Raw genomic sequence first — 72,089 nt, forward strand, 5'->3', positions numbered from 1 at the left:
ATGGAAATCTCCACTCAAGAATACTGGAGTGGGTTGCCATCCCCTCGTCTAGGGGATCTTCTCAACCCAGGAATCAAATCCAGGTCTCCCACATTGCAGGCAGACTCTTTACTGTCTGAACCACCAGGAAAGCCCACATCAAAGAAGTTGGCCATGGCATAATGGCTTCACTTTGCATCTTCTGGTGGTTTAGTCCAACTAAACCAGTCATGTCCAACTCTTGTGACCTCATGGACTGTAGCCTGCCAGGTTCCTCTGTCCATGGATTTTCCAGGCAAGAATACTGGAGTGGGTTGTCATTTCCTTCTCCAGAGGATCTTCCTGACCCAGGGATCGAACCCGGATCTCCTGCATTGCAAACAGTATCTTCACCTACTGAGCTACCAGGGAAGCCTTGCATCTTATAGAATAAGTCTAACAACCACCCCCTGTAGGATCACAGATGTGAAAATTGGGAGCAACAGAGTTCCAGTAACTCACCGTTCAGAGGCAAGTTCCCTGCCTCATGAAAATCACAGGGGCCCAGACTCAAGCAGGACTGGTGTGCTCACCTGGAAGTCAGCAAAGAGCTTAACGATACACATGAGGCTCCCACAGCAGAGAATGGTGCTGGCTCAGAGTATTCTGTTGTTTATAGTACAAAACAATCCTCTCAGAACACTGCCCTTCACAGCACAAGAATATATACCTTTTAGACCTTCTGGTCTCAATTCCTGTGTTCCAGACCAATTTTTTTTTTTTTTTTTAATCAGGAACTTGAACTGAGGCCATCTTTACTCAACCTTGCTCTCTGGGGAGTGATCAAATTTAATTATCTCATATGTCAGTAACTTTTGCTGCCTAGAAACAAATAATTCTGGGCAGAGGGTTCTCTCTCTTAAAAATTGACTGGGCTAAAATAAGTGAGAGTTAGTGATAACTAAAGTATTTGGCAAATGAAAATGATATAACATGGGTCACTAAATTATGCCTGACACAAAGTTTATTTCACATTTAGCATTCAGATTTTTCTAATACTTCCATTTGTACAGGCATAACTGGATATGAAACTGAAAAAAAAATATGTGAAAATAAATTGGAATCTCCCTACAGCTTGATAGTTCCAAATAAAAAATAAGCTGTTTAGAAAGTCAAAATAATCTTTTAGCATGCTTCTCTCTCCTGACCTGAGAGCTATCTAAGGTCAAGGACTCTGTCTTATTATCATTATTTTCTCAGTGACCAATGATATGATAGGAGATATCATATCAGGTTCTCATGAAATAGTTGTCATTTTGGAATGTGCCCATCATCCACTTTGGGCCATTTTATGATGGAAATTATTAGATAAATGTTGTATGTCTGTAGTGTTCTCATATATGTGGGATTCTCCAGGCAAGAATACTGGAGTGGGTAGCCATTTCCTTCTCCAGGGGATCTTCTCCACCCAAGGATTGTGTCTGGGTCTCCTGCATTGCAGGCAAATTTTTTACCATCTTAACTACCAGATTAGTCCTACGTTCCCTTCACTGCAATTTTTCAAAGAGAAGAAAGAGGAAAGCCCTATATATGAGCATACACACACACACACACACACACACACACACACAAACACACACACACATACATATATATATATTCTGTAGCTCACATGTATATTTAATTATGAGTGTGATGTATATAAATGTTGAGTTTTGACTCCTTCAACAATCTTTTAAATGTACAGTACAATGTTATTAACTATTGGTCAATGTTGTACAGTCTAGAATTTACTCATCTTGCTGAACTGAAATTACAGGATTGCTTATGTTATAGCTCCTTATTTTCCCCTCTCCCCAGCCCCTTGGCAACCATTCTATTCTTTGCCTTTATGAAGGTGACCCACTCTATCCAAGGGGAAACTTAGAATAGGGAGGTCAGTGGGGTGAATCACAGAACTATTTTTTAAGTTGAATATAATTGGCCATTTGATGCAAAGAGCTGACTCATTAGAAAAGACCCTGATGCTGGGAAAGATTTAAGGTAGGAGGAGAAGGGGACGGCATCGGATGAGATGGTTGGATGGCATCACCGACTCCATGGACATGAGTTTGAGCAAGCTCTGGGAGATGCTGAAGGACAGGAAAGCCTGGCATGCTGCAGTCCGTAGGGTCCCAGAGAGTAGGACACGACTGAGAGACTGAAGGAGTAGTATAATTGCTTTACAAGGTTGTGTTCATTTCTTTTGTACAACAAGGTGAATCAGCTATATGTATACACATATCCCCTGGCTTTTGAGCCTCCCTGCCATCCCCCACCTGCATCCCACCCCCTAGGGCACTACAGAGCACTGAGCTGAGCTCCCAGTGCTCAGCTATTTGTTTTGCACAACAGGTTCCCCCTAGCTATTTGCTTTACACACGATAGTGCCTGTATGTCAAACTCTGACCTCCTGGTTCGTCCTGTTGCCCTTCCCCGCTGTGTCCGTATGTCCATTCTCTACATCTGCCTCTCTATTCCTACCCAGGACATAGGTTCACCCATACCATTTTTCTAGACTCCACATGTATGCATTAGTATACAATATTTGTTTTCCTCTTTCTGACTTACTGAAATAAGTATTAAAGATCCAAATCCATCCATGTCTCCACAAATGACCACTGATGTAGTTGGTTGTGGGACCAGAGCTGGTGTTCCTTCCACTAACCATTCTAAATCTCTCAACCTCATTAATCACTCTACCGGTCTTAGTGGGTTATCTGTGTACAACCCCAAACTTAATTCTTCATGGGTCTCAGATCCTGATCACCATTCTCTTCTTGTGCCAAGGTTGCTCCACTCGCCCAATCACAGTCACCCTTTGGCAAGTGAATACCCAGAGGTGCCCACCTGGATTACTCAAGATTGACACACATTCTTCTCTTCTTCTGCCCTGTAATAGGAGTCCTGCTGATCGGGGTCAGTTACCCGTGACAAGATAATGACCTATTTTTGCCTGATGAGCCCTGGATGCAAGAAACTCCAAGTGCACAAGAGCCAGTGGTAGTTTGCAGCTCACTGTGGTCCTAGCACTCCTTTGGAGGGGAGGATTTCTAATGCTGCAGATCCCAGAGCTGGGGGCCAAGGAAATACCCACCATGGGTCACTGGGGGTGATGATAAAAGGACCACTCCTGCTTCCACCGCCTGTTGTCTGGATTCATGTATTCTTCTGTTGGGGACACAAGGACATATTAAAAGTCTCTGATTTAATGAGTGTACTGAAAGCAGAGGTGTGGCATCCTATCCTTGTAGGTTTTGTTTCCAAGTTAGTGCATCAATTGTGCATTTAACACACTATTTCAACACTCTACCAGGCCATCAATAACCAGGTGATTTAACCAGTAGATCCCATGATCCTGGACCCACTCTTATGTTTCTTTCATCGTAAAGAGATACAATATCCCAGTTAGATGCTATGTTACAAGGGGTTACATGTCTATGACTCAGGCATTCCATGTTTTAATTAGAGCTGAAAAAGAAAATCAATTCAATATAATGATATTACTTTGTCATTTTTATAATTTTAATATTAGATAAAATTTATTGAATGTATGTCATGCTAAAAGCCGTGTCCTGGAAACAGAACATAATTTCTCATCCTTACAATAGAGGTATTATATAAGGAAGACATTAAAAACAAGAATATTTGGATTAGAAAAACAAATTTCAACCAAGAATCTATAACAGTTTGATGACTGGGGCAAGATACTTAACAGTTCTGAGCCTCAGTTTCCTTATTATTTTTTATCGTAGCCTGGGCTAGGAAGATAGAGACTAGCGGTCCACTCACAGCTTTGACCCTTATGAGCTTTGTCTGAATTAGATCTTTGGTCTTGGGAAAAACCACCATAATCTTACTGCACCAATATTGAGCTCATTAATTTCTAAGATCCCTTTCAGCTTCAAGACTTTATGACTTTCTTTGATAGACAATTTTAAAAATCTTTCCCTTAGGATGAAAGATTTCACTGTAAAAATTGTGTGTTTGGTTTGTCAGAATCACCTTCCTGATTTTCAACTTGGATCTCAAATGTGTCAGAAACTCGTTTCTGGTCAGGATGCCTACTGAAATGCCTGTTCCTGGCAGATAACCAAGAAGCTTACTTCTTTGTACTAGTCTTAAATTTCTCTTTCATTCCAAGAAGCAGACTGTTTAAGACTCGATTTCAGTAGGACAAGGTCGAATTATATAGTAACACCTGAGGTTGCAGTCGTCAGCCAGGAGATGGACTTTCCCCTAAAATCACTGAGACTCTAATTCAGACTAATGGTGTGCCCAAATTACCCATCTCAGTAGGTTTGCTTGATTCCCTGCAGATGTTTCTCGTTTCAGTTTCCAGAAACATCGCTGCTGGGTGATTTATTTGCTGAAATGCATGATCACTCTCTTGCTTTTCTGCTGATGAATGATTTATTATCATCCATTATGCACAGGAAGACAGAGTTGCTTTACTCATATTATTTTTTGTTTTTATTTGCTGTTATCAGGTACACAGTAGACTACTGAGGAAACAATCTCAGTGGTGATAGATGTGCGGTTGTATGTCTGGGTTGGTGCAAAGTCAAAAGACTCATTTTTTCCCACCGATAACACTGTAGCTTGTTGGGCCTCTCCTGGGTCTTTTTGAAGGCACTGGACGTGGAGGTTGAACACAGAGATCACAGGTCCTAATTCTTGGGATCATAACTGATAATCTTTGCTTTTCAGTTATGGATTCACAATAGCAAATATTTGTGCCAATCCTGATTCTAAGCACTTAACCTATATTAGCTCATTTAATGTACTTGTAAACCCAGTGGGGTAGGTACTAACTACTATCATTCTCATTTTATGGGGGAGAAAACTGAGCCATAGAGTTTATGTAATTGTCCTCGAGTCACATAGTGGGAAAAAAAAATCTGAAACCTGGTCTTTTGACACCAAATCCAGATTCTTAATCATTGCTCACGATGTGGGAAGGGAAGGGTGGGATGAATTGAGAAGGTAATATATATATATATATATTACCTTGTGTAAAAATAATACACAGCTCCTGTACAGCACAAGGAGCTCAGCTCAATGATCTGTGATGACCTAGAGGGGTGGGATGGGAGGGTGGAAGGGAGGCTCAAGAAGGAAGGGATATATGTGTACTTATAGCTGATCCATGTTTTTGTACAGCAGAAACTAACACAACATTCTAAAGCAATAATACTCCATTTCTTTTTTTAAAGGAATTCATTTCCTTCAGGCTAACTGACTGAAAGTCTCACTTCTTACTGGCTAGAGACTGGAGCCCACTCTCAGCTTCTAAAAGCTGCCCAATTCTCTGCCATGTGCCCTTCTCAGGGCTAGTTGACAACATGACTGTGTGCTAATCCAAGGCCAGCAGGGGAATCTATCTATGTGCAGTCTGCTAGGGTAGAATCTTAGATAATGAAACCAAATCACAAGAGTGGCATCCATCATCTTTTCCATAGTTGACTGTAATAAGCCAGCTACAGGTATTGGTTATAAGCCTAACTCAAGGGCAGGCAACAGACAAGAGCATGACTCATTGGTGCTGCCTTCGGGCGTCTGCTAAGCAGACAGACATTTCCCTACTGGATAGTATACATGGGAATCCAAATGATACTCAACTTGTTACTTGGTTAGTAATCATGGACTCCTAGAAATGGAAGAGAGATGATGATGATGGCCAGTGTCTTCAAGCTATGAAGTTTCAAGCATTCTTCTCCATATTCATGTCACAGATACCTTATTTCCAAAGGACCTCATTCAGAGGTCCTTTCCTCCAAACGACCCAGGATAGGTGGTTTACCAGTGTCAAGTCTTCTCATCTCTCCATTTCTCATCTTTGTACTGAACATCTCTTCTCTGTTGGTTCATTTTTTAATTCAAAACCAGAATTTTCACCTGGTGAAGTTTCAAGTTTTCTCAGGGACAATCATGTTGCCATCATGCTTCAAGTCTCCATCTGAGATTCTCTAAGCCTCTGGTCCCATCACTTCATGGGAAATAGATGGGGAAACAGTGGAAACAGTGTCAGACAGTGGTCATGTATGGATGTGAAAGTTGGACTGTGAAGAAGGCTGAGTGCCGAAGAATTGATGCTTTTGAATTGTGGTGTTGGAGAAGACTCTTGAGAGTCCCTTGGACTGAAAGGAGATCCGACCAGTCCATTCTGAAGGAGATCAGCCCTGGGTGTTCTTTGGAAGGAATGATGCTGAAGCTGAAACTCCAGTACTTTGGCCACCTCATGTGAGGAGTTGACTGATTGGAAAAGACTCTGATGCTAGGAGGAATTGGGGGCAGGAGGAGAAGGGGACAACAGGATGAGATGGCTGGATGGTGTCACTGACTCAATGGACGTGAGTCTGAGTGAACTCCAGGAGTTGGTGAAGGACAGGGAGGCCTGGCGTGCTGCGATTCATAGGGTTGCAAAGAGTCGGACATGGCTGAGCGACTGAACGGAACTGAAGCCTCTTGGCAAACCTATCAATAACCTGGCCTCAATGGCCTCATCCATTTCAGTTTCCTGAATTTAATCCTCAAAGAGTGACCTACACAATTAGAAGGTGTTGTAACTGTCCCCCCTTGTGCAGGGTAAGCTAGTTCTGATTGTCCCCATGTTTGTGCATCTAATATACTTTGCAAATAGTTGCTACTGAACTCATCACACATTCATGAAAAGGCAGACCTAAACAGAAGTACTTGTTCTATGCTTCTCTTGCCTGGAGAGATTTAATTATTTTTTGCATTGATTCTTTCACACTAAGCAACTTCCCTTACGTGCTACTTGGGAGAGTAACACTTACTGAACTATTCTGGAACCAGTCCATGTTTGAAGTATACAGAGATCAGGGAAATTTCCTGTTTTCTTCCTTTTAGTCCATGACTTCTGTCAGAATAGATGATGCAATTCCAGAGGATCTGTGGTTAAAACATTATTGTGTGTGAAGCTTTTTTCGTTCATTCCTGGGTAATTTTTATCAGGACAGACCTAAGCAAAAAGGACTGTGCAGGCTCTGGAAACAAGTTTGGGACCCTTTAGGGATGGAATTTTGGGTTCTCAGAACCTAGAATGTGGTCCAGAAGGGAACATGCTGGCAGGAAACCTACTCGCCTGGGATAGGAACACTGATTTCCTTAAGATCATTTATTTGCAATGTTCAGTTTCTTGATATTTTCTTCTCCTGAGAAGTTTATAGTTGGATCAAAGCAGGGACCCAGGCAACTTGCAAGCATTGCTTTGCTGAATAATATACTAATAGTCTGACCCAAGTCTCTCAAGTAAAGGTAGGTTTCCCCTGAGCCATACTTCTCTCGGGTTGAAGACTGTGCTTCCCTGGAATTTAGTCTTCCACCATTTGAATGAAACATTCATCTCCTCTCCTCGATTTGTACATTGTAATTCTTGGCTTGAAATGTCTTATTGTAGCCTACTGACCTCTGATTCAATTATTGTTTACCCTTCTGTTCTCTGTCCCTGTACTAAATGGGTATCATCCAGAATAATAATTTTTCCAGAGCTTGAAATAGCATCAAATAATGTTTATTCTCCACTGGTAATTGTTTCAAGGAGCTACACTTTCCAACTCAAGTGGAATCCTTTCTTTTGAGCTCTATTTGAGTTGGATTTTTTTTCTATTTAAAACAAAACAAAATTTGTGCTTCCTAATTGCTTTGTATATTCTCCACTGCTTCCCTAAACATGTCTGAATTATAAAGCCATCTTCTCTTCTAGCAATAGGTCTTTTTTTTTTTTTCTCCCAGGAATGCTTAAAAGAACCCTTTTCATGGCACATTCACCAAGTTGTGTCCTCCCTAAAGGGTACCATTGACTGCATAATTCATTTCTGAGAATATCATTTCAGGTTCTCTAGATTGGTCAGCTCTATGATAATGGTGATATAAACACCACACGCTCTCACACCTACTCCCAATCCAGGTTATTTCTTCCCTGAGGCCCTGAACTCCGTCTTAGCTCTGAACTCTAAATACATGCTGTGCCCTTGTCTTAAACATCTTTGTTCTGATCCATCCTCCCTCCATCACTTGGTTCACTCCCTGCATTGCTGGTCCAGTTTACACTCTGATTCATCCATCACCTCCCCTGCTGAGTCTGGGAGGGAATCCAATACTCCTCCCACCCAGTACGTGGGTCCCAGGAGTCGTACTTAGTGAAATAGAACTGACGGCTCTGCCTTGTGCTTTCTGGCCTCTTGCCTTGTTTTCTTAAACAAACTGTGAATACTTTGAGGCAGAGCTTGTTCATCAAGTTACCTCCACATTCTCGATAGAATTTTATTAGATGAGTGAATGAATCCCTATCATATAGATAAGGAGACTGAGAATCATAAAATATAAGTAATATCCTCATCTTCAAATGGTTGTAAAAGTAAAAATAGGGTACAGATCCACATTAAAGTTTCTAGAGTTAGATTTTCAACTGCAGCTTGCTATACCTGCTTTGCTTATTTATTTGCTATAGACCGTAACATTGTGCAGGAGACAGGGATCAAGACCATTCCCATAGAAAAGAAATGCAAAAAAGCAAAATGGCTGTCTGGGGAGGCCTTACAAATAGCTGTGAAAGGAAGAGAAGCGAAAAGCAAAGGAGAAAAGGAAAGATATAAACATCTGAATGCAGAGTTCCAAAGAATAGCAAGAAGAGAAAAGAAAGCCTTCTTCAGTGATCAATGCAAAGAAATAGAGGAAAACAACAGAATGGGAAAGACTAGGGATCTCTTCAAGAAAATCAGAGATACCAAGGGAACATTTCATGCAAAGATGAGCTCAATAAAGGACAGAAATGGTATGGACCTAACAGAAGCAGAAGATATTAAGAAGAGGTGGCAAGAATACACAGAAGAACTGTACAAAAAAGATCTTCATGACCCAGATAATCACGTTGGTGTGATCACTGGCCTAGAGCCAGACATCCTGGAATGTGAAGTCAAGTGGGCCTTAGAAAGCATCACTACAAACAAAGCTAGTGGAGGTGATGGAATTCCAGTTGAGCTATTCCAAATCCTGAAAGATGATGCTGTGAAAGTGCTGTACTCAACATGCCAGCAAATTTGGAAAACTCAGCAGTGGCCACAGGACTGGAAAAGGTCAGTTTTCATTCCAATCCCAAAGAAAGGCAATGCCAAAGAATGCTCAAACTATCCCACAATTGCACTCATCTCACATGCTAGTAAAGTAATGCTCAAAATTCTCCAAACCAGGCTTCAGCAATATGTGAACCGTGAACTTCCTGATGTTCAAGCTGGTTTTAGAAAAGGCAGAGGAACCAGAGATCAAATTGCCAACATCCGCTGGATCATGGAAAAAGCAAGAGAGTTCCAGAAAAACATCTATTTCTGCTTTATTGACTATGCCAAAGCCTTTGACCGTGTGGATCACAATAAACTGTGGAAAATTCTGAAAGAGATGGGAATACCAGACCACCTGATCTGCCTCTTGAGAAATTTGTATGCAGGTCAGGAAACAACAGTTAGAACTGGACATAGAACAACAGACTGGTTCCACATAGGAAAAGGAGTTCATCAAGGCTGTATATTGCCACCCTGTTTATTTAACTTATATGCAGAGTATATCATGAGAAACGCTGGACTGGAAGAAACACAAGCTGGAGTCAAGATTGCCGGGAGAAATATCAATAACCTCAGATATGCAGATGACACCACCCTTATGGCAGAAAGCGAAGAGGAACTAAAAAGCCTCTTGATGAAAGTGAAAGTGGAGAGTGAAAAAGTTGGCTTAAAGCTCAACATTCAGAAAACGAAGATCATGGCATCCGGTCCCACCACTTCATGGGAAATAGATGGGGAAACAGTGGAAACAGTGTCAGACTTTATTTTTCTGGGCTCCAAAATCACTGCAGATGGTGACTGCAGCCATGACATTAAAAGACGCTTACTGCTTGGAAGGAAAGTTATGACCAACCTAGATAGCATATTCAAAAGCAGAGACATTACTTTGCCAACAAAGGTTTGTCTAGTCAAGGCTATGGTTTTTCCTGTGATCATGCATGGATGTGAGAGTTGGACTGTGAAGAAGGCTGAGCGCCAAAGAATTGATGCTTTTGAACTGTGGTGTTGGAGAAGACTCTTGAGAGTCCCTTGGACTGCAAGGAGATCCAACCAGTCCATTCTGAAGGAGATCAGCCGTAGGTGTTTTTTGGAAGGAATGATGCTAAAGCTGAAACTCCAGTACTTTGGCCACCTCATGTGAAGAGTTGACTCATTGGAAAAGACTCTGATGCTGAGAGGGATTGGGGGCAGGAGGAGAAGAGGCGACAGAGGATGAGATGGCTGGATGGCATCACTGACTCGATGGACGTGAGTCTGATTGAACTCCAGGAGTTGGTGATGGACAGGGAGGCCTGGCGTGCTGCAATTCATGGGGTTGCAAAGAGTTGGACATGACTGAGTGACTGATCTGATCTGATCTGATAGACCAAACATGTCTCCCTCAAGCTTATTTGCTGAAGCCTAATCTCCAATGTGATGGTATTTGGAGGTGGGATCTCTGGGAGGTGATTTGTACCCTTATAATGAGACCCCCAGGAAGCTGTCTCACCCCTTCTTCCATGTGAGTAATAGCAATAAGACAGTTGTCTATGAATTAGAAAGGAAGGGGCCATCAATGAACCAAATCAGACCTCCAGAACTGTGGGGACTAAATTTCAGTTTCTTGTATGCTACCCAATTTATGGTATTCTGTTGGAGCAGCCTGAATGAACTAAGACAGTAGTGTTGCATATTAGACAATCACATAGTTTAGTGACTTAAAATAACCATGGTGCCCTAACTCTCCCTGGGGCCTCTCTTTCTCTTTGTGTGTCTTCTCACACCCCGGGGAGTCTCCTCATGACTTGAGCTTGACAATGTATGGTAGCATCTTTTCCAGTATTGCAGTTAGCTCTCAAGGGGCAGTGCCAGGTCAATTAAAAGCTATGCTCATATCTGTGACAATGTCACTTCTCTTGTATTCTGCAGGTCAAAGCAATCATAGGGTTCATTCAGGTTAAAGTGATTGGAGAAAATGAAAGTCGCTCAGTCATGTCTGACTCTTTGCGACCTCATGGGCATAGTCCATGGCATTCTCTAGGTCAGAATACTGGACTGCATAGCCTTTCCCTTCTCCAGAGGATCTTCCCAACCCAGAGATCGAACCCAGGTCTCCCACATTGCAGGTGGATTCTTTACCAGCTGAGCCACAAGGGAAGCTCAAGAATACTGGAGTGGGTAGCCTATCAATAAACTCTATTTTTGATTGGAAGAAGACAAAGTCATCTTCCAGAGGAACATGTGAAGTGGGAATTCGGCTATAGCTAATTTGGAAAATATAGTCTGTCACAAAGCACACAGACCAGCTGAAGGTATGAAAAGAAAAATTTCTTCTGCCCTTCATTCAATAAATTTTCTTCACATAGTTTTATCATAATGCACACATTATATAAGTGACCAAGTCATGCTCCCTAGTTTCAAGGGACAACCTTCTAGTAGAAGAAGTGAGAAAAAGAGTTTATCAGTAAGGTTGTGCTGTGTAACAAAACACCTCAAAATCTGGTAGCTTGAAACCAACAACTGTTTCTGTGGTTCATGATTCTGTGAGTTGATGATTTAGGCTGGGCTCTGGTGGGATATTCACCCAGATTCAGTCGTGCTCACTTGTGAGTCAGTGGATGACTTGGTGATCTTGGTTGGCTGGGCTCTCGCACTTGTTTGGGGTTGGCTGGCTATAGACAAGTCTAGAATAACCTTGGCTAGACATCATGGCTCTCCACCATGTGATCTCTCATTCACCAGCAGGATATCTTCCACCTGTTTTCACAGAAGAGCTATCAGTCTAAGAGAACAAGAGAGAGAGTGTGAGTCCTTTCAGGCATAGACTTGGAACTGACACAAAGTCGTTTCTGTTGCATTCTTTTGGGTTAATGCAAGTCACAAGGCCAGCCAAGATTTAAGAAGTCAGAAAGTGCAAAGGACAGGGATGCAAAATGACCATTATTTTTGGCCACTGTGAAATCCATATATGTTGATGCAGAGGGGGAATTGTTGTAAGCTATGGAGTGAGAAGAAAAGATATTTTATGAATCTGGGGCACCCAGAGGGCATGGAGGATGGGAAGTAGCATAAAAAAAGGATCAGGATAAATTTATCTTAGAAGTGGATTCTGAAGACAGATGGGCTTCTGAACCTGCATGGAGAACAGTAGGGAATGACTGTCCCTTTCTTTATCAAAGTAGTCCTGCCAAGAAGAGTATAAAATAATTTTTTAATCACAATAAAAATATATTTAGGGACAAGTTTGGCTGAGTCCCTTTGATGTTTGCCTGAAACTACCACAACACTATTAATTGGCTATACTCCAATACTCATTGGAAAAGACCCTGATGATGGGAAAGATTGAAGGCAGAAGAAGGAGACAGCAGAAGATGAAATGCCAGGTTGGCATCACTGACTCCATGGACATGAGTTTGAGGAAGCTCTGGGAGATGGTGATGGACAGGGAAGCCTGGTGTTTTGCAATCCATGGGGTCGCAAAGAGTTGGACACAACTGAGTGATTGAACTGGACTGATATGCCAACGCAAAATAAAAAGTTTGAAAAAATATATATATAACTAGGTTATAAAGAACCAAAGTTTGCATATATATCCACATAGCTTGTTTGAGAACCTCAGTGCTAAAAAATATTCAAGATCTTTATTTCTTATTCCTGGTTAGGTGTCAGGAGACAATCAGGCAAGCCACATGGCCATGCTGATAAACCAGCTGAGAAAATCAGAACCAGCAGGGATCCTGGAGATGAATTCCCTCAGGTCATTTCATAGATTTGAAGGTTAGAGATGAAATAGACTTGCCCCAGTGTATTCGTCAGCCAGGGCTGCCAAAACAAAATACCATAGACAGGGGGGTCTTAAAACAACAGAAATGTATTTTCTCACAGTTCTGAAGGCCAAGGCCCAAGATCAAAGTCTCAGCAGGCTTAGTTTCTTCTGAGGTCTCTCTCCTTGGCTTATAGATGTCTGCCTTCTTTGCTTTGTTTATTCTGTTATTATTATTATTGGAGTGTAATTGCTTTACAAGGCTGTGTTAGTTTCTACTGTACAGTGAAGTGGATCAGCTATACATATATCCTCTCCCCCTTGGAGCTTCCTCCCACCCCACCCCTCATCCACCCACCAAGGTCATCACAGAGCCCTGAGCGAGGTCCCTGTGCTGTTCTGCAGAGTCCCACCAGCTAGCTGTTTTGCACATGTGTATATAGGAGAATCCCAGCCACCCAGTTCATCCCATACTCCCCTTCTCCCCATGTCCACACATCTGTCCTCTATTCCTGTCCTGCAGTTAGGTTCATCTGCCCCGTTTTTCTAGATTCCACATAATGCTTTAATATTGTTTTTCTCTTTCTGACTTACTTCATTCTGTATGACAGACTCTAGGTCTTGCTATGACCCCACACAGTATTTCCTCTACGCTTATCTGTATCATAACCTTTTCTCTTTAAGGACACCAGTCAGATTGGATTGAAAGTGAAAGTCACTCAGTTGTGTCCGACTCTTTGCAACCCCACGGACTATACAGTCCATGGAATTCTCCAGGCCAGAATAGTGGAGTGGGTAGCCTCTCCCCTCTGCAGGGGATCTTTCTAACCCAGGGATCGAACCCAGGTTTCCCACATTGCAGGCAGATTCTTTACCCGCTGAGCCACAAGGGAAGCCCAAGATTACTGGAGTGGATAATCTATCCCTTCTCCAGCGGATCTTCCTGACCGAGGAATCGAACTGGGGTCTCCTGAATTGCAGGTGGATTCTTTACCAACTGAGCTACTGGTTAGGGCCACCCTAAACTCCTCATTTTAAATGAATCAGCTCTCTAAAGGTCCTATCTTCAAATACAGTCGCTTCTGAGGTAATGGGGGCTTAGGGCTTCATCATGTGCATCTTGTGGGGGAAGTGACTACAATTCACCCCACAAAACCATGGCCACATAATCAGAGTTGAATCTGGAAGCTCAGGTTTTTCTCTGTGAAACATGTAGCCTCTTGACTTTTAGCTGAAAATTGCTTTTCTTCTGCTTCCCAGATGACTGTTGTTCCTAAAAAGAATGCTTGAATCTAATTGTGTCCCTGACCATGTATTCTGCTGTCTCCTTCCTTGGGGAAATCCACCAAAGTCAATAAAAAGACACAGGAAACTCAGACAGAGCCCAGAGGTAACAGACGACCCAGTGCAAAAACAAACTTGTTAGCCGTTGGCACATGTGAGGGATATTATCTTTAAATTAGTTGGGAAAATTAATATTGCTTGCTTGCTATGCTCACTCTTATTGTCTGCTCTGAGAATCAGCAGAGCCAGAGCCAGCATAGATAATATTTTTTAATTAGAAGGAAAAATAACTTCTTGTGATTAATCTGCTTCTTTGGGGACTTGATCCAGGATCTCATAAATCTAAAGTGGAAGTATCTGCTGGATCCATGACAGACTCCCTCCCCTTCAGCCAGCTCAGGAGAGAGCCCTGTGAAAGCAAGACAGACCCCAGACAAGGCAGATACAAGCCATGAGATCAGAGGTCCAGCTCCAAGAAGACACAGGTCTCAGCAGAGGCAGACTTTCTGGTAAGGAAATCTCCCATCATGTTCAAGAGAGCAGGTGTTGGTAGCAGAAGGTCTTAGGTAAGGTCATGGGCCTGCAACTTATTGGAGACCTTAAAAGAATGTCTGAGACTCAGGTTTCTCATTTTTAAAATGGGTAGATAAACATCTATCTCAAAGAGAGCATTTCTGCGAAAGACTCTCTGAGCTCTGGAGCCAGGTTGCTTGGTTTTGAATTTGGAACACTTGACTTCCTTGTGACGTCAAGCCAGGCATTTAAATTTCTGTGCTTCTTCTCCCTTCTGTGAAATAGGACTGATAAAGAGGGCCTGTCTCCAAGTGCTGTTGTGTGGACTAAATAAGTACATCCAGTGCTGGGGCAGGTATGGTAAACACCCAATGAACATCTGTTCTTACAAGGCCAGGGTATTAACACACACAATGTCCTCTGTGGTTGTTACAATAAAGGGATCTTGGTGGTGGAATTGGGGGTTTCCCAGGCGGTGCAGTGGTAAAGAATCCACCTACCAGTGCAGGATACATGGGATATGTGGGTTCAGTCCCTGAGTTGGGAAGATCTCCTGGAGTAGGAAATGGCAACCTACTCCAATATTCTTAGTCTGGAAAATTCCATGGACAGAGAAGCCTGGCAGGCTACGGTCCTTAGCGTAGCAAACAGTTGGACATGACTGAGCATGCGTGCAGTGGTGGAATGGTTCAGATTCCATTCTGAAGATGGAAAAATGGAGGTTTAGGAAGAGGATGAGACTTTCCCAAATCATAGAGTGGGTTTTTGGGCAAAGCTGGGTTCAGGATGCCAGTTTAGAACCCAGAGCCAGAAGTTTGTAAAAAAAAAAAAAACATGTGGTTTTAGAATTTCTGTCTGGTTTTACCTGGCTTCCCTCATAGCTCAATTGGTAAAGAATCCACCTGCAGTGAAGAAGACCCTGGTTCAATTCCTGAGTCGGGAAGATCCGCTGGAGCATGGATAGGCTACCCACTCCAGTATTCTTGAGCTTCCCTTGTGGTTCAGCTGATAAAGAATCCACCTGCAATGTGGGAGACCTGGGTTTGATTCCTGGGTTGGGAAGATCCCCTGGAGAAGGGAAAGGCAACCGACTCCACTATTCTGGTCTGGAGAATTCCTTGGACTGTATAGAGAATTCACAGACTGTATAGTCCATGGGGTTGCAAAGAGTCAGACAAGACTGAGCAACTTTCACTTTCACTTTCATTTTCTAACAATCTGGAAAGAAGTCATCTTAGACCAGCACAGTGAGTGCTATAGGACTGAGAGTTGGTATCAGGTCTAAACACGCTTTCAGGAGACAAGGAAAGGCATCAGTTGTGGGGAAAATGATAGTTTCACCCACACTTAGCTGTGATTTTCTCAGGCAGACCTAGGATCTAGTTTTAATCCTCTGCCAGATGTACCCAACATTGACCCACAAGGAACCTTTTCTATGTGACATTCTTATGACTGGAAAAAATCTCTAGATCCTTAAAAATGTTACTTATCTTTCCAGCCTCAACCCAAGCTGCCAAGGATCCACAAGAACAGTCAGGAACATACTTAAATAATGATAAATCAGATCAAGTTGTATCCTTTGCACAAAACCCTTCAAAACATTGGTGCTTTCATTTGGGATATTCTAAGCAGATTCATCAATGACATGTACCATCTTCTGTGAGATCTTCCTCAAGTTTGCTCCTCTGCACTTACTGTTCTAGAATTGATCAGTTTACAATCATGCTCATTCATGAATCCCTCAGAAAATTGAAACCCTTTGTTTTCACTTTGAATCCTCAGCAACCAGCAGCTCACCAAGCACTCAATCCACATCTAGGAAACGTGTGTGCATATAACTGTCACTATTCAAATAGTGCTTATTATACTATACTGTTATGTTCATAAGAACTCACTTGAGAGATCTCTTTCAGAATTTAGTAACAAGATTAAAAAATGTAAGTTTCTCCTAAGAGGAATTTGTCTATTTGTCTCTCTCCTATAAAGAGGACTATGTTTGATTCTCTTTTGTGTCCTGGCCACAGGGAATTGCAAAGCCAAATCTGACACATAATTAAGGCAATTTTATTAACACTTGTAGTTCAAATGTTTCCCTTCTCCATCTTTCTTGAATCCTAAGTTTGTCTTTCTACATTTGGAATAGGTTTAGGGTTTTCTCAATGTTTAAAGTCACTCCCAATATATTTCAGAAAGATGTAAGAAATAAATAAAATGTATAAATTAAAAAGTGAGACTACATATGCTTAGCATACTGAGTAGTAATGATGATGGGAAAAATGGAAAATTCATGAGGGTGAGGTCTGGAGAACTTTCAGGAAGAAATGGGACACGTCTGCTTGGGGCCCCCCTATGTACTATGACATCCAGAGCTGAAGAAAATGCATAACATTACGTAAGCTATGGAGAAGGACAGGCAGACACTTGGGAGATTTCTATCCATCAAATCACTTGGAATTTATATTCTGAAACTTACTTGAAAATTGAATGCAAATTAAGGCCCAATCATCCTGCTTAGAAATCAGAGCCTTTGGAAAAAAATAGGATTGCATTTCAAGCTTCCCATGGTTTTGTTGTTATTATTGCCTAATACTGCAACCATTTTTACCCTTGGAGTCATAGAATTCTACTGCCAGATGGGAATCTATCCTGGAGATTTTGTACCTGGATTCTGCGGGTAGCCATGGGATTGAAATATGGGCTTTATGAAATCTGTTCTCCAGGAATATTACATGCAAAATGTGAACTTTTCTTGAGTCTAGAGTCTTCTCTAGATTCTCAAACAGGTCTGTGATACTGCACTTTCCCCTACCTCAGCCTCCCTTTGATAAAAATGCTGACTGGCTTTGAGTATTGAGAGTGTGAAAGATGAAGCTCAAAGGGAGAAAGTGACTTTCTCAAGGCCACACCCAAAGCTGATGCCATAGCTGTGCCCTAACAGCAGACCTAGTTCCTGGCTCCCAGACTAGGATTGTTAAAGTGCAATACTGCCTGTAAGTCAGACAGCTGGTGCCTTCTGTGGCAAGGTGACTTTGCTCATCTACAGGTATCAGGTTTTTCCCTCACCCTCTTGCCACCTCAGAGGAGTACCCAGAACAACCTTAGTCATCTGTGCTGCTATGACAAAAAATAATTCCATAGATTGGGTGACTTATAAATGACAGATATTTATTTCTTTGCTGAAGAAGTCTCTTGAGAGTCTCTCCTAAAGAAAGACTATCAACCTAAAGAAAATCAACCCTGAATATTCACTGGAAGGACTGATGCTGAAGCTGAAGCTCCAATACTTTGGCCACCGGATGCAAAGAGCTGACTCACTGGAAAAGACCAGAAAAGATTGAAGGCAGGAGGAGAAGGGGATGACAGAGGATGAGGTGGTTGGATGGCATCACTGACTCAGTGGACATGAGTTTGAGTGAACTATGGGAGATAGTGAAGGACAGGGAAGCCTGGTGTGCTGCAGTTCATGGTGTGACAGACTCTGACATGACTTAGAGGCTGAACAACAACAACAATGTATCTCTTATAGTTCTGGAGACTGCAAGTCTGAGGTCAGGGTGTCAACACGTTTAGGCTCTGGAGAGGACACGTTTCTGTGTTTCAGTCTATCGACTTTGTATCCTCACATGGTAGAAAGCAGAGAGAGGTCTTGAGGTCTCTTTTATAGGGACACTAACCCCTTTCTTGAGGGCTTTGCTCTCATGAGTTAAATGCCTACCAAAGTCCCCATCTCCTGACACCATCATATTGTGGATTAGGGTTCCCATGTATGAATTGTAAAGGGCACAGATACTCAAAATACTCAGATACTCAGATCTGGATGCACAAATTCTCAGAATAGAAAGAACATTCTTTGGAAATTGTTGCAGGTATTTGGGGACTTTTCTGGCTTCCAGGGAAGCAAACCTCATTTGCACGGGTGCTTAAGAAGCAAAATGCTTTCCCTTTCGAGTTTCAGAGTCCGTATTTCCTGCATAAAAACATAGCCTTCCCAAGGAGACAAGGAAAACTTGCCTCTCAGGACCCGGGCAGCAGGGTTACACTGGATGTTAAAGGGGTGTATTGTGCATTTACAGTCATGTTATGGACACTTTCAACTGAGGCAAGTTTTCACAGTAAATTTCTGCCTAAAGAGAAACTTCTTACACTTCATGGTTTCACAAAGAGGAAGAGAACAAGGTCTCTGTCCAAGCTGCATGTGGGTGACTGATTTCCACCTTGCTTCTCAGGTAACAAGAAGCCAAGCATCATGAAACAAGGATGATAGTCAGACTGAGACATGGAGCTTCCCTAGAATCCACATTAGCTGTCAAGGAAGCAAAATGCAGGCAGAGAGAGAGTTATGTGTCCCCCTTCTGTCTTTTTAACATAATTCCATGGTTGGCAAAAAATCCAGACATAGTATTTGCATTTAATTTATGCGCTTGCCTTGGGGAATGATAAACTACCTTGAGTTGTTCTTGAGATTTGATTTGTATTTGTGTCTCTGAGCCAACAGATATGACAGATGAAGAAGGATTTGGGACAAGTTCCTTGTGAATCTTGGTTTGAAGCCACTATCCCCTGTATTTTGGGCTGGAGGGTATGAACTTGGGAATTATGAGCTCATTTCAGCATTTGCTGTGGTTCTACTTTATTTCAGGGACTCTCCTGAGTACAAGGGCTTTAAGGATGACTCATACCACTTCTGTTGTGGAGAAAAGTGAAAGTGTTAGTTACTCAGTCATGTTCGACTCTTTGTGACCCCATGTACTGTACCCTGTCAGGCTCCTCTGTCCCTGGGATTATCCAGGCAAGAATACTGGAGTGGGTTGCCATTTCCCTCTCCAGGGAATCTTCCGGACCCAGAAACAGAACCTGGGTCCCCTGCCTTCTGCCTTGTAGGTAGATTCTTTACCATCTGAGCCACCAGGGAAGTCCTTTGTTGTGGAGAAGCTCATGGTCTTCTGGGGATGATGGAGAGACAGCAGAGAAATGCCATGCAATCCAGTGACTGTCATGATAGAGACCTGAATAGGGGATTATGGTCATAGAGGAGATCTAACCCAGTAGGGAGGGACCAGGGGAGTCTTCCCTGATAAATAATCCCAGGCTGTCTAGAGAATGATAAAGGGGAGGTAAAAGCCTTATAGGCTGAGGGGGCAAGTGAAGTGCAAACACAGAGGTGAGGAACCATAGGGTGGGGGCAATGACTCAAGGAGTTTCATGCTATAGGAGGACAGGAATGTGAGGCAGGAGAGAGGGGAAGCTGAAGACACAGTGAGGAGTCATAATTCTCACCCAATCCAGGAATGTGGGGGAAAAGAGCACCATTCAGCTTGGGAATGATGTGAAGAGATTTGAGTTACAGATTCTGCTTGATAGGTTGGGAAAGGAGAGATTGCAGATAAGGAGATGAGCTGAAAGTCACTTCACTGAGAGCTGAAGGTCTTATCCAGAGTCAGAGGTCACAAGGAAGGAGAAAGAAACACATTGACAGGCACTTCTAGAGAAATATCAGCTGATCTTGGGCTAAAGGAGAATTAGAGGAGCTTTTCTTCTGCTCCAAGATCTAGGAAAAGGGAACGAGGAAAAAAGATAAGAAGCCCGATTCTCTAATGCAGCTCTAAAACCCTCTGTGTGAGTTACTTCTTGTTGCTTAGTTGCTAAGTTGTATCAGACTCTTTGTGATCCCATGGACTGCAGCACTCCAGGCTTCTCTGTCCTTCACTGTCTCCTAGAGTTTGCTCACACTCATGTTCATGGAGTTGGTGATGCTATCCAACCAACCTGTCCTCCGTCGCCCTTTCTCCTCCTGCCCTCAATCTTTCCCAGCATCAGGGTCTTTTCCTATGAGTCAACTCTTCACACCAGGTGGCCAAAGTATTGGAGCTTCAGCTTCAGCCTCGGTCCTTCCAATGAATATCCAGGGTTGGATTCCTTTAGGATTGACTGGTTTGATCTCCTTGCAGTCCAAGGTTCTCTCAAGAGTCTTCTCCACACCACACTTTGAAAGCATCAATTCTTCAGTGATTGGCTTTCTTTAGGTCCAACTCTCTCATCTGTACCCGATTACTGACTTGCTTAAAAGGTTCTAAAGTGCTCTTCTCTTGGTGTGATGTTGGTGAGATAACGAGATGAACTGGCTGGTTCTGGTCCCAAGAACAGATTTCATTGTCCAGAAGGAGAATATAACCACAGAACAGACATACATACAAGACCCTTCTACTGCACAACCCTCTGAGAGGTTAGGTCTGCAAGAACTTTTACATGGAGGTTAATGAACAGCAGGAGGGGATCTGTGGCTTCTTCTCAGGGGAAAAACAAAAAGAACTATTCAGAGACGGTACAGAGCATCAAGGATGAAAGGATATAAACTGTTGCCATAGCCACTGACTGAACCAATGTGTTGCCCATGTCAGCACAGATTATTGAATATCTTTTACATTCAGTTCCACATCAGTTCCTTCATCCAAAAACCGTATCCTGAAAATTGCTTGGTGCTTGGTTGGCCCTAGGAAAAGAAACAAAAGGCTGAAACAAAATACACAGATTTTGCCCTCAAGGAACTGAGAATCTTCCTTGAATTTTGACCTGGATCTCAAATTCCAGTAAAAGATGTATTTGTTAAGGTAATACTAGCTGCTGTAACAGCAACAGCAGCATCAAAACAGGTTATAGGGGTTGAACATGGTTAAGTTTACTTCTGAGTTACAGATCAGTCTAGTAAGGGGATCCTCAGCCAATGTGGGGTGACTGGGAGCCCTGAGGTTCTCCCATCTTGGGCTTCATCCTCCTCTTAGCCACCGAGACCTCCATGTAATTGGAAGATAGAGAAGAGTGTGGAAGGCATAGCACGTCTCCAGATCGTTGTCCTGGAAGTGACGCATATCACTCTTATTCACATTTCATTGGTGAGAATGAATCCAAGGGCCCAAGATGCAAGGGGAAAGGGTTGAAGGTCAAAAGAGTTGTGCTAAGCAGCCACTTTCCGGCAACAGCAGATATTCATGGCCATATGATATCTAGCTGTCTACAGAAAAGTTCTTTAACCACCTATCTAATGGAAGGTAGATCACTGTGGGACAGCCTGGAATGCTCTCCCCAGTCTTTCGTTTCCATTCACTGCAATCTCACTCAACTGCTTTTCTCACATCCACCACCACCGCTCTTAAGCGGCCTTCTTGAAAGTTCCCCTTCCTACAGATTAATCTAGGTTTCATAGATCCACACGCATGTGTTTCATAATACAGATCACAGGTTATATAATTATTCATTTTCTTGGTGATTGTTTCATCAGGGTCTGTGTTCCCCACAAATGTAGTCCTGATTATATCCCTGGCGCTATTCTAAGTGCTTACACATGTAAAATCATTTAATTCTCTTAATAACACCAGTGCAAGTGTGCTGCTCAGTTGCTTCAACTGTCTCAGTCTTTGCAACCCTATGGACTGTAGCCCACTAGGCTCTGCTGTCCAGGATTCTCCAGGCAAGAATACTGCAGGGAGTTACCATGCCCTCCTCTAGGGGATCTTCCTGACCCAGGGAATGAACCTGCGTCTGCCTGTGTCTCCTGCATTGCAGGCAGATTCTTTACCCACTGAACCACCTGGGCAGTCCCAGTAATCCCAGTAGGTAGGTACTATGAGTATCTATGCTTTACTGATGAGGACCTGACATTCAGAGAGGTAAAACAGCCTGCCCAAGGTCATGGGAAATATCACAACAATAGTCAGGAAATAAATGATAAAGCCCAGATTTGAGTCTGAACAGTCTGGCTCTAAGACCAGCTTCTAGAGTATTGCATGGCACATTGTTGTCGCTGTTTTAGTCACTGAGTTGTGTCCAACTCTTTTGTGATCCCATGAACTGTAGCCCGCCAGGCTTCTCTGCCCATGGAATTCTCCAGGCAAGAATACTGAAGTGGGTTGCCATTTCCTTCACCAGGGGATCTTCCCGACCCAAGAATCAAACCCATGTTTCCTGCATTGCAGGCAGATTCTTTACCACTGAGCCACTGGGGAAGTCTGCATGGCACATGGTGGATCTTAAACATGTTTGTTGAGGGGATGGATAACACCACATCATAAGCCAATGCTGTTCTAGAGAAATCAGCATGGTGCAGGCAGAAGTGATGTGCACAGTTACAGCTTTTTGTGGAGTGGATCAAAGGAAACTACACATATAACCTTCATATTTTTAATTATACTCGAGTCCTTAGAATAAGAAATGAAAGCAGACACCTTTGATTTCCCACTCTCACTTGCTGCTATTAAGGACTGGCCCTCCCGTCACTCCACCTACCCCCTGCTATGTGCCAACCGTGAGCCAAGGTCCTGCCTCCCCACCTGTCCTTCTTGGGTTTCTGACCTGTGCATTTGCAATCGGCTGCTCAAAGCAATTCCCCTTTTACAAATCTCTTTCCTCCCCCCAGACTCAATTAAGCTTCTGGAAGCATGAGAGCAGCTAAGCCATTACCCGATCTGAACTTGAACTCTAAGCCTCAGGAGATTCACCGATCACTGAGCAGCAAGCCTCCCCTGGCTTCTAGCTGCAGCAGTTTTGTGAAGTCAGCACAGCATTGCCCACAGTTTGGAAGGGGGGGCACCATATTTTATTTTTCAGTCAAGCATGGTACGTATTGCTTAAGTGGCTCAATATCAGCACTTTTTTTCCCCTCAAATAACTTATCAACTTTATGTGCATGAAGTTTCCCTGTGCGAAAATTTGTCAGCTATCAGGATTTTCCAAAGTCCTGGTTTTCTTGTTTCGAGTGGCAGCAGGAGTTTCCTTTAACTGTGATCCCTTGGGACCTGTTCTGGAAGATTTCCAGTTTCTATCTATCTTTTAGCCATAAATATACTCTTATGACTCAAGATTGAAGCAGCCAGAATCAATCTTGGGGACACGGGACAAAGGTCAGAGATGTAGGGGGTGCTCCCATAGTCTTAGGGGTTTGGTTGATAGAATTCAGGGCTTCTCACTGGCAGGTTGGCAGTGCAATTTGTTCTGTTTTCAGATCGAGCAGCCTGTGAAGTGTTGGATGCTTGGTTTCAGGTAATATTTCCCTTCAGGTTGCCATTCTGCCTTGCTTTTCAAAGGGGCACTGCTTCTGGCAGATTTTGTGACAGAATTCTGGCCGAATTCCATGGACAGAGGAACCTGGCAGGGTATAGTCTGTGGGGTCACAAATTTTCTCATTTTCATCATGAGCCCTTCAGCTGAAAAGGAATCTGACTTTGACAGTGAGAATTTCCCATCTTCCAGGATCCTAACACTCATGAGACAGCAGCAGCCCGGACACGGATTCTGACAGTTCATCTCCCTGGAGTGATGCTTCTGAGTCCCATCCACCTGCAGGAGCCGAATTTCCACCGTCATCCACCACAGCTGGAGGACCCTGGGCTTTGAGGTGCTCCCGCACATCCTGCAAACTTGATTTTTGGTAGGGAAATGGGGTATGTAACATCCCCAAATGATAGCATAAAAAGGAGAAAGGGGACTTTATGTGACCATAGGCTTCCCCTGCCTATATTTCAGAAGCACCTGAACTAGGATGGGAGGGCCACAGGGGGCAGCGTCAGGGTCAGTTAGGAGGCAGAGGGACTCAGGGGAGACATGGGCAATAACTTTTCTTGAGGTTTCCGTGGGAAGGATCAGGCAAGGCAAGGGGGTTTAGGATTAGCTGATTTGAATAATTTCAGGATACTCTGGGGCTCAGAGCTGCTCTTTGCTGTCTGGGGTTATTAAAGCAGGGAAATAGTGGCCTGGAGTATGAGATCCTGGAGTATGAAATTGAGGAGGTGGTTGGGGGATGTGAACTCTGGATTGATTGGTTTGCATATGAGAGGAATGCTGCTACACAAGCTCTTCTCTGTCTCTAGGAATTGACTATCCCGGGAGGGGTGATCCCTCCAGAGTCAATAAAGCCCCCACATATCAACACATCAAAAATAAAGAAAATAAAGAGACAGGATTCATACAGGGAGGTGTCTATTCATAGAGTTTCATCAAGGAAAATACGGCTTCTAGAAGTTAACTGGCTTGATGAGGTTTAAGTAGTGAGAAAGAGGGAGGGAAAGTGGAATCCAGATTTTCCAGTCTTCCATCAGCAACTGTTGTCCTCTTTGTATCAAGAACCCTTCTCACCCATGAACTCTTTAGTGACAAGAGAGAGGACCCAGATTTGAATGAGCTGAAAAAAAATAGGGTGATTTATTGACCTCTGAAGTGGGAAGGGCAGAATAATAGGTGTAGGAGGCTATAGTAAGAGTTCTCTCTCTGACTCACCTTTGCTTATCTCTGCATTTGCTTATTTCTGCATTTGCTTCAGTCTTTCTACTTGTAGATTGCCTTTCTCCATAAGGCAGGATGCATAACTTCTAGAAGTTTCTTACTTCTGCAGTGCTTTAGTGGGAAGAATTTCCCTGATTGCCCTGACTTGTGGTTACTCCTGGAGAAGGAAAGGGCATCCCACTCCAGTATTCTTGCCTAGAGAATTCCGTGGACAGAAGATCCTGGTGGGCTGCTGTCCATAGCGTTGCACAGAGTCAAACCCGACTGAAGCGACTTAGCAGCAGCAGCAGTGGTTACTCCATGGACTAACTCTTATTACTCAGAAATGAGGTACTATCATGACCCCATCTTAGGTCATGTGCTCACGTGGACATGGAGGGAGGAAGGGAAGGAAGATCAGAATAAGTAAGGGGATGGTGGTCAGACTGTAAATGTAATGTAAATGTAAAATATTACATTTGGAATTGAATATTTGGAAGGTTTGGTACAATTCAAAGTGAGATTCTCAGTTTCTCACTGTCACCAAAATTTTGGATGACTTATTAGTTAATCCGGGTCATATTTATCAGAGCAAATCCTAGGAACATTCCAGCAGCCATAAAATAGATGGGAAGAAAAAAGAATAATCTCTTTCATCACACATTAGAAAAGGAAGTTTAAAAAGTCTGCAGCCTTAAAGAACACATTTCTATGAAGGATACAGCCCTGAAAGACTGGATTTTGGGAAGCCAAGCTGACCCTCACAGAGTCATAAAGAGTCTTAAACAAGGAGAATCAGGGTTGTATGACTGTCTTCAGAAGCTGGTCAGTACAGGATGGGGGAAAACAAGTTTCCTCTGCCAATTGTAGACTCCTCAATCTTGGTGTTTCCTGGGAGTGAAATCAACTTTCTGCATCTGTGAGCAGTAAGAACAAATGCAATCTTTGCCTGATTTGGTACCAAAGAGTCACCCACTTAACAGGGTAAAACCTACCCTGAATGTTATGTCGTTCTCCGTCTCTCTCAAAGATAAGTGATTGCTTCATATCATACACCGTTCCAACCTTCCCCAAAACATGCCTGCAGTTTGCCTTAGTGGCTTAAACCTTAGTCTTCCTAAGACAAGGTCATTTTCAGTTTGGAACTCAACAAGGGCCATGGTGGGCTTTGACTAGAAACTCCCCGCATAGGGTCCTTATTCTCCTGAACATCAGTAGGGTGTCCATGAAGTTTCAGTAACCACTAAATGCATTAAAAAAAAGTCCTGCAGAAATTATATATTAACCAATACCTAGGTCAAAATGGTAAATGGATGTAAGGATTGCTCAGCCTATAGCTGGAATTGCAGCAGTTTCCAGGTGTGGGTAGCCTTCTAAAAGTCCAAGTCAGGCTAAGCTTCAGAAATGTATCACATTCAACTCACTAGTTTTTCAGAGGAGAGATATGAAGTTTGGGGTGGAGGGGCTGGGGATCCACCTGTGATCAAGTGCTTGCAGCAAACTGAGAAGAAAGTAAACTAAGAGTAAACTTTTAACTTCTGGGTGATACCTTCATGATCTTTACCATCACACATTCAGGGAGATTTATTTTTCTCTGAAACACTATAAAGGTTTGTGTGAATTTGTTCTATTTGACTCTAAATGACAAGAAAGTCAAATAATGGAAGTTATAAAAGAGAAAATTCAGCTGAATGTATGAAAAAAATTCTAAGCATTAGAACTGTACAAAGATGGAATGGATCGGTGGGTCATTGATTAAAATTTAGTGAGCATAGTTTGGGGAAGTGTTAAGTCCTCTCTCTCTGTGAGGATTCAAGGAAAGCATCACCACTTGTAAAAGAACCAGGAAAGTTTCCCCAGAATCATCTTAGTAAGTATCTGGGAGGAATTTATTAAAAGAACATAGAATCTTAGTGCTTCTAAGGAGAGGTTTGGAATAGCAGCCAACTCGTGGTACAGGGACTAGACTTTCTCTGCCTACCTGTCCCTCTATGCAGCCTCCAGTCATGATCCTACTCATCCTCAAGGTTCACAGAATTCTCAATTATCCCACCTACCCCACTGGTTAGTATAAAATACTCAGGAAGGATGTGATTCTGAAGACCTCAAACAGTCCAAATACAACTTAATTCAAGACTACTCTTAACCAAGGATGGCAAATGTTAAGAAGTCAGTGAATATTCTTTATTGAATACTGGTGTTACCAGCTAGTCTTCCTTTGGCCGTCAAGTGATGGAACATAACTACTTCATACAGGGGTGCTGTAATATAATGAAAAAACATAAGCTTTGGAATCAGTCAAAATGCATTCAAGTCTTCACTCAAACACATACAGGCACACCCAAGAGATATTGTGGGTTCAGTTCCAAACCCCTACAATAAAGTGACTATTTCAATAAAGCAAGTCGCACATTTTTCTTGGGGGGTGGGTTTCCCAGCGCATATAAAATTCATGTTTATGCTATACTGTAGTCTATTGAATCTGCAATAGTATTATGTCTGAAAAGAAAACAATGCACCTACTTTAATTTAAAATACTTCAGTGGTAAAAAAAATCAGAACAATTATAATAGTAATGACAAAGACCACTGATAACAGATCACCATAAACATATATATTAATAATGAAACAGTTTTGAGTTAATGACAAAATTATCAAAATAGACACAAAGTCAAGAAGTGAGCAAATGCTGCTTTAAAAATGGTGCCGATAGACTTGCTTGATGCAAGGTTGAAATGAACCTTTATATAAATATTATTAACTATTTATTTTTGGCTATGCTGGGTTTTCTTTGCTCTACACTGGCTTTCTCCAGTTGCAGAGACCGGAGGCCACTCTTCATTCCAGTGCACAGACTTCTCATTTCAGTGGCTTGTCCTGTGGCAGAGCATGGTGTGTGGGCTTCAGTAGCTGTGGCACAAAGGCTCAGCAGTTGTGGTGAATGGGCTTAGTTGCCTGTGGCATGGGGAGTCCTCCTGGGCCAGGGATCACACCATGTCACCTCAATTTGCAGTCAGGTTCTTTACCACTGGACTACCAGGGATGTCTTGCCACAAACCTTTAACTTGTGTTAAAAAAAAAGAAGAAGAAAAAAAAAAAAGCAACATTTGCAATAAGTTCAGTTCAGTTGGTCAGTCCTGTCCGATTCTTTGTGACGCCATGGACTGCAGCACGCCAGGCCTCTCTGTCCATCACCAACTCCCAGAGTTTATTCAAACTCATGTCCATTCAGTCAGCGATGTCATCCAACCATCTCCTCCTCTGTCGTCCCCTTCTCTTCCCCACCTTCAATCTTTCCCAGCATCAGGGTCTTTCCAAATGACTCAGTTCTTCACATAAGGTGGTCAAAGTATGGGAGTTTCAGCTTCAACATCAGTGATTCTAAAAATATTCAGGACTGATTTCCTTTAGAATGGGCTGGTTGAATCTCCTTGCAGTCCAAGGGACTCTCAAGCATCTTCTCCAACAACACAGTTCAAAAGCATCAATTCTTAGGCACTCAGCTTTCTTTATAGTCCAACTCTCACATCCATACATGACTACTGGAAAAACCATAGCCATAACTAGATAGACCTTTGTTGACAAAGTAATGTCTCTGCTTTTTAATATGCTATATAGAAGAGAAGCGAAAAGCAAAGCAGAAAAGGAAAGATATAAATATCTGAATGCAGAGTTCCAAAGAATAGCAAGAAGAGGAAAAGCCTTCTTCAGCGATCAATGCAAAGAAATAGAGGAAAACAACAGAATGGGAAAGACAAGAGATCTCTTCAAGAAAATCAGAGATACCAAAGGAACATTTCATGCAAAGATGGGCTTGATAAAGGACAGAAATGGTATGGACCTAACAGAAGCAGAAGATATTAAGAAGAGATGGCAAGAACACACAGAAGAACTGTACAAAAAAGATCTTCATGACCCAGATAATCACGATGGTGTGATCACTGACCTAGAGCCAGACATCCTGGAATGTGAAGTCAAGTGCACCTTGGAAAGCATCACTATGAACAAAGCTAGTGGAGGTGATGGAATTCCAGTTGAGCTATTTCAAATCCTGAAAGATGATGCTGTGAAAGTGCTGCACTCAATATGCCAGCAAATTTGGAAAATTCAGCAGTGGCCACAGGACTGGAAAAGGTCAGTTTTCATTCCAATCCCAAAGAAAGGCAATGCCAAAGAATGCTCGAACTACCCGACAATTGCACTCATCTCACACGCTAGTAAAGTAATGCTCAAAATTCTCCAAGCCAGGCTTCAGCAATATGTGAACCGTGAACTTCCTGATGTTCAAGCTGGTTTTAGAAAAGGCAGAGGAACCAGAGATCAAATTGCCAACATCCGCTGGATCATGGAAAAAGCAAGAGAATTCCAGAAAAACATCTATTTCTGCTTTATTGACTATGCCAAAGCCTTTGACTGTGTGGATCACAATAAACTGTGGAAAATTCTGAAAGAGATGGGAATATCAGACCACCTGATATCAGGAAGCAACAGTTAGAACTGGACATGGAACAACAGACTGGTTTCAAATAGGACAAGGAGTATGTCAAGGCTGTATGTTGTCACCCTGTTTATTTAACTTATATGCAGAGTACATCATGAGAAATGCTGGATCACTGATCACTAAGGAAGGCTTTCTTACCTCTCCTTGCCATTCTTTGGAACTCTTCATTCAAATGGGTACATGTTTCCTTTTCTCCTTTGCTGTTTGCTTCTCTTCTTTCCACAGGTATTTGTAAGGCCTCCTCAGACAGCCATTTTGCCTTTTTGCATTTCTTTTTCTTTGGGATGGTTTTGCTCCCTGTCTCCTGTACAATGTCATAAACCTCTGTCCAGATGACCATTGTATCTACCACTGTGGGCAGGAATCCCCTAGAAGAAATGGAGCAGCCATCATAGTCAATAAAAGAGTCCAAAATGCAGTACTTGGATGCAATCTCAAAAATGACAGAATGATCTCTGTTGGTTTCCAAGGCAAACCATTCAATATCACAGTACTCCAAGCCTATGCCCCAACCAGTAATGCTGAAGAAGCTGAAGTTGAATGGTTCTATGAAGACCTACAAGATCTTCTAGAACTAACACCCAAAAGCAGATGTCGTTTTCATATAGGGGGGTGGAATGCAAAAGTAGGAAGTCAAGAAACACCTGAAGTAACAGGCAAATTTGGCCTAGGATTACAAGAAGAAGTAGGGCAAAAGCTAATAGAGTTTTGCCAAGAGAACACACTGATCATAGCAAACACCCTCTTTCAACAACGACACAAGACAAGACTCTATGCATGGACATCACCAGATGGTCAGTACAGAAATCACATTGATTGTATTCTTTGTAGCCAAAAATGGAGAAGCTCTATACAGTCAGCAAAAACTCGGAGCTGACTGTGGCTCAGATCATGAACTCCTTATTGTCAAATTCAGACTTAAATTGAAGAAAGTAAGGAAAACCACTAGACCATTCAGGTATGACCTAAATCAAAATCCCATACAGTGGAAGTGATAAATAGATTCAAGGGATTAGGTCTGATAGACAGAGTGCCTGAAGAACTATGGATGGAGGTTTGTGACATCTGCAATAAAGCAAGGCTCAATAAAACAAGGTAAGTCTGCACTAGCTCAATGGCCCAAGAAGAAGAGGTTACTTTTATCAAGCTTCTGCCTCTTCTTCTGTGTGATGGAGGAAAATAAGGTATGTCTCAGAAGGATGCTCTGAGGATTCCACAACATAGTATATACAACACCCTCATTCCAGAACCAGACTTCTGGGCTTACTACCCTTTTTGCTACTGCTGCTGCTGCTAAGTTGCTTCAGTCGTGTCCGACTCTGTGTGACCCCATAGACAGCAGCCCACCAGGCTCTCCCGTCCCTGGGATTCTCCAGGCAAGAACACTGGAGTGGATTGCCAATGCCTTCTCCATTGTGTGAAAGTGAAAAGTGAAAGTGAAGTCGCTCAGTCGCGTCCGACTCGTAGCAACCCCATGGACTGCAGCCTACCAGGCTCCTCCATCCATGGGATTTTCTAGGCAACAGTACTGGAGTGGGGTGCCATTGCCTTCTCCGACTACCCTTTTTACCAGACCCAATTGTTTAACAGCTCTGATTCTTATATATATTTTTGTTCTGTTGAATAGTATGTGTTTATTTAACTTCCACTTCTACCAACAGGTCCTGGATACAACACTTACTTTTCCCCACAATGCACTGGAGCTGATATTTCTACCTGAAGTTCCCACACAGATCCTTTAGGTAAGTGGGGTATAACAACTAATATTTGATGATGCCTGAGAATTATCAGGGAAGCCCTATTACTTTGCATTTCTAGTGGTGACAGCTACTTAATAAATACAAGGGAGTTTTACATTATATTATGGAGATGAATACTGGTTCATGGTACAAATGAGTATTTCTATATTGCATTTCTCCAATTTGAGAATAGCAACACAATGTATTATAAAAAGATCAATCATTTTGTCATTATGGTCTTCTTTGGCTCCAAACCAGTATATTGGATTCCTTTAGTCTCAAGTAACAATAAAATAAATTGTCTCATATTGAAAGGGAAAATATCATATTTGAGACAGGATTGTGATTTTATGGCTGATATAAAAATGAACCCATTGAAAATGCAAGTTTCTTATCAATGGGTTGATGAATTATATGTGGACAAGATCTATTCCTTCTCCTTATATTGAGGCCTGATACACTGCCATTTGGGGTTTGATCTTTGAGAAGAAAAGTTCAGTATTTTAATTTCTTGCATTTTAGTGTGAGATAGAATGAAAAAAGATTGCTTATTCTAATGTCATTGATTTATAGGTAGAGAAACTGAAGTCCAAATTTACCCCTTGAAACAACTTTTACATACCAATCATCTAGCCCTAAGGTTTCTCCTATAACTTGATTCAACCATCACAGTTACAGAGCATGAAGTTTTAAAGCTAGTTTGCAGCTTGGTGGTTATCTGATCATATTTATTTTACAGCTGAAGAAACAGAGAAATAAATGGTTCTTCAAGGTCACATGGACAATTACCTGCATCTTCAGGGGCAAGAGTCTCTTTGTCTAGACTTTTCTAGATTATCTCAATCCCTCCCACTGTGTGCTACGCACAGGGCTGTGGAATGTTGAGAAATGCAGCAGAGAAACAAAATATTCTCATTCTCCTGTAAGAAGTTTCAATCTTAAGAGACAAGCTGTTTTAGGAGATAAGATTGTCTCCAACCACAGAAAAAAATGAGACAATGATGTCCTGTGTTCTTTCCTCCCTCTCTTCCCCACTTAGACCTCATCATCAGTGCCCTCCCAGGCCCCTCCTCTCACGTAGCTCTAGTCTTCATCTCACATAATTGCTGCTACTCATTTAACATTTTGTTTATCATTTGTTTCCACATCCTAGCCACTCGAAGTCAGGGCTTCACTCATCAACTTCAGGATTTTTCAACACATATGCTTCAGAACTTAAAGCTCCTAAATAATTCAGAAATATCAGGAACTCCAAACACGTTAAGTATAGAGAAAGGGAAAAACAGCCCACACAACCTGAAAGGTTCTAACACCCCCCAACCCCGCCCCTTACCCTGGCCTATGCCCTGGTCTTCCCTTCGCTCTTAAATTTGTTGTGACATTTTATTTAAAGAATCTATAAAAATCAAACATACATAATAAGCCTGGGAACCTTTAAAATTTGTAAAATAGAGGCTGTATTTTTGCTCAGATGGAACATTCCAGCTTGTATGATTCATTTGTGGGAGTCATTTGCAAGAGTTGCTAGAGAAGAGGGTCGTACAAGAAAAGAATGAGTGAAGTCATCCTTTTTGGAGAATAAGAAGACTCATGACTGAGCTTGAAGAGAGAGCCTGCCCTTTCACTTCCCTTATGAGTGACTGCAGAGGGTCAAGGTCATTGTCAGTGACATTTTTGGGAATTGTGCCTTCCCTGGGGGTAACAGGAACAGTTAGGTCAGATCTCAGCACCAACTTGACCTTGTTTGGGTACACCATCAGCGTCAGTCTTGTGCACTTCTTAGCAAGACCTGTCTCTGTTAGCGATATACTAGGCTGCAGGAACAAAAATGGCAGGAAGAAACTGACAATTGGGGCCATCAGGAAGGGATGGACCTTGGCATTGAGGGCTGCAGCAGGAAGCCAATAAGACCAGGAAAGAGCATCCAGATCTAATAGAGGAAGGCAGGGAGCAGGTGGGGAGGGGCAATAGCATCAGTCTCAGTGATTTTGCTGCATGGGGTTGAGGAAGAACTCAGAGTGGAGTGTCTGTTACTCTTGTAACTATCATCCATTATGCTAACCATCTCCCCAAGCTTCTGTGTCCAGGAAACTCAAGAGTCATGGAGGAGAGGAAAGGAGACAGGAAAAAAGAGGAGACAAAAGGAAGGGTAGATCATTACATGGGACTTTCTAGCTATAGAAGACTGATTGGTTGAATTAAAAACAGCAACAAGAAAATATGTCATATGTCTTTGTTCTAGGCAAAATGCTAGCAAAGGTCGAGACTCAGGGGCACAAAGATGTGTGAATCTGAGAGCATCTTTTTCTTAGCTTGGATGTCATATTAGGATTGCCTATTGTGGATTTTTCAAATGAGACTGAATTTCTCTAAGGCATGATCCTGACTTTTGCATCTTTGTGTCTGCAATGCCTAGTTCAGTCCTGCAGGCAGTAAAATGACTCCATTAACCTTCTGTGCCAATGGAGACACCCTTGAGAGTGAAATGGGTGCTATTAATAATTACACCTGGACAATAGGCCTAAACTGGGGCTGCAAAATGAAGAAGCATTGATGAGTCACTATATTTTCAGAGAATGAGTGCACCTTGAATGGCTTCAGTTCTTTGAGCTCAAGGCAGACCTTAAAACAGTCACCGGGCTCACTGGCTCACAGTTGACAGCTGAAGGCACTGTGACTCTAATTTTGTGCCAGTTCGGATACATTGTTACTGCATTATTGGGTTGTGACTATGCAGAAATGCAAAAGAAGACAGATGTGTGTGAGACAAGCCGTTCCATAGCCATCCAGAGAGTGACTAAATCTCCTCTGCAGCTCAGGAGGAGCTTGATGAAAGGATTTGTTGGTGGGGATTTTTCTTAGCATCCTGGTGACTTCAGGGGTAGATGTGTATATTGAGCTCACATCAGAACAACTGCAGGAAAAAAAGAAGAAAAGGAAGCCAGACAAGGAAAGTGAGATGGGGTGAATATCCCTGCTGGAGACAATGACTAATTTAAGCAGGGAAGGAGAAAAACTTTTTTTTTTTTTTTGCCAATTTCTTTTGCATGACTTCAGAACATTCTATGACAGCCCAGCAGGCAACTTGGCCCTGTTAGAAGAGACCTGGGAGAGAAAGGGAGTGCAGTAAGAAGTGGCACCAAATATCACGGCCAAGAGCCTGGAGGTACATTCTGGAATTTTCTACCCCAGAGGTAAATAAGGAGGTAAAAGACTTTAAAGGAGAGTAATTATGGCTCATTGGGTAAAGAATCCACCTACAATGCAGGAGACACAGGAGATGTGGGTTTGATCCTTGGGTAGGGAAGATTCCCTGGAGGAGGAAATGGTAACCTACTCCAGTATTCTTGTCTGAAAAATCCCATGGACAGAGGAGCCTGGTGAGCTATAGTCCAAAGAGTCACAAAGAGTGGGATACAACTAAGCGTGTGTGCACGCATGCGCACACACACATGCACACATGCACACACACACACAAATATCAGTTATTTATCATTGGCTATCAAAGATGCAAAAACTGAGAAAACTGAAATAAAAAGTTTTGTTATATTTCCTAAATTTGTGCAGGCATTTGAAACACAGATTTACAATCAAATCTTCCCTGGTGGCCCAAATGGTAAAGAATAATCCACCTGCAATGAGGGAGATCCGAGTTCGATCTCTGGGTCAGGAAGATCCCCTGGACGAGGACATGGCAACCCACTCCAGTATTCTTGCCTGGAGAATTCCATGGACAGAGGAGCCTGGAGGGCTACAGTCCATGGATTTGCAAAGAATCTGAAACACAGAGCACACACAACTTTATCCCCCATCTTCAACCATTTTCACTAGAGGCAAAAAAAGAGAAAGGTGTGAAGATTTATCCTTGACTGGGAGTCTTCTTATGTAAAGGAATCAATCAGAGAATTGAGAAACAGCTTTTCAGAGTCAGGTCAAGGGGGGATCGTGTCAGTGTGAAATGAAGGGGCCCACTGATGACGAAATCTCACTCTTTCTGGTTCAGGTTTGGCGCTCTCTGCAGACCTTTTTTCCCATCAACAGAACTAAGAGCCCGCAGTCACAGCGATCACCTGTCTGTGCCCTCAGTGTTTCAAATGGCAACTGGGAAGCAGACCTGTGAGAATTTCAAAGAGAGGTCTCTCATTTATCACCAGTCAAAAGAAATTTGGGGTGGAGGGGGAGGTTGCTACCCTTGAAGAAGCCTTGTGGGCTCTGATTTGGGGCTGGACATCCAGGGGTAAGGTCGGAGGATCACAGCTTTGTCTCCTGCAGGAACCTGTTGTTTCACAGCTGTGGAGTGGAAGTGGTTTCATCTTGTTCTCCAGGCTTTCTCCCTTGGTTGCCTTCTCTTCTCTCTACTTGGTTAAATATTTGATCTTGCAGCCTTTGGAGGACTAGCACTCCTGCTTCTCTTTCCTCCCTTCCAGGCTATTCACAGGGTGCATGGTATATACAAATTTGGGTTGCGTTACGTTACGGTGAGGCGTTTGTGTGTTAGGTGAGTGTGTAATCCATGTGGTATGTGTGCATGTGCATGGCTATGCATATGTGTGTGTGTGTGTGTGTGTGTGTTTAGTTGCTCAGTCCTGTCAGACTCTTGCGACCCCATGGATTGTAGCCCACCAGGCTCTTCTGTCCATGGGATTCTCCAGGCAAGAATACTGGAGTGGGTTGTCATTTCCTTCTCTAGGGGATCTTCCCAATCCAGGGATAAAACTCGTATCTCCTGCATTGGCAGCCAGATTCTTTACCACTGGGCCACCGGGGAAGTTTAGTATTGTCTAGCCATGGAATATGCATAAAGCATTCATTGCATATATGCATATGTGTGTGACTTGTGTACATATTTGTGTGAGTGATTAAGCATGCTATGCATGTATGTTGTGTGATTTAAGTATGTTTCATATATGAGGTATGTGATATGCATGTGGGTATTTTGTATTTGTAACTTCACGTGTTGTGTTGACTTGTGTTACGGTTTGTCTGTGTTGTGTGTGTGAACGTGTGCAGTATATGCATGCACTTATGCGTGTCACGTGTGTTATCTGCAGTGTGTGGCTAGTGTTGGATACGTACTGTACATTTTATGCACGTCATGTATTTTACACCTGCTGTGTGTGTGGTCTCCATGTTATGTGGGCTCAGTATGTGTTTTGTGCATGTGTGAGTCTTATGTGCATTCAGTGTGTGCCCTGTGTGTCCATGTGTATCATCAGGATTGTGGAATTCCTTTCTCATGGTAATCGTCTGTGCAGGGCATGCTCTATAATTTGTCTTTGTTTCTCTTCAACTTTGGTCACCCGATGGGACCACTTTTCTCAAGATATCTCTGAGCAGTGCTGAAGGAAGCATGACTCCTGAGTTAAGGAAGGAACCACTGTTCCTCGGTAAATGATGGCAGATTTCTGTTGGTTTATCAGCTACTCCACATTCTGAACCTCTCCATGGAGCCACAGTTGTCTCCCAGTTCTCACACATCAATCTTGACTTTCACATAGAGGTGTCATCTCTTACTCTCTCTGCGTCTTCCTCAAGCCCTTTAACTATCCAGATATGTCCTCGTACCCTGCTCCATCACGAAGCCATGAAAATGGCCTCCTTGTGGTTAACAAAGAGTTAACTGCCACATTTATTGGGCACTTATCAGTCCTTGTATCACAAAAATTAAACAATCTCAAGCATTGTCCAACATTTCCTACTACCTATGAAATTCTTTCCTCCTCTGAATTCTGCAACAGCTTATCATCTTGCTAGTCTCCCTTCTTTTCCAGGTGCTCCTAATCTTCTCCATCACACCCATTCTTCAGCCCATTTAAAAAAAATTTTGCAATCTGTTTCTTTTTAAAAATAATTTTATTTGTTTATTTATTTTTGGCTGTGCTGGGTCTTCATTACTACACAGGCTTTTCTTTGGTTGTGGCAAGTGGGGGATACTCTCTAGCTGCCATCAGTGGGCTTCTCATTGGGGCGTCTTTTCTTGTGGAGCAGGGGCTCTAAGTCACGTGGGCTTCAGTAGTCATGCTCTTGAGCACAGGCTCAATAGTTGGGGTGCATGCGAGTAGGTGCTCCATGGAATGTGGGATCTTCCCAGGTCAGGGACTGAACCTGCATCTCCTGGCTTGACAGGTATCTTCTTTACTCCTGAGCCACCAGTGAAGCCCCCAGCCTGCTTTTGAAATGTTAGTCCCCACTATGAACTGTGGTGTTGGAGAAGACTCTTGAGAGTCCCTTGGACTGCAAGGAGATCCAACCAGTCCATTCTAAAGGAGATCAGTCCTGGGTGTTCATTGGAAGCTGAAACTCCAATACTTTGGCCACCTGATGTGAAGAGCTGACTCATTGGAAAAGACCCTGATGCTGGGAAAAATTGAGGGCAGGAGAAGGGGATGACAGAGGATGAGATGGTTGGGTGGCATCACCGACTCAATGGACATGGGTTTGGATGGACTCTGGGAGTTGGTAATGGACAGGGAGGCCTGGTGTGCTGCGGTTCATGGGGTCGCAAAGAGTCAGACATGACTGAGCGACTGAACTGAACTGAATACCTTAACATGATCTCTACATCCGTTCTTGGATGATTACATTTGCACCATCAGCCTCGATTCTCTTCTCATGAATGGGCCACAAGTGTTCTGGCACAGTCAAGACCCCTTCTGGGTGTAGACTGGAAGCTCTGCCTCCCTCTTGGACAGGGTGCCCCACATAATCAGCAGATACCTTCAAGGACTTGCCCGGAGCCTATATCTCCTTTCCCTGTTATGTCTGTCATTGGCATCATTATATATACAACCACTGGGCCAGAAACCCCAGAGAATTTTTACCTTCTCTTAGGGAAGAGTGATATTCTCCTAGGAGGGTTGTTGGAGGAATAAAATGGGGTAAGCAATAAAAATAATTTTAATACATCATCAGGCTTTCATTGCTGCTGCTGCTGCTAAGTCGCTTCAGTTGTGTCCGACTCTTTGCGACCACATAGATGGCAGCCCACTAGGCTCCCCCGTCCCTGGGATTCTCCAGGCAAGAACACTGGAGTGGATTGCCATTTTCTTCTCCAATGCATGAAAGTGAAAAGTGAAAGTGAAGTCACTCAGTCGTGTCCGACTTCTAGCGACCCCATGGACTGCAGCCTACCAGGCTCCTCTATCCATGGGATTTTCCAGGCAAGAATACTGGAGTGGGTTGCCATTGCCTTCTCCAGGCTTTCATTCAGTTCAGTTCAGTCACTCAGTTGTGTCCAACTCTTTGTGACCCCATGAATCGCAGCATGCCAGGCCTCCCTGTCCATCACCAACTCCCGGAGTTCAATCAGACTCATGTCCATCGAGTCAGTGATGTCATCCAGTCATCTCATCCTCTGTCGTCCCCTTCTCCTCCTGCCTCCAATCCCTCCCAGCATCAGAGTCTTTTCCAATGAGTCAACTCTTCACATGAGGTGGCCAAAGTACTGGAGTTTCAGCTTTAGCATCATTCCTTCCAAAGAACACCCAGGACAGATCTCTTTTAGAATGGACTGGTTGGCTCTCCTTGCAGTGCAAGGGACTCTCAAGAGTCTTCTCCAACACCACAGTTCAAAAGCATCAATTCTTCAGCACTCAGCTTTCTTCACAGTCCAACTCTCACATCCATACATAACTACTGGAAAAACCATAGCCTTGACTAGACGGACCTTTGTTGGCAAAGTAATGTCTCTGCTTTTCAACATGCTATCTAGGTTGGTCATAACTGTTTTTCCAAGGAGTAAGCGTCTTTTAATTTCATGGCTGCAGTCACCATCTGCAGTGATTTTGGAGCCCAAGAAAATAAAGTCTGCCACTGTTTCCACTGTTTCCCTATCTCTTTGCCATGAAGTGATGGGACCAGATGCCATGATCTTCATTTTCTGAATGTTGAGCTTTAAGCCAACTTTTTCACTCTCCACTTTCACTTTCATCAGGTATCCAGAAAAGATTTCTTTATTTCACTTGTCTTAAAAAAGTACCATGGAAATTCACAGAGTTAGAGATAATTTTCAGATGAGTTTTCAGATATGACTTTGATAAAAAGAATTTTAAAATTACATTATTTAAATAACAAATAGGAAGGTCTATCTTACCATCATTATCTGGGTAATAAAACACTTTTATAATTTCTCCTCTCTTGGATGTTCAGAAATCTATGAGGTTGGAGGACAAGGATTGTTTTCTTAACTTTGTAAACAAGGAAACTTTGCTTCCAGTGGATTTAACGACTTCCCCCACCTAAATCACACAGCTTGTTAGTGGCAGAGCTTGGGCTTCAAGTTTATCCTGCCAGCTCTGTGTTCTGTCTGCCACCTGTGACCTGACAAGGACAAAATAAGTGGGTTACATTGTCCAACTGCCCAGACTGACAGCTGACCCATCAGTTATGAACCCAGAGCATGGGTCAGTGACTGAATTGGGCCAGGCTTCCCTGGTGGCTCAGTAGTAAAGAATCTGCCTGCCAATGCAGGAGATGCAAGAGATGAGGGTTTGATCCCTTGGATTAGGAAATGGCAATGCACTCCAGTATTCTTGCCTGGAAAATTCCGTGAACAGAGGATCCTGGCAGGCTACAGTCCATGGGGTCACAAAGAGTCAGACAAGACTGAGAGACTGAGCAGGCACACACACATAGGCATACACAGTCACCATAAGCATCCTTGGTGAGGTTGACGTTGATGACAGATTTTAAGAAAGGAACATGCCTTTGGGAAGAAGCGTGAAGGGGGTTGTGAGCAGGTGGTGTAACAGACAGGAAAGGAAAGATGAAGAAAGAGCCTCAGGGATATGTCTGCCAGATTGTGTTGATTATTTTGCCCATCTTTGAGTGCTCATAGAAAAGGGGCTAGAATGTGGTCTGAGTGCCCGAATCACTCAATACACACACATTTTACACACACAATGCATACACACCCTCTACACACACATTTTAAAGTTTATAAGGTGAAAGCATATACAAGATCCGTTGCAGACCTCGCAAACCACTCTCTGACTTTTACATCATGATAGTATTATTGTTCCCAATTTCAGGTCAAGAAATTAATATTCAGAGTGGAGAGTTTGTTATTGTCATGTTTCAAGGTCAGCTGGCAGAAACACCACACACAGAAATCTAGGACAGTGGACCCGACATCTGTTAAACTTGTTTACAGTATTGCAGCTGGTGCTTGTCCTTGTTCTCTCATCTTGGGACACCTGAACCTCTTTCACTAACGTAGATAATGACCATCACACTAACTGTGACATTGTTTGTGAAATCCATACCAGTTACATAGATGGAAGACTTGAAAAATCCAGTATACAGAACTAGAGAGAGTGTTGACGTGAGTTTTCATGTCTGCTGCCTTTCTGCTCCATGACTTTCAGCCTTATCTGAGATGAAAGTGAAAGCTAGTCGCACAGTCTTTGCCATACCATGGACTGCAGTCTGTCCTGCTCCTCTGTTCGTGGAATACTCCAGGCAAGAGTACTGGAGTGGGTTGCCATTTCCTTCTTTAGGGGATATTCCCAAATGGGGGATCAAACCCAGGTCTCCCACATTGCAGGCCACAAGGGAAGCCCTTATCGGAAATGGAGGCACCATTTTCCTTCAGCCATCAGTACATTTTGTCCTCAATTCCTGCATGGGAGGCTCTGGCTAATTCCTAGGTTGTTGTTGGATCAGAAATGACAGAATGTCAGTGTGGGAAGTCAGATCCCATGGGCCAACCTCTGCTTTTTGCAGAGGAGGGCACGCAGATTTGCAGTGGTGAAATGCAACTGGCCCAAGGTCACACAGATGGTTAATAGAAAAGCCGTTTCTAATAAACCATCTGTTTTTCTTTTCTAGATCTTTACCCTGTCTTTAGGACTTTTCTGTTCATATCACTGTATTTAAACAGAGGGAAAAGAGAGAAAAAAAAAGGATACTTAGACCTCTTGTTTTAAACTCTCAACTTTCTAGTCCAAGTCGAGGTAGGGAGTGGCAGGGAGAAAATACTGGTGAATCACATCACCTCTTGAGAGAGTGTGTTAGCTAAGAGTTTTTTTCTTTTCTTTTCTTTTTATAGTTTTGTTATTATTAGAACTTTGGCAAAGGTAACAGGCTTTTGCCTGCTTTTGAACTGTGATGCTAGAGAAGACTCTTGAGAGTTCCTTGGACTGCAAAGAGATCAAACCAGTCAATCCTAAAGGAAATCAACCCTGATTGTTCATTGGAAGGACTGGTGCTAAGGCTGAAGCTCTAGTATTTTTGTCACCTGATGCGAAGAGCCAACTCACTGGGAAAGATCCTTAGGCTGGGAAAGATGAAGGCAAATGGAGAAGGGGGCCACAGAGGATGAGATGGTTAGATAGCATCACCGACTCAACGGACATGAATTTGAGCAAACTCTAGGAAATAGCGAAGGACAGAGGAACCTGGCATGCTGCAGTCAGCGGGATCACAAAGAACTGGACACGACTGAGTGACTGATCACACAAAGCAATAGAACCTTATCTTGAGGTGATCTATCTGGTAAAGCTTCACACAGTGGTAAAGAATCCACCTGCCATTTCAGGAGATGTGGGTTCAATCCCTGGGTCAGGAAGATACTCTGGAGAAGGAAATGACAATCCACTCCAGTATGCTTGCCTGGGAAATCCCATGGACAGAGGAGCCTGTCAGATTACACTCCATGGTGTTGCAGAGTCAAACATGACTTGGCTGGCAACTAAGCAGGCATGCATGTGTCTAGTAGATATTGAAACTCCTCAAAGTATTGTAATTCTCATCCTCCTGGGCACATGTTAGGATTGCACTTTTCTTTCCCCTTGCAGTTAGACATGACTATGTGACTTGCTTTGGCCAATGAAACATTGGTGTATCACTTCAGGGAAAACCCTTCAGAGCCATTTCACAATTGCTGTGTGGCCTTTATCTTTACCAGCACAGTCTGCCATGGTTTAAAGAGGGCTGCTCTGACAGCCTGAGCTCTGGAGTGAGAATAACCCAGAGCAGCCTCCAGCTAATCCTTGGTAAGCAGTTGGTATGAACCTCTGCTGTTGCATCTTATAGGGGTTTGGGAATTATTTGTTACTTCTTCATAATCTAGATCATCCTGACAAATGGAACACACAGGTAAATAGCATCAGGCTCCCCATTACTGAGACATTCCAAGGTGGTTGAAGGACACCCAACAAGAGCAGGGGGCCATGAAAAGAACAGTCACAAAAGCAGGGATATAACAAGAACAGCAGCAGCAGTCACAGTGGAAGCAGAAACAACAGCAGCTCTGCCCCCGGCTCCCTGGGTATCCGCGGCAATTATAGTTGCTCTGAGGGTTACATTGGCTTTTCCAAGAACTCTCTGTCCTTTAAAAGCAGGGACTGTCTGTCCGCATTCGCCATATCATTTCTCTACAGATTGTCCTTAGGGTGGAAGAACATTCTGTTGACTGGGTTTATGATGTTCTGCTTCACTCCCTCTGGCCAGAAGTAAAGTTGAATTATAAAACAGGGCCAGCCTTATCTTGGGCAGCCATGCAACAATGGTATCTGGAGGTGAGTGCTGAAATATGTCTTGGGGCTTTGGGAAATGTTTTCAATTCAACATTCTGAGATCATCATCCAAAGATTCTTGATGGTGTCCTTTAGGAGTCACTGAATACGAACAGAAGAGAGAGAGAGAGAGGGAGAAACAACCTTGCATTCAGAAATCTCAAACAAATAAGTAAATCAGCAAATGTCTAGAAAAGGATTTGTGGATTTAGTAAGGATAAGGATTATAGTTTTGTGTATATGTATCATGTGTGTGTGTGTGTGTGTTATTCGCTCAGTCATGTCTGCCTATATGTGACACCATGGACTGTAGCCTACCAGGCTTCTCTCAATGGGATTCTCTAGGCAAGAATACTGGAGTCGATAACCATTCCCTTCTCCAGAGGATTTTCCTGACCCAGGAATTGAACCCAGGTCTCCTGCATAGCAGGCAGATTCTTTACTGTCTATGCCACTAGAGAAGCCCAAGTGAAAGTGTAAGTCACTCAGCTGTGTCTGGATCTTTCAACTTTATGGACGGTAGCCCACCAGGTTCCTCTGTTCCTGGAATTCTCCAGGCAAGAATATTGGAGTGGGTAGCCATTCCCTTCTCCAGGGGATCTTCCTGACCCAGGGATTGAATCCAGGTCTTCTGCATAGCAGGCAGATTCTTTACCATCTGAGCCACCCTGTATATATCATATATAACATTATTCACTTGTCCAATCATATATGTGACTTTTAGAGAAAGGCTCAGGGTCATTTAGTAAAAGACTATGTGGGTATCAGAAGACCTGGATTTAGTTCCAGTTCATTGCTAATCAGCCAGGAAATCTTGGGCAAATTGCTTAGCTTCTGAATATTTCTTGGACCCAGAGAAGCTTGCATTCTAGAGATCTGAAATCTGAGTGTTAACACTTAAAATGGAACACCCCTCTTCCCATCCTCACTCCTTTAAAGATTGCTCATTAAAAAAAAAAAAAAAAAAAAACATATTTGGCTGCACCATGTCTTAATTGTGGCATGTGGTTCCCTGACCAGGGATTGAACTCCAGTCTCCTGCGTTGGGAGCATGGAGTTTTACCCATTGGACCATCAAGGAAGTCCCTAAAGGTTGTTCTTCTTAAGGGTGCTTCATAGACATTTCCACCAAGTGCTACTTAAGGCAGAGGCAGAGGAGGGGCTACTTCAATGTATCTCTGGCCACAACTTCAAGTGATCCCTTTTCTATTAGTTACCCATTGCATTATAACAAATTACATCAGAAACAAACCTGTATTGTCTCATTGTTCCGATGGGCCTGGAATCCAGACAGAGTTTAGCCAGTGTATCCAGTGTCTCACAAACTGTGGATCAACTATGGTTTCATTCAGGTCAAGGCTCAAATGTGGAAGATTATACTTCTAAGCCCGCCTGCACAGTTACCAGCAGGGCGTGGTTCCTCATGGGTGGTCTGGCTGAGACCTGAGATCCTTGCTGGTCCATTCTTGCTATGTGGGCTTCTCAACAGGGCAGCTGACAAGACAGCACCTGGCTTCATCAGAGTGGTTAAGTGAGGACAGAGAGAAAGGAAGACAGAGAAGCAAACTCATAATTTCTTATAAATAACTTAATGTCAGATATGTTATCCCACCACATTTCTATCCTCTATAGAAAAGTCTGTATTCTATTCTCTAGAGAAAAGTCACTAGGTCTGGCAATTCTTCAAGGGGAGGGGATTACACACGGCACAAATGCCAGGAGGTGGGGATCACTGAGACCATCTTCGAAGTCTGCCTATCACACTTTTCAAGCCAGATATGTCTTTGAGGCTTTGTGTTTTATCTTTAAAATGTATGCATATTTGTATTTTATGCTAAAGTATATCTATGTTCATTTTGTAGGAGGATAATGCTTTGAATCACTTATCAGAAAAAAATAGGTTTTCTAGAAAATTGCACCCTGCTTATCCCATACCTTTCAGTGCTCCAGCTTGCAGGTGTGAACTGTGTTTGGAGGAGCATGACCTTGGGTCCTTTCCTTATATCTTTACTTGCAATTTTATTATTTATATAGAGGGGGAAGATAGTGCAGAAAGGGTCAGTGACTTGCTCCAGGGCACTAAACCTCAAGGCAATTACCAAGTTGGGACTTTATCCTGGGAGTTCGGGTTTTGAATCAAGTGTAAGTTTTTCCCAGGCCTTTTCTTACTTGGGTCTCTTCCTTCTGTTCCAGCATCTAGCAGCTGCTGGACCTTCCCTGATGGCTCACAGTAAAGCATCTGCCTGCAGGTGCAGAAGACACAAGAGACTTGGGCTCAGTCCCTTGGTCAGGAAGATTCCCGGAGAAGGAAATGGCAACCCACTCCAGCATTCTTGCCTGGGAAATCCCATGGGCAGAGGAGCCTGGTGGGCTAAAATCGTGTGGGGTCACGACTGAGCAAGTAAGCATGCATGCACATATTGGCATGCTCAATTTGTGTCCAGCACATGTGGCTTTTTCTCCTAGTGATACCATGATGTCTTACACTCAGGAACCTTGGTTCCTTGTTTCCTGGCACGTCACATAAGATGTGCTCAAAGAATCTATTACATATATTCTTTTTTCTTAATGTGTAAAGTCTTGATCATGAAGTTTCTGTTATCTATTGAGACGTTATTTCCCATTACAATCTCTTAAAACATCCTCTCACTTTCCTCCTATGGCCTCACCCAAGCCCTCATCTTTGTTATCTTGATTTATTCTGTGCTGTACTGTGCTAAGTCACTTCAGTAGTGTCTAACTGGGACCTTATGGACTGTAGGCCTCCAGGCTCCTTTGTCCATGGGATTCTCCAAGCAAGAGTATGGGAGTGATTTATTCTAATAAGCTTCTAACACATCCCTGAATTTCATGGATCTTTTCCATTTCCGTAAGTTCTACTCCCTTTAGCCTGTTCTATTTTAGTTTTTAAAGTATAGCTGACTTACAATGTTGTGGCAGTCTTTGCTGTACATCAAAAGGGACACATAGACATTCTTTTCTGTATTCTTTTCCGTTATGGTTTATCACAGGATGTTAAATATAGTTTCCTGTGTTATACAGTAGGACCTTTGTTTATCCGTTCTAAATGTAATAGCTTGCATCTACCAACTCCACACTCTCAGTCCATCTCTCTCTGGCCAGCGCCTTCCCCTTTGGCAACTGCAAGTCTGCTCTGTATGCCTGCGAGTCTGCATCTGCTTTATAGGTATGTTCATTTGTACCATACTTTAGATTCCACACGTAAGTGGTAACTGTGGCGTTTTGCCATCCTCTTGGTAATTTCATTTAGCACAGTAATCTCTAGTTACATCCGTGTTGCCACAAATGGCACTGCTTCATTCCTTTTGTGGCTGAGCAGCATTCCTCTGTGCATGTACTGTGCCTTTTCTATACATTCATCTATTAGTGGACTGTTAGGTTGTTTCCATGTTTGGGATCTTATGAACAGTGTTGTTACGAAAATAGGGGTGCATGTATCTTCCTGAATCATAGTTTTGTCTGGGTGTATTTCCAGGAGGGGGATTGCTGGGTCATATGGTAATTCTGTTTTTTGTTTTCTGACAAACATCCATACTGTTTTCCATAGCTACACCCGTTTACACTCTCACAGCCTGCATAGGGTTTCTAAAGCAGGTTTCATTGCTCTGCTGAAAGAAAACTCATCAGTATATTCCCCCATTTCTTCAAATGCCTCTGATGCCTTAGTTCAGCCAAGTAGAATCTTCATGACAATCTTCATGACCCGGCTTAGATTGCAGATTCATCGCGTCCTCTTCTGGCATGAACCCTGCTCCTCAGTGGAGTTGCACTTAGTGAACAACCCCAAGAAGGCAGAACCATCTTCAGCCTTTGTGCCTGTCTTCGTGCAGCACCCTAGGCTCCGAGTTGCCCTTTAACATGCCTCTTCTCTCTCTTCACTCACCCACTGAGGTGCATCTCAAGGATCATGTTCTTGGAAGTCTTTTCTGTGGCCCTTCTCTCCTGGCCTGTATTTTTTTTTTTTTTAACCAATTTTCTATACTCCTCCTTCATCTAGTGTCATATTCCTTGTAGCTTCAGCATGACACCCAGAGCAGGCTCCATCAACCACAAGACTCTCAACAAAAACCACACCATGATGAGCAATTTGATTATTATTCATTGCATTATTATAACACCTCAAACACTGCACTAGGTGTAATATACATCTCCTTTTTTTAACAGTAACTTTAAGAGTTCAGCATGCACGAACTTTATGAGGAAAGTGATGTTCAAAGCTGTTAAGATATACCAGGTCTCACAGCTAGTCCGAGGCAGAGCTGGCCTGCCAGTCTAGCTCTGCCTCATATTCTCATACTACAATGAATGTCTGAGCTTTAGAATCTCGAGCCAAATTATCAGGTAGTTGAATCAGCATGACCTTTAGGACATTGTCTCTGCAATGCTCTTGTGAATATCCTTGTGGCTGATCACATTTTGTGCTACATTTGCCCAAACCCAGCAACCTTCACTTTTCCTAATTAAATTTGAGGATTCATTTGAAATGGTTCCAGGAGGGTGGCTGCTAGCAACATGACATGGGGATCACCCAGAGCTATTCTCCTGCTTATCTCCCTAAAGTCTTTATAATTGCCTTTGAAATCCTCAATAATCTGGTCCTTGCATCTGGATTTAGTCTTAGCTGTTTATAGCAGCGGTTCCCAAACAGTAGCTCATTAGGATACAGATGACTAAACCCTGAAGGTTTTTAATTCAGTCGTCTGAGAGGTGGTTTGAGAATTTGCGTATCTAACATGTTCCCAGGTGATGCTGCGGCTGTGCTGGCCCATGGACTATCTATTGAAAGCCACTGGTTTACATAATTTGCCTGGGAGTGCTGCGGAAGGGATCCCATGGTCCCATTGCACAGGAGTTACCTTGGGTACTGCTTCTCCCACTTGGAAGGTAGCAACCACCCTCCATTCCCTCATTCCAGCTAACCTGTTTTCTTGGTAACTAAGGGTGAGATTTTAGGACCATCTTTCAGATAATTCTAGTAATTATTTCACATGATTATTATCTAAGTCTGGACTTTTTTTTTTTTTAAACCTCTGAAATGAGATAATTAATATCTTTACTTGTTACTGAGTCCAAGCTCACTCTACTCACCACACAACAGTCCAATAGACTGGGTGATGAGTGTTGAGACAAGGAATAACAACTTTATTTGGAAAGCCATCAGACTGATAAGATGACAGACTAGGGTACCAAAAAAAAAAAAAACCCATCTTATGGGAACTAGATGCCAATTTCTTTTATAGAACAAAGCAGGGAGGAGGTGAGGAAGTAAAGTAAAAGGGCCAGTAGTTTTGCCTGGCTTGGCCAGCGCTGGGGGAGGGGATGTTAATTTCTTTTCTGTAGCCATTCACAGGTGGGCAGGGCAGAATTGTCTGGGAGCTAAACAAAGGCACTTTAGTTTAACAGCCAGACAGAGGGGTGGGGTTCCCAGAGGCAGGCCATTAGGTATGATTATAATAACAAAAGCAGTGAAAAGCAAAAATTTAAGAAACAGATCCAACATGGCAGCTGAATTTGCTCTTCTCTTTTACATATTGTTGAACTGAAATTTTCTTAGGAAGCTGTTAAAGCATCCTCAGCAGTATAGGTCTCTAGATGAGCTTCTGCAAAGTCTCAATCTCCTCATCCCCCACTCACCATAGCCATAACTATAACTTTCTTCTTTCCTCCTCTTAAAGGAGAAAGGGTCTCTCCTTCTATCTAAGAGGGATATTTTGGATCCCTTTCCTCCAGCCTTGTTGAAGTTCTTATTCCAACAGTTAACCACTTTAACTCCCATTCTGTCAGCCTCTTGACCTTGCTTGCTTCAGCATATACACAAGCTCAAGTCTCTTCCATCCTTAAAATAATATTCTGAGGATGCTCTTCTGTGCTACTTCAACTGCAAGACTGAAGACAAACATTGACAATCAGATTCTCCACAGCCCAGAAGCTTGTTGACATTTCTGAGGCTGTGCATAGCCACTGGGAGAAGCCCTAATGGTTTCAGACATGACAATGTTGGTCGCTTTCTCCTGGAAAGAAACAGAAAACATTCCAGATTGGCAAATGGTGGGGGAAATAGAAAAAAAAAAGTGCTATTGTTTACATGACCTATAGTTATATCCAGAACATGCCTAAAAATATTGACAGGGACTTCAAGAAGAGGGTAAGGTCTACATACATTCATTTCCCTTTGTAGAACATATTTAAGCAAAAGTGTCTCTTGTTTAAATCTGAAACATCTTTATTTGAAAAACAAATAAAGATACATCTGCAGTTTTGCTTAAAGTCAGCCATTGCTCTGCACTTTACACACATGGAAAGGTAAAGATTTAACTCATATCCTTAAAGAAACAGATGGGTTCTTTACCACTAGCACCACCTGGGAAGCCCCTTTAAGATACCTGGTTTTCCTTAACTAACAGTGATCTTTGATGTTCAGACTGCCTGCCTTGCTTTGTTACAGAACATGTCACATTCTTAAAGAAACATGAAAGCATATGAGTTAAAACCCCAGTGGTCTGATCCGGCGAGGCATATCTATTGTCATCCCCTATCCCATTCCACTCTCTTTTAGGCTCTCAGAAAGAGTTGATTGCAAACTCTCTCCAGTCCTTGATGTCCAATTTCAAATGGGCTACAATGTATTCTCTACCCACAAAAGCAGTGCTGACAGTCTCCGGGCATTCAGAAATGACCTCTTAATTTTCAGATTCAGTGGAATTACAACAGTCCCTCATTTTACCTGATTGACCTTATCCAATTGATACTGTTAACTACTCTCTTTAGAAAACTGTATTTCGTTCTTCTCCTTGGACCTTGGTCCTAGTCCTTTATCTGTGTCTTCCTAACCCTTGCAGGCTGCTCTTCACCTTTCCTTATCCATTGGATTTTGTATTTCTCTGGGCTTTGTTTCTGGTCCCTTATTACTCTGTATAAATTCCTTGGGCAAATGCTTGTGGCTTTCATTCTATTTGTAAATTCTTCCCAGTCCTGATCAATCTTTACCAGGTCAATGCTTTACCTTATGAGGCATTTTGAAAATTTGTGGTGACTTTTTTTTTTTTTTTTTTAATTATCATGATGAATGAAGGAAGAGAGCTACTGGTATTTACAAGGCAGGGCCCAGGAAGTATCCTGCAATGCACTGCATGGTCCTTCCCACACAATACTGAATTGTTCTGTGCTTTGCATGACTTTGCCATCATTCATGTAAGTATAAAACCTGATTATAATTGTACAGACCCAGAAAGTATGTCTATTTTTCATAAAATCCCAAAGAAGATTTTATTCATTTTTTATCATACATTGAATCTCCTAGAATGCAATGAATGTGCAAATCAATAAGCAATTGTACTTTTCTTTATTCAGAACTTTTCTCTGAGAAATAGAACTGATCACAAATTTTGAAAAATCACATTAATGATGGTGATATCGTTCATATGATTTGAGTCTCCAATTTAACACACTTGTGCCAGTTTGCATTCAAAAGCATTCTACTTATTCATACCAATGTGCCTAATTATCCCTTATTTCAAAATGCCACACTAAAAAAAAGAATCAACAATATTCAGCTGGAAGTTCTGTTAACATTTCTTTCTTTCTTTTTAATTTTTATTTTAAATCTCAGCTTGTTATTCTTGCTTTCCTCCACATGGCTAGCCCTAGACAATAGAGGAGGAGAAGATACATAATGAATATCAATAAGTATTAGAGACACCTAAATAGCTTTCATTAATTTTCACACACTGTTTTAAGAGCCTGGCATATTTTAACTCAATCCTCACACTAACTCTGAAGATAGTTATCATCATTGTTCCCATCTTGTAAGTGCACAGGACACAGAGGTTAAGCAAGTCTCCCAAAGGAAAACAGCCAGTAGGCATCAGTTTGTGATTTGAACCAAGAATCTCTGTCATCATGCTCCACTGATCCTCAGAAAGGCAGGAGCTGAGAGTATGGGCAGTTAGTAAAAATGTAGAGGAGAAAAGACGTCAGCATTCCAGAAGGTCCTAGAGAGAGAAATCACATTAAATCAGTTTATTCCAACTGCAGGTGGACAGGTGTACTGAGAGCCAGGGTCTTATTAACAATTTTTATTAAAAGACCACGTCCAAGTTGGCAGGACTTCCTGCCACCTCGATCTAGTATAACATGCACAAATGCAGGGTTTCAGCTATTCTAGCAGTCTCTGCAGTGTCTTCTGCCCACTCTTCCTGCTGCATTCTTTTGTTCTGGTGCATTATTCCCCATCTGTCCATGACTTGAATTCTTCTTTCTAGCTCCTAAGGATTGAAAACTTGATTACATATCTGTCAAAGCTGAATTTTTCTCTTGGATTCTGCTTTCTATAATCCAAGGGCCTGTCCTTCTCATTCCAGGCTTCCAGCACCCTGGCTGAGATGCAAACCTCCTCACTTCCTTTGAGCTAGGGTGAATACCACTAGAATTTCTTCTATATCCAACAGAGTAAGAGTTCCTGGAGTGGGTGTCTCTTAACATTCTTTCTTGCTCTAATGATGAACGCATTTTTTTTTTTTTTCAGTTTGCAAATGGTCCCATTATTTAAAGTAATAGTGTGTTTACGATATATAATAAATACCATTAAAAATATAAGTCATTCTGGGTGTGTTAGCTCATTAAAATGAATGCTTGCTAGATTTTTTTAGCAAGTTTTGGAAGCGTGGTGCTAACTCATGTAAATTGCCATGACAAATGTGCTTTACGACCAATAAAGTGTGTCCTGATTCATTAATAGTCACATCCAACATCTCCCTGTTGGTTCCCCAGAAAAGGTGAGCGGAGATGAGTGGAAGAAAAATTGCTCCCCAAACTCTGCCAACCTTCAGGCTTTCTCATCAGCATGTGTGATTTTGGCGGTGGTCTGTTGTAATGCTGTGCACCTGCAATATGGCCCTGGCATTTTTGATCCTGCAAGCTATGGAAAGACCTCGGAGCTTGGTACACTCTTCCTGCCAATGCTTGATGTGGCATCTTTGGATTTATGCAGACTCCCCAGCCTCTTCCTGGCTCAAAAAAAAAAAAAAAAAAGCTTTACTGAGCTCAGAAGGTGGCTGCCAGATTAAGCTCAGCGCAGGTGAGTGGCAATGGAGTCAGTCCAAACAGTAAACAAGCATATCTCCTGTCTCAGAAGCACTCTGGAGCCAGAGGCATAAATATGCAATAAAGCTGCTCAGAGGGGAGGCAGGCTCATGTTTTATAATGTAATTATGTCCTACACAGCATCGGAGATTCCAGGCACAGTCCAGATTGTGGCTGGTGGGGTTTTTCCAGGAAAAAAGCACCTCCCCCACTACTTAGTAAAAATGTGATTTGGAATTGTGATTTGCAAGAGGTTAGGTATGTTGACGTATGCCTTTATTATTCCTTTTGCTCCTAAACTTTGCTGGTTAATTGTATTTGATACAAACTGCTTCCCTAATGGCTCAGTGGTAAACAGTCTGCCTGCAGTGCAGGAGACGTGAAGGACGTGAGTTCCATCCCTGGATCAGGAAGGTAACCTGGAGGAGGAAATGGCAAACCATTCCAGTTCTTGCCTGGAAAATCACATGGACAGAGGAGCCTGGGGGGCTACGGTTCATAGAGTTGCAAAGAGTCAGATGCAACTGAGCGCAAACACACACATACAAACTGCTTCAAGAACAAAAGATTGAAAAATCTATTTACCAGAATCCCAAAGTCCTTGGAAGTCGCATGTTTCTGGACCTCAGTGACCTGTGGCAGGTCTCTCAGCTTTTATACTTTTGCAGTTTACAAAGTTGACCTTCCCTATTGCATCTGATAGGGATGTTGACTAAACCTATGGTGCACAGTTTAACATACAAGCTCATGAGCATTCTTTGACTGAATTCTTTAAGAAGGCATATTTCCCAGTTTACATTTGAGAAAAAATGATACTCAAGAGAGCTTAGGAAACAGCCCAGTATCATACAGCTGCTGCTGCTGCTACTGCTGCTAAGTCGCTTCAGTCGTGTCCAACTCTGTGCAACCCCAGAGACGGCAGCCCACCAGGCTTTCCCGTCCCTGGGATCCTCCAGGCAAGAACACTGGAGTGGGTTGCCATTTCCTTCTCCAATGCATGAAAGTGAGAAGTGAAAGTGAAGTCGCTCAGTCATGTCCGACTCTTAGCGACCCCATGGACTGCAGCCCACCAGGCTCCTCCATCCATGAGATTTTCCAGGCAAGAGTACTGGAGTGGAGTGCCATTGCCTTCTCCATATCATACAGCAAGCAGGTGATATTCGAGGACGCTGACTTGTGTCCTCATTTTAAATATCATAGCTGTCTCACTCCATTTAAGTGCTTTTTGATGGGGAAAGTAGTGTCCTCTTTGCTTTGCTCCTTCCATGTCCTGCATTTTCACCTCTTTCTGGGAGTCGATCTGGATGAGCAGGCTCTATTCACCCTGATACTGGCTCCTATGACCCTGTCTTTGTAGAAGATAGTCAGATAAATGCCAGATGGAAGTCAATAAGCAGCCAACTTTGAGGGCCTTTTGCTGCAGAATTTACTATACATCTGGGAGAATAGGTACCTATAAGATTGAGTTAGGCAAGGTATTGTGGCATGGAATGTCTCCTGCCCTATCTATAAACAAAGAAGTCACAGCCATCCGTGATTCCAACCCTCCAGATATGAATTTCAGAGCCTGGTGGACTCCCCCAAAGGGAGAACTATGCCTTAGATACAGCAGCTGCCAGCTGCCACTCCCTACAGTGACTAAGGATGTGAAAACAAAACAAAACAGGATACTGGCCCCCGATAGCTTAGATGAATATGAAAGGAATGAGTTCAGTGAGCTCAGATGCTTTCATCTTCTCATACATAGAAGGATGCTGAAGTCTTTGAGATATTTGCTGATCCATGTGCTCAGTTGTGTCTGACTATTTGTGACCCTTTGGACTGTAGCCCGCAAGTCTCCTCTGTCTGTGGGATTCTCCAGGCAAGAATACTGGAATGGGTTGCCACCTCCTCCTCCAGAAGATCTTCCCCATGCAGGGATCGAACCTGCATCTTTTAAGTCTCCTGCATTGGCAGGTAGGTTCTTTACCACCAGCACCACCTGGGGAAGCCCCCTTGAGATATCTGGTTTTCCTTGACTGACAATAATCTTTGATGTTCAAACTTCCTACCCTTCTTTGTTTTTTTTTTTTTTCCCCCTGCCCTTCTTTGTTACAGACTTCTGACATCTTCTGACTCCTCCCACTTCCTCAGAACAGTTTCTCAGGGCTACCTGAGATGCTGTCTCCAGGACTAGACGTCTTAAAAATTTCCCATCTGATAAAACACTCTGTTTTCAGGTTGTGACTTTTTTTTAGCCAAAAATATTTTGAGTGCCTTCTATGTTTCAGACATCTGGTAATTGTCTATTAGACTATTTGGAGAAACCTAACTTTTATGAATATATCTATGATTCCATCCATCTACTTCCAAATCTATCATCCAACCATCCATCCTGCTATTCATCTTACGATCCACACTACTATCCATGTATCCAGCCATCCACTCATCCTTCTAATTAATCAGTGTAAATCAGTTATGTGCTAAATCATATGTAATAGTGTCCTTTCCAAAGAAAGAAAGTAAAGGAAGAAAAAAAATTAAGACAGACTTATTTTCTTAAAAGTTTATTGCCCCATTCATGTTTTGTGCATATTAATAGGGACCAACTACTCACTGAATAAGCTGATATCCATACTCTATATTGAGTTTGTATAGTGATCACAGCCAGAATTGTCTTGGCACATTGGGCTGTTTACCTTGCATCCTCATATCCTGTAATTCTATGCCAGTGATACTGCTTCTGGGTACAAAAGCCTTTCTGTGGCCCCTCTTGCCCCCCACCCAGTTCTTGATTATAGGAAATAGGCTTCATTCAACCTTTAGGACCTTCACAGAGTTCCAAGGAGCAGGTTCAAACAGATGCTCGTTACGGAAGGGAGGAGTTGAGGAGACACTTCAGTTCAGTTCAGTCGCTCAGTTGTTTCCGACTCTTTGCGACCCCATGAACCACAGCACACCAGGCCTCCCTGTCCATCACCAACTCCCAGAGTTTACCCAAACTCATGTCCATCAAGTCGGTGATGCCATCCAACCATCTCATCCTCTGTTGTCCCCTTCTCCTCCTGCCCTCAATCTTTTCCAACATCACGGTCTTTTCAAATGAGTCAGCTCTTCGCATCAGGTGGCCAAAGTATTGGAATTTCAGCTTCAACATCAGTCCTTCCAATGAAGACCCAGGACTGATTTCCTTTAGGATGGACTAGTTGTATCTCCTTTCAGTACAAGGGACTCTCAAGAGTCTTCTCCAACACCACAGTTCAAAAGCATCAATTCTTTGGCGCTCAGCTTTCTTTATAGTCCAACTCTTACATCCGTACATGACTACTGGAAAAACCATAGCCTTAACTAGATGGACCTTTGTTGACAAAGTAATGTCTCTGCTTTTGAAAATGCTGTTTAGGTTGGTCATAACTTTCTTTCCAAGGAGTAAGCATCTTTTAATTTCACGGCTGCAGTCACCATCTGCAGTGATTTTGGAGCCCAGAAAAATAAAGTCTGACACTGTTTCCACTGTTTCCCCATCTATTTGCCATGAAGTGATGGGACCGGATGCCATGATCTTCGTTTTCTGAATGTGGAGCTTTAAGCCAACTTTTTCACTCTCCTCTTTCACTTTCATCAAGAGACTCTTTAGTTTCTCTTCTCTTTCTGCCATAAGGGTGGTGTCATCTGCATATCTGAGGTTATTGATATTTCTCCTGGCAATCTTGATTCCAGCTTGTGTGTCTTCCAGTCCAGCGTTTCTCATGATGTACTTTGCATAGAAGTTAAATAAGCAGGGTGACAATATACAGCCTTGACGAACTTCTTTTCCTATTTGGAACCAGTCTGTTGTTCCATGTCCAGTTCTAACTGTTGCTTCCTGACCTGCATACAAATTTCTCAAGAGGCAGGTCAGGTGGTCTGGTATTCCCATCTCTTTCAGAATTTTCCACAGTTTACTGTGATCCACACAGTCAAAGGCTTTGGCATAGTCAATAAAGCAGAAATAGATGCTTTTCTGGAACTCTCTTGCTTTTTCCATGATCCAGCGGATGTTGGCAATTTGATCTCTGGTTCCTCTGCCTTTTCTAAAACCAGCTTGAACATCTGGAAGTTCACGGTTCACATATTGCTGAAGCCTGGCTTGGAGAACTTTGAGCATTACTTTACTAGTGTGTGAGATGAGTGCAATTGTGGGGAGACCAGGGAGAAACAATCAAAAGAAACAATAGTCCAGCCTTGGGCCAGGGTTCTAGTTCCCCCTCAAGGGAGGCACATAACAACAGCTTTGAGCTGTTTTGCAAATACTGCAATCCTTACCAGGTGGGAGAAATTAGCAGTATGGTACCCTCAAGCATGGAGACCCCAGACCCTTTGGAATTGGAAGGTTGATGATATTGACTCCCACTAACCCTACAACAGACTAATCAGAATTAAGTCCAAGAGCTTATCATGCCATCTTTGAACCATTATTATAAAACTTCTCACTATGCCTTCCAGGATAGGACACATAGTTTTGCGGGCATTAGCCCACTCTGCCCCCTCTTTGACTAGCAAAGCAATCAAGCTATTGTCTTTTACTTCACCCAGTACTCAGATTTACATCAATGTGTGGTATCAGAGGCTGGATTCGGCTTTAGCAATAAATACAGTGTGGTGGCACCAGTGGTAAAGAACCTGACTGCCAGTGCAGGAGATGTAAGAGACCCAAGTTTAATCCCTGGGTTGGGAAGATCCCCTAGAGGAGGGCATGGTGGTATTCTTGCCTGGAGAAGCCCATGGACAGAGGAGCCTGGCGGGATACAGTGCATAGGGTCGAAAAGAGTCAGCCTCAACTGAGCACATACACATGGATGCATATGTACAGTGTACTCTTTAAAGCCTTCTTTCCTTTTCTCCCAAGATGAAGAATCTCAGACATAAGGGAAATGTTTCAACAGTAGCTTTGGAAGCTTCCTTAAGTGTGGATTTACTGTTTTTTTCTAGTTATGGCATAGCCATTAGGCTGTACTAGAACATCTATTCAGAATAATTGAATACCTAAAACAATAAAATGCATATATACAATCAATAACAGCAAACCAAGTTAAAAAACAAGCAAAAAACCAAAACATACCCCCCAACAAGAAAGATTCATTGGCATTGATTTTATTTTATTTTTCATTATATTTATACTTCAATTTCTTATTTAAAAATTGCATAAAAATAAGTTTTTATGCAAAAGTCCCAGTTAAACAAGGAATAGACACAACTTGGTGAATGCATTCCTGTAAAAATATAATATTTACCAAAACTATTTTTCTGGGCTCCAAAATCACTACAGATGGTGACTGCAGCCATGAAATTAAAAGACGCTTACTCCTTGGAAGGAAAGTTATGACCAACCTAGATAGCATATTCAAAAGCAGAGACATTACTTTGCCAACAAAGGTCCGTCTAGTCAAGGCTGTGGTTTTTCCTGTGGTCATGTATGGATGTGAGAGTTGGACTGTGAAGAAGGCTGAGCGCCGAAGAATTGATGCTTTTGAACTGTGGTGTTGGAGAAGACTCTTGAGAGTCCCTTGGACTGCAAAGAGATCCAACCAGTCCATTCTGAAGGAGATCAGCCCTGGGATTTCTTTGGAAGGAATGATGCTAAAGCTGAAACTCCAGTACTTTGGCCACCTCATGCGAAGAGTTGACTCATTGGAAAAGACTCTGATGCTGGGAGGGATTGGGGGCAGGAGGAGAAGGGGACGACAGAGGCTGAGATGGCTGGATGGCATCACTGACTCGATGGATGTGAGTCTGAGTGAACTCCAGGAGTTGGTGATGGACAGGGAGGCCTGGCGTGCTGCGGTTAATGGGGTCGCAAAGAGTTGGACACAACTGAGCGACTGATCTGATCTGATCTGATCTGATAGGAGACAAATATAAAGACCTAATTTTTACTGGGTCCTTACTAAGTACCAGGCTTGAAGAACATATGCATGATTACTTAATTTACCTTCACAACAGTTCTTTAAGTTGAGCAGTGCTATTACTCCATCTTACAGTCTGGCAGTTGGGGCACAGGTAAATTACGTAATCCATTCAGTGATATTGAGCTAGTCAGTGACAGAGCAGGGATTCTAAACCACATTGTCTGCATCCCACTACTGTTATTTTAATGAAGGAATCTTAGATCTATCAGAGTTCAGTCTTCAAGTAATATGAGAAGAAGCTTCCATTTCACCCTTTATTAGCCTTTTTTTTTCCCCCCTCAACAGGGAAAGGAACATTCAGGGATTAGTTACTTTTATTTAGAAAATGTTAAGATAGGCCTTTCAAGGAGTGAGTAAAATATGAGACTTGGTGGGACCCTGGACATGCTATTTAGAAGGACAAAAAGAAAATAATAAGTGAATTCTTGGTTACAGTAGTAGCCCATCTGTGCTCAAGTTAAAGTGATGAGGAATAGAAGAAGACGAAGTTTGGTTGACGGCACAGGTAAACTGAAAATGTAAAAACAAAACCAAAAGCAAAAAGGGAGGGAAGTGAAGACAGCTGAGTAATGCTGGAGAGGGTGGACCCAGTGGACTGATGGGTTTGAGACTTATATTCCTTTACATGTGAAAGTCACTCAGTCGTGTCCTACTCTTGGATATGTGTGACCCCATGGACTATACAGTCTTTGGATTTCCCCAGGCCAGAATACTGGAGTGAGTAGTCTTTCCCTTCTCCAGGGGATCTTCCCAACAGAGGGATCAAACCCAGGTCTCCTGCTTTGCAGGAGGATTCTTTACCATTTGAGCCACCAGGGAAGCCCAAGAATACTGGAGTGGGTAGCCTACCCCTTCTCCAGCAGATCTTCCTGACCCAGGAATCGAACTGGGGTCTTCTGCATTGCAGGCTGATTCTTTACTAGCTGAGCTACCAGGGAAGCCCTAGGAAAGGGTTGATTAAGGGAGGATGGTGATGATATATAATCTGTTTGTCATCATTAGCGCCTAGACTTCAGGTACTGTGACTTGAATTCTCTTCAGTTCAGTTCAGTCGCTCAGTCGTGTCTGACTCTTTCCGACCCCATGAAGTGCAGCACACCAGGCCTCCCTGTCCATCACCAACTCCTGAAGTTTACTCAAACTCACGTCCATTGAGTCAGTGATGCCACCCAACCATCCCATCCTCTGTCATCCACTTCTCCTGCCTTCAATCTTTCCCAGCATCACTTCAGTTCAGTTCAGTTCAGTCGCTCATTTGTGTCCAACTCTTTGTGACCCCATGAATCGCAGCACGCCAGGCCTCCCTGTCCATCACCAACTCCCGGGGTTCACTCAAACTCACGTCCATCGAGTCGGTGATGCCATCCAGCCATCTCATCCTCTGTTGTCCCCTTCTCCCCCTGCCCCCAATCCCTCCCAGCATCAGGGTCTTTTCAATGAGTCAACTCTTCACATGAGGTGGCCAAAGTACTGGAATTTCAGCTTTAGCATCATTTCTTCCAAAGAAATCCCAGGGCTGATCTCCTTCAGAATGGACTGGTTGGATCTCCTTGCAGTCCGAGGGACTCTTAAGAGTCTTCTCTAATACCACAGTTCAAAAGCATCAATTCTTCTCCCAGCATCAGGGTCTTTTCAAATGAGTCAGTTCTTTGCATCAGGTGGTCAAAGTATTATATGATATAAAAGCCCACCTAAGAGTGGTTCTCTCTACCTGCTTCTGGCATGCTAGCCTTCCTGGAGAATTATTTTCCAGCACTGTTACTTGGCAGATGTACTAGTTTCCCAGGGCTGAAATAAGAATGCCACTAACTAGGGGGCATAAAACAACAGGAACTTACTGTCTCACAATTCTGGAAACTAGAAGTAAAAAAATCAAGGTGTTGGCAGAGTTGGCTCCTTTTAACAGCTCTGAGGAATAGGCTGCTCTGTGCTTCTTTCCTGGCCTTTCCTGGCCGCAGACACCCTTGGCACTACTTGGCTTCTGTTGTCTCGCTCCCATGTCTGCTTCCATCCTTTACATGGTTGTCTTATACCTGTGTGTCTCCACGTCTTCACATGGTAACAAGGAGGGGCTCCTGAAGGAAGACATTTGTAGATAGTGTCTGGCTTGGCTTCCCCAAGGTACCTCTGAAGCTCAAAAGAGTGGGTCTCAAAGTTTCATAACATATGTCATGAGCCAAAGTCATGTCCAGGAATTTCAGCGCTAATAGCTAGTTCTTCCCTGCTCATCAGACCCTGGAGGTTGAACAAGACATTTACCTTGAGGATGCTACAAAATATTCTTGATACTTAATGACCAAGAACATGTGAACTTACCTTCTCGTGAGCAATCAGAGATTTTGGGGGTTGAACAATAACATGCTGAACCCAGTTATTACTGGGGAATCTGTGTTAGCAGAGAATAATATGAAATGAATGTCAAGCCATGTAAGCATTGGTGGACTCGATTTCTGTTTACTGAAACTTTGGAAGTAAGAACTCTGAGTTTTATGTCTAGTTCACTGAAGGTTTTAATGAAGGAAGTGATTAAGATGAAAATTTCTGCATGCATAGGTCTATTTATTTGGCAAAAGTTGAAACAATTTCATTTAATATAGATTGGTAACTGAGTCAAAGGAAAAAATCTGAAAGGGGTTTATTGATCTGTTTTTTCAAATTAAGGAGTTTTGAGAATCAGATTACTTTGGACAACTCAAATGTTCAAACTCTTAACTGCATTTTTACACTGCTGTGGCAGAGATATGGATTCACCAGACTCGATGCTGTCAAAGGAGAATATATATTTGCTTCTGCTGATTTATTTGAGGAAGTGAGAGATGCAAACTGGACTTGTTGATTGAGCAGATGGAGATTTGAGACAGCACCTAACACCCATTGCTAAATATCCCTGAAGTCAATGAAATCACAGCTGTCCAGGAATTGCAGAACAATTTAATGGAAATAAAAACCAAATTTCAGAAACAATTCACAGATTTGATGGAAACAGATCATGTCTCATGATTCTGTGTTTGCCTTTAGACTTCAATGCTGAGGGTGGATCCCAGTCATTTAACATCTGTCTCATCTTTAAGGTTGAGCTTCCAGAAAATCTCACTGGACCCAAGCAAAATGTTTGCCAAGAAGATGGCATAGAACAAAATATTGGAGATAATGTATAAAAAATTTCAGGGATATATAACAATTTGTAATTGTATGTACAGATTTTGGAATGGTGGGCCTATTAAGCTAATGAAACTGGGACATTGATTATCACTTTCAATGTAATACAGACTTAAGAGTCACCTCAGAAATTATTCCACTTTCAACAATTGCATCTTGATTGACTAAAGTTGATCATTGACTATAACTAGACCTACAGGAGTGCAACCTTTTAACAATAAAATGGATTGGGTTTATTTAGACTGTTTTTAATATTGCTGTTACAAATCCATTCATTTATATAGCTAATAACTTAATACTTTCCGTTGCTAATGATCAAAATTCCATGAGGATCTTCAATTAAGAGAGCTATAACTAAGAAAAGAATGTAGATTTTTGGTAAATCCCTATGACTTTGTTGAACTGCCATGACTTTGGACCATCACCTGTGAGAAAATTACAACACTTACTGCTCTATATCTAAATTTTCTCTTGAGAGTTTTCAGGGTGCATAGATCCTGCAACAGAGTTGTGTTCTAGGCTTTACCATTTCCTTCTGAACTCTGAGCACTGAATTCATTTTTTCCCCCATGTGGTTGCTTGCTTTCAATTTAAGGAAGATCTTTCTCCCCTATCTTAGTTTCAGTTTCTTAATCATACACCTGACACAATTTACTTGGTTTCCTAATAATGTGAGAAAGTTCAAAATGGAAACCATTCAGAGGTGGTGATCAGAATCTTGGGGAGTCACTGTGAGATACAGCTAAGTGTTACCTTGGAAATGTGACATCCCTAAGTGGCAGAAAAACTTGGGGTTCACAGGCTGCTTCATTCTTTTATCAGGAACATTATTTTAACAATGGTGCCGACAGGGTGAGCTATAACATCTTATCAAATCTAAACATCTTTCTTCCTTGCCTTCTGACTTGTGGAAGCCAATGATCTTATTTAATCTCTGCCCCCCAGTGAGGTTTAAATTACACAAGCAAGATATATTTATTAGTACAATAAATGCTAAAGATTGTTGGGGGCAAGGAGCAATCATTCAGAACCAACACTAAGGACAGTCTGAAATTAGACCCAGGGAGATGAAATTCTAAGCCTCTGATGTATTCCGAAAAGTTAAATAACTGCCTTACATCAGTTAGTGCCTTTTTAAGCGAGTCCAGGGTGGATGACTGAGGGATGAAGAGATGAAAATTCCTTTCTCAATTAACATAAGACAAGACTGGAAAAGGAAGAAAAGAGAAGCAAGAACATTCCGATAAATACTGAAAACATGCTGTAAGGTGGGTTCTATATTTATTTTAGGGCTTTGAAGTGTGTTGTGTCAAAATTGTCACAGACTTTTGTACATATGAAAGACTTTTTTTTTTTAATGGGGGAGGTGCATGGGACAGGTGTCGTGTAGAAAACAACATGTGAAACTAAAGAGCACAGGGCTTGAAAACAAACAGTGCTCCACTCCTCTGTGAGTGCGGTCAAACTGTTTTGAAACAGCACCCTATTGGAAGAATGGAGACATGCTTCACAGAGTTATTCAACTGTCAAGCCAGGAACATAGTATTGGGCAAGCTGGAATATGGCTGGATTCTTGTCTCTCAGTAACTTTCCCCTCTTCACTGCTGATCCAGAACTGTGGCTGCTGACAATTCTTGAGTTTCATCTATTTTAAAAGGTTACCTGTATTTCCTGTATCAAAAAACTAATAATATTGAGTCAAGGCTCTGATTGACCTGGTCTGGGGTAGATACCTATTGTTGGATGAATCATTGGAGTCAAAAGTTAGCTATCCTAATAAAGGTGAGTTTCAATGATAATCTTGTAGTAAACAGTAGTATCTCCCAGGTGTATAAGAAAGTGACTCAGTTATACAAATACGTGTATCTTTTTTTTTTCAAATTCTTTTCCTATATAAGTTATCATAGAATATTGAGCAAAGTTTCCTTGCTGTAGTAGGCACTTGTTGGTTATGTTTTAAATATAGTAGTGTGTATTATGGGATTCTCTGGTGGCTCAGTGGTAAATGATCTTCCTGTAATGCAAGAGATGGGTTCAATCTATGGATTGGGAAGATCTGCTGGAGAAGAAAATATTCCACTCCAATATTTCCTGGGAAATCCCATAGACAAAGAAGCCTGGTGGGCTATAGTCCATGGGCTCACAAGATAGTTGGACATGACTTAATGGCTAAACAGCAACAGCAAAGTGTGCATCAATCCCAGACAATCTTTGGGCTAGTAAACTCCTATTCATCTTGTCATCGAAGATGACTTTGCCTCTTCTTTTAATAAGATCAAGACACACTTTGCCCCCTACCTCTGGAGAGAAATGTTAAGACTGTGTGACATAAAGTTTGCATGCATGCTCTGTAGGGATGATGAAACAGAAATCCTGGCTACCTTGTTCATTGTTATACACCCACATCTAGAACAGAGCCTGGCACTGTGGATTCTCACAAACATATGTTGAATGAACAAATAGAAAAAAAAAAATCTGACTTTATTCTGCTTTTCTGTTTCCCTATTTACTAGCATTTAATGTTACTGTTCTGTAAGATAATTTTGAAATCCAGCTTAAAAGGACAAGGGAGGAAATTGTTGGGATTTCAGGTGACCATAAACAGTACTTCCTTTCCCATCCTGAGTTTAGAACTATTGAGAGTAACATTCAGGAGACACTCTGGGGAAGGATATGACCTTAGGTTTTTGGCCAAATAGCCTTGCTTCTTTATAACAGGCTTATCAACCTAGCAGTTGCCCTAGGTGGAAAGGCCTGAGCAGAGCCTTCTCAATTTCTTCTCACATGTTCACCATTCAGATGAATCACTCCTTGTCTCCTGGGAGCAGAGGGAGTCAAAAGAGAAATCAACATTTTGTCTAGTGCAAGTCCCTTCATATGAAAACTCAGGTTTACAGAGAGATGGGTATATACCTTTATATATTTTCTCTAACAGGTATATAAAGAAAGAAAACAAAGAACAAGGAAGGAAACAGAAAATCTTCCAGAAAAGATAAAAAAAAAAGACAAAACTAAGTTGTGATCTGATTACGCCTTTAATATAAATATCAGTAACTAGCCTCTAAATCCTCCCCAACTCTACCCTATCTGACTCTATTCCAATCTTGCCCCTAGATTTCTGTCCTAGTGTTTCAATCTCTTTGCTTTCTTCCCAGACATCCTTGAATGTGAAGTCAAGTGGGCCTTAGAAAGCATCACTATGAACAAAGCTAGCGGAGGTGATGGAATTCCAGTTGAGCTATTTCAGATGCTGAAAGATGATGCTGTGAAAGTGCTGCACTCAATATGCCAGCAAATTTGGAAAACTCAGCAGTGGAAAATACTGGAAAAGGTCAGTTTTCATTCCAATCCCAAAGAAAGGAAATGCCAAAGAATGCTCAAAATACTGCACAATTGCACTCATCTCACACGCTAGTAAAGTAATGCTCAAAATTCTCCAAGCCAGGCTTCAGCAATACGTGAACTGTGAACTTCCAGATGTTCAAGCTGGTTTTAGAAAAGGCAGAGGAACCAGAGATCAAATTGCCAACATTCGCTGGATCATGGAAAAAGCAAGATCAGATCAGATCAGTCACTCAGTCCTGTCCGACTCTTTGCGACCCCATGAATCCCAGCATGCCAGGCCTCCCTGTCCATCACCAACTCCCAGAGTTCACTAAGACTCACGTCCATCGAGTCAGTGATGCCATCCAGCCATCTCATCCTCTGTCGTCCCCTTCTCCTCCTGTCCCCAATCCCTCCCAGCATCAGAGTCTTTTCCAATGAGTCAACTCTTCGCATGAGGTGGCCAAAGTACTGGAGTTTCAGCTTTAGCATCATTCCTTCCAAAGAAATTCCAGGGCTGATCTCCTTCAGAATGGACTGGTTGGATCTCCTTGCAGTCCAAGGGACTCTCAAGAGTCTTCTCCAACACCACAGTTCAAAAGCATCAATTCTTCGGCGCTCAGCTTCCTTCACAGTCCAACTCTCACATCCATACATGACCATAGGAAAAACCATAGCCTTGACTAGACGAACCCTTGTTGGCAAAGTAATGTCTGCTTTTGAATATGCTATCTAGGTTGGTCATAACTTTCCTTCCAAGGAGTAAGCGTCTTTTAATTTCATGGCTGCAGTCACCATCTGCAGTGATTTTGGAGTCCAGAAAAATAAAGTCGGACACTGTTCCCACTGTTTCCCCATCTATTTCCCATGAAGTGATGGGACCAGATGCCATGATCTTCGTTTTCTGGATGTTGAGCTTTAAGCCAACTTTTTCACTCTCCACTTTCACTTTCATCAAGAGGCTTTTGAGTTCCTCTTCACTTTCTGCCATAAGGGTGGTGTCATCTGCATATGTGAGGTTATTTATATTTCTCCCGGCAATCTTGATTCCAGCTTGTGTTTCTTCCAGCAAGAGAGTTCTAGAAAAACATTTATTTCTGCTTTATTGACTATGCCAAAGCCTTTGACTGTGTGGATCACAATAAACTGTGGAAAATTATGAAAGAGATGGAAATACCAGACCACCTGATCTGCCTCTTGAGAAATCTGTATGCAGGTCAGGAAGCAACAGTTAGAACTGGACATGGAACAACAGACTGGTTCCAAATAGGAAAAGGAATATGTCAAGGCTGTATACTGTCACCCTGCTTATTTAACTTCTATGCAGAGTACATCATGAGAAACGCTGTGCTGGAAGAAAGACAAGCTGGAATCAAGATTGCCGGGAGAAAAATCAATAACCTGAAATATGCAGATGACACCACCCTATGGCAGAAAGTGAAGAGGAACTAAAAAGCCTCTTGATGAAAGTGAAAGTGGAGAATGAAAAAGTTGGCTTAAAGCTGAACATTCAGAAAACTAAGATCATGGCATATGGTCCCATCACTTCATGGGGAATAGATGGGGAAACAGTGGAAACAGTGTCAGACTTTATATTTTGGAGCTCCAAAATCACTGCAGATAGTGACTGCAGCCATGAAATTAAAAGACGCTTACTCCTTGGAAGGAAAGTTATGACCAACCTAGATAGCATATTCAAAAGCAGAGACATTACTTTGTCAACAAAGGTCCATCTAGTCAAGGCTATGTTTTTTCCTGTGGTCATGTATGGATGTGAGAGTTGGACTGTGAAGAAAGCTGAGTGCCGAAGAATTGATGCTTTTGAACTGTGGTGTTGGAGAAGACTCTTGAGAGTCCCTTGGACTGCAAGGAGATCCAACCAGTCCATTCTGAAGATCAGCCCTGGGATTTCTTTGGAAGGAATGATGCTAAAGCTGAAACTCCAGTACTTTGGCCACCTCATGCCAAGAGTTGACTCATTGGAAAAGACTCTGATGCTGGGAGGGATTGGGGGCAGGAGGAGAAGGGGACGACAGAGGATGAGATGGCTGGATGGCATCACTGACTCGATGGGCATGAGTTTGAGTGAACTCTGGGAGTTGGTGATGGACAGGGAGGCCTGGCATGCTGCAATTCATGAGGTCACAAAGAGTCGGACACGACTGAGCAACTGAACTGAACTGAATTGAAACAAGTGAGATTTTAAAATTATAACAAAAACCGGGAAAGATATCAAGTTGGTCCATCATTTTGAAATCACATATCCATTGCCCTACCATTCATGGGGGAAGCACAAGCTGGAATCAAGGTTGCTGGGAGAAATATCAATAACCTCAGATATGCAGATGACACCACACTTCTGGCAGAGAGTTAAGAAGAACTAAAAGGCCTCTTAATGAAAGTGAAAGAGGAGAGTGAAATTGTTGGCTTAAAACTCAACATCCAGAAAACTAAGATCATGGCATCTGGTCCCATCACTTCATGGCAAGTAGATGGGGAAACAATGGAAACACAGAAACAATGGAAACACAGACTTTATTTTCTTGGCCTCCAAAGTCTCTGCAGATGGTGACCGCAGCCATGAAATTAAAAGATGCTTGCTCCTTGAAAGAAAAGTTATGACCAACCTAGACAGCATATTCAAAAGCAGGGACATTACTTTGCCAACAGAGGTCTGTCTAGTCAAAGCTATAGTTTTTCCAGTGGTCATGTATGGATGTGAGAGTTGGACTATAAAGAAAGCTGAGTGCTGAAGAATTGATGCTTATGAACTGTGGTGTTGGAGAAGACTCTTGAGAGTCCCTTGGACTGAAAGGATATACAACTAATACAATCTATCCTAAAGGAAATCAGTCCTGAATATTCATTGGAAGGACTGATGCTGAAGTTGAAACTCCAATACTTCAGCCACCTGATGTGAAGAACTGACTCATTGAAAAAGACCCTGATGCTGGGAAAGATTGAAGATGGGAGGAGAAGGGGACAACAGAGGATGAGATGGCTGGATGGCATCACTGACTCAGTGGACATGAGTTTGAGTAAAACTCTGGGAGTAGTTGCCAGACAGGGAGGCCTCGCGTGCTGCCATCCATGGGGTAGCAAAGAGTCAGACACGACTGAGTAACTGAACTGAACTGCCCTGCCTTAATGTAGCTATTATAATTAAATAGTTTCAAGACCTTTGGGATGAGAAGAGACCTTTGGTCATCACTGGGAGTCCATCTCATGGATATGAGAATCACCAAAACCCTGTGCTCTTTTCTCACCTTTACCATGAGGAAAGTGGTTAGAAAACTAGAATTATGTCAACTCAGTCAGCAGATGCTCATTGGCTTCCTACCATATATGAAGCATTTGACCTCAAACAGAATAAATTTAAGTTTGATTGATACATGTATTTTTGAAAAGATATTTAAGAGCACAAGATAAAGACCATTGAAAGACCACCAAGCATCAACTGCCTGAAGGTTTATATGACCAATACATAAGTGTAGAGGAGGAGACTAAAACAATAAAAACAAACAAAAAAGCTTCTTCTTTATGAAAATTTTTGCCTATTGCAAAATAAGCATGAATAGGAGTACTGCAATGTATAGTGTGTTAAAAAGACCCATAAAATTCCCATTATTTTTAAACTCTAAGTAATTAAGATTTTTCATGCAAGGTGAAAGAAAATCTATATATGAGTAAAGTACATAAACAAATATCTAACATATAGTGTTGTCTCATAGACTTCAAAATCTATGAAAATATATTTCTAAGAAATTAAAGGATAAAATAAAGAGTAAAGGAAAGAACAAAAACAACTGCAAGTTATGGATAAAAGTGCTTGAGGTCATAAGAGTTGTACTTTTAATTCTACTTCAATTTTTTTCTGAAAATATAAATGAAAATTTCATAAATTAACTTTAAAAATTCACAATTTTAATAATTTTTAAAAAATTGATGTTGACCACTACACTGTCTGAGATTCAGCAGTCCACATCTGGATATTAGGTATCAGCTAAAGTAAGATCTAAGCACTCCTTCCAGTAAATGCAGGCAATAATGTTAGCTAACCTCTAGAGGGCTTCCTATAAACTAGATCTTGTTAGCAAAGAGGAAAGCATTTTTCTTTAAAAGTGCTTTATACAGATTGAAGGGCTTCCCTAGTGACTCAGACGGTAAAGAATATGCCTGCAGTGCAGGAGACCTAGGTTCAGTCTCTGGGTTGGGAATATCCCCTGGAGAAATGAATGACTACTCACTCCAATATTTTTGCCTCAAGAATTCCATGGACACAGAAGCTGGCAGGCTATAGTCCATGGGTCACACATAGTCAGGCACAGCGGAGTGACTAACACACACAGATTTAAATGTTTTTTATTTGGAGAGATTCATGCCTAAATTGCTTCTCCAAATGACAAAAGAATCTTCACCAGCCTTTAGGTATAGTTTGATATATTCCAAGTCTTAATTCAGGTTATTTGCCATCTCTGCCATGTTGAAAAAACTGTATGCCCCAGGTCTGTACACTTGCCTTCGTGCCCAACACCAAATACATGGAACTGGGTGACCAAGAAATGTGTGTTTATTTGAATCCATCTGTTCTTGTAGTTCAGACAGTGTCTGGAAAATGTCATCAACACAGAATGAAGCAGAAACTAATGAAAACACATCTGACATTTTTGTAACTTGTAGTACTTTACACACATTTTCATACTATCTTACTGAAGGCTTAAAATATTAATGAATCAGCCTTTATTATCATTAACATTGATGAGATGACTTCATCTAGGGGACTTGATGTAATAAAATGGAGATTCAAATTTAGTTCTTTTGATTTCAATCTCAGTGACCTTTTGCTTGACTCATTGCTGCTTCTGGTTATCCAGATAATGAAGTGACAAACTGGTAACCTTTCTAAAAGGTGTCCCTTAGTAGACAAACTTGTGGAACCTGAATGAGGGAGAAGGCATTAGGCATGTTCTGGCCTAATTAGTCATAATCTTGGAAAACTGATTGACTCATAAAGAGAATCAGGAAGTGTGGCCTCCATGTATCAGCTCCTGGAGAGACTCAAGCAAAATTGTTCAACCTAACAGGTGCCACAAGCAGAGATCAGAGCCAGAAAGGAGAGCCAGACCTCTCCTTTCTGATTAACAGACCTCTAGGATCATCCCTAAGTCACAGGATGAGCCAGGCCAGAACTGAGTAGCAAGTCTGAGTGAGACACAACATGGCGGAGCGCAAGAAGTGATCATCGTGGGATCTGGTGGACATGAACTTCGCTCAGGCGCTGGGTCTGACTGCAGTCCTCGTTTAGCCCACCCATGTTGTTTCTATCCTGGTGATGTAGTGCTCAGGACAGGAGGAGGACGAGGGGATAGAACTTTTTAATTTAAAAAACATCCATTTTCTTCCGACTCACCAACTGATGCCTGGCAGTAAACCTGGAGAATCACGACCCAGAGAAATGCATGCTTTGATAAAAGAAATATCTTTCAGTTTCTAAATAAGAGTAGATTGGTGAGGTTGCTTCTAGACAATGCCCTGAGTGTGATAAAGGATGAAAAGGGCAGAAATTAATGAAAGGCAAGCAAGAAGACAGGATGAGTTCCTGAAAGTAAGTGATGACAGCCTTGCAATTTTGCTATGGGCTTGTCTTCCCTACCATTGAAAAGGTGGTAAAACACAGTGATTAAGAGTACAGACTGCCTGGGTTTGAACTTTTTGTGTCTACCATTTACTAGCAATATATTTGGAAGTGAAAGTGAAAGTCACTCAGTTATATCCTACTCTTGGATATGTGTGACCCCGTGGACTATACAGTCCATGGAATTCTCCAGGCCAGAATACTGGACTGGGTGGCCTTTCCCTTCTTCAGGGGATCTTCTCAACCCAGGAATTGAACCCTGGTCTCCCACATTGCTGGCAGATTCTTTACCAGCTGAGCCACCAGGGAAGCCCAAGAATACTGGAGTGGGTAGCCTATCCCTTCTCCAGTGAAACTTCTTGACCCAGGAATTGAACCAGGGTCTCCTGCATTGCAGGCGGATTCTTTACCAATTGAGTTAAACATTTTGTAAAAAAAAATTCTAAATTTTTTTCTGTAAAATTGAGATGATATAGCAACTAATTTATGGTCTGCTGTATAATATTTAAACTAAGACTTTTAAACTTTTACTAAAGTCTTAATTTAAATGTTAAAATAATTATATAATATATGTGATTTATTTGGACTATCAAACCCCCAACAAATTTCAGTTATTTTAGTGGGAGAGGACTTTGATGGATGAGGCATATTGGGAAAGTACAGTAATTTGCACCAGCAGAAAATCAGATTGGATGTCACAATTTTAGGATAAAGTGTATATACTCCAGAGTCTACAGGAAAAATCTGGACTTTTTAGTATGATGTTAAGACTTGACGTATGTTAATGAATTTCCTACCATATCCCTGGTTTACCTTTCCATCTTCCCGTCCTAAACTAAGTAAAGTATCAGTTATACAATAATTTATCCATTAATTCAACAAATAGGTATTGAGCGTCTATCCTTTGATGCAGTGGTCTGTTCCAAGATCAAGATACAGTAGATAGAAAGTCCTGCCCTCAGAGAACTTCTATTCTAGTGGAACTCACTTGTGTAGTCGCTAATGTTTATCTCTGTTTCCTGGTTATTGTGGGTTGGAGAATGAGTTTCATTTTTCCTCTCCCTAAGTGGTGAGGAACCTAAACCTTTACACACTTATTTCCTTTGGATATTCTTCAGAAAAAAAAAAACAACAAAAAACTGAGTTTCATCCTGGTCCCTGCTATCCAACCAGCTACCAGCAGGGGCCCTTGAGGGAGAGTTCAGATTCCTGTGTCAGTGAGCTGAGCACAGGACCCTACCTTCTCCCATCTGGGGACTACTTACTCTAACAGTGAGTCCTACTGTTGGTTTCTTGTTTAATTTTCACTTTCTTTTCATTATGTATGTATGCATTTTTTCGCTGCCCCGGGACTTTGTTGCTGCATGTGGGTTTTCTCTAGTTGTCAAGAGTTGGAGGCTACTTCCTAGTGGCAGTGCATGGCCTTCTTGTTCCTGCGTCTTCTCTTGCTGCAGAGCACTGGCTCTAGGCCATGCAGGCTTCAGTGGTTGCATCTCAAGGGCTCTAGAGCACAGGCTCGGTAGTTGTGGTGCATGAGCTCAGCTGCCCTGCAGCACATGGGTCCTGGTTCCCAGAATAGGGATTGAAGCCACATTCCCTGCATTGTAAGGTGGATTCTTAATCACTGGGAAGTTCTCTGCTATTGATTTCTGATGCACTGTCCTGAAAGTCCCCAACGACTCATAAAACAAACTGGGATAGCATTTACTCAGTCTCCATAAACCTGTCTGCCCCTGACCCAGTTGTACTCTTCCAGACTGACTCTCTTCTTGGGCTTCTTGTAGGATTTTGGCAGAGTCTTCTCTTCTTCAAAAGTCACCTCTTTCTCCAAAGGTTATTGCCTTTCTGAAAGCCCTGCTATGTACCACACCTGGCACACCAGCAAAGACCTAATAAATATTTGTCAAATGAACTCAGGTGGTCTGCAAGATGATCTTAGGGGGTATGTGGAGCAATAATTCGTATTTTAATCCATTCATGTTTAATGTTCTAGGAAAAATGTCACTTAAATGCATAGATGAATAATTTTTTTAAGTTTAAAGATCACCGGCTTTAACAGGAGCCCAAACTGATCGTTTTGATACCACTGACCCAGAAGCTGATAATACAAGCTTTATAGTTTAACAGGTTGGATTTTCATCCTGGTTCAGACACAAACCAGGTGAGTGACTGTGGGAAAGGGCTTTCTGAGCCTCAGTTTCCTTATTTAAACATGACCTAATGATAGTACTGACCTTATGTGCTGCTGTGAGGCGTAAATGAAATAAAAAATGTGTAATTCATGTGAAATGCTAAATAAACCCTGTAGTAGACACA

The sequence above is a fragment of the Bos indicus x Bos taurus genome, chromosome 6, assembly GCF_003369695.1.
Source record: "Bos indicus x Bos taurus breed Angus x Brahman F1 hybrid chromosome 6, Bos_hybrid_MaternalHap_v2.0, whole genome shotgun sequence".
NCBI lineage: Eukaryota > Metazoa > Chordata > Mammalia > Artiodactyla > Bovidae > Bos > Bos indicus x Bos taurus.